General features: G+C 49.3%; 1 long non-coding RNA gene across 1 annotated transcript; it reads right to left on the bottom strand.

Annotated features, from left to right (window-relative positions):
- Positions 1-16,281: 16,281 nt before the first annotated feature.
- LOC140393585 (uncharacterized) lies at positions 16,282-51,691 on the bottom strand. Its single transcript, XR_011935680.1, has 3 exons — positions 51,577-51,691; positions 30,595-30,712; positions 16,282-16,347 (listed from the first exon to the last, which is right to left on the bottom strand). It is a non-coding gene; the product is annotated as an uncharacterized lncRNA (long non-coding RNA).
- Positions 51,692-72,089: the final 20,398 nt, after the last annotated feature.

The raw sequence follows: 72,089 nt of genomic DNA, 5'->3' as shown, positions 1-72,089 counted from the left end.
TAATATAAATTGTATTGAGAGAGGGCAACATGGGCCACTTTCATTGTGCCAGTGTCACTTACATGGAATTACGACACATCACTCTCTCTGCTCTGCTAAGGAGAACACTGGACAGGAAGTGTGATGAAAAGGATTTCCTTATCCATGTGGATCCACAGTTTTTCAAAAGTGATACAGGCAGCAGAGCTCAGAGCCAGAATGATACAACTTCTGGCTTTGATCAAAGATGCTAGTGCTGCTCATGCAGATTCCTGGACAGGGTGCCAGATGCATTGTCCACAGAGATAGATTGCAGAGTGATGTTTTGTGCCAAAATGCCCCACAAGATGGAAGCAGACTCCACCATACTTTCGAACATGATATAACAGCTGTTAGCCAGGCAGTCCAATGTATTAGACATTTGGTAATGCACACAGAAGACCTTTCTTTCACAGATTGAGTTGTCGTTTTCCTTTCACATCAGTGCTGGGACTGAAGCTTGTCCTCGGGCCCGCCATCTGCTGAGATGCCCTTTCCGCTAGTATTTGCACCTGATCGTCACTGCTGAGTGAGGTACCCCAGGTGTATGAACCTATTTCATTCACTTTCGATCCAACACCTGGGGAGCTGATGTCTGCATTGGGAAGGATGGAGCGAGGTGCAGTGTATCTGCATGAGGTTGCCCTCCCTCATTCACCGAGTTAATGCGCAGTTTTTGCAGAGCGTTTTCCAGATGCGTGGGAATTAGATGCAGCCAGTTGTGAGTAAGCATGGGGTGAGGGGGGAAGTGTTGCTGTACCTCAGGCAGGGTTGCCGTGCCGTACTTGAGGCCCTGTTGTTGACCTGAGGCCAGGTAGCTGTATCTAAGGCAGCGTTGCCGTACCTATTCTGAGTGCCACCGAAATGGGTGAGTGGTTTCTTGTCATGTGGAATGATAGTGCAATGTCCTATTACAGGAGAGGCCTGTTCCACAGGCTGAGGCACGATCAATTTGGCTGGAGACGAAGTTGAATTCAAACTGAGGCTTTATTAGTATCTGAAGTGTGGCCTCCTACAGCAGCTGACGAAATGGCTGCGAGCTGAAGGCCACGCATATTTATAACCCGGCTCCTGGGCAGAGCTAGCATGCAGGGGCCCAGGTGAACCTGTGGTGCAGGTTCTACCGTACAACCCTTAATATAGGAACACAGCGGTTTACCACATTCACCCCCTGTTAAAATTGAGTCCGGCGGGGGTGGTGGATAACTATATACAATTCGCAATCTTTAATATTTACAGAACAGTGAAAAAAAAATGTCTCTGGTCATCCGGTGGGCCGGTCAAAGTTCAGCCGGTCCGGCGCCTTGATCGTCCTCTGGGATCGACGAAGTAGAGCCGGCGATATCGGTGCTGTCGTGGTCGAAGTTGACTCCGGGAGCATGCTGAAATCCTCTTCATCAACGGGGGTGGGTAGATGGAGGATTGACAGTCCTAGGGGGGGTGATGGGGGCGGCGGGGGAGGGGAAGGTGGCGCCGGGGGTGGTGCGGGGGTGGAGCCTGCTGGTGCCAGGTCCCTGAGGGAGACGGTATCCTGGCGGCCGTCAGGGAACGCCATGTAGGCGTACTGTGGGTTTGTGTGGAGCAGGTGCACCTTTTCCACCAACAGATCCGCCTTGTGGAGCCGCACATGTTTACGGAGAAGCATGGTTCCCGGAGCTGTGAGCCAAGTTGGAAGTGATACCCCGGATGTGGACTTCCTGGGGAAGGCAAAAAGACGTTCATGCGGTGTACTGTTAGTAGCAGTGCAAAGTAATGAGCGAATGGAATGTAGTGCATCAGGGAGGACCTCTTGCCGGCAGGAGGCCGGGAGATTTCTGGGCCGTAGGGCCAGCTGGACGGCCCTCCATACCGTCCCATTCTCCCTTTCTACCTGTCCGTTTCCCCGGGGGTTGTAGCTCATCGTTCTGCTGGAGGCGATACCCCTGCTGAGCAGGAACTGACGCAGCTCATCACTCATGAATGAGGATCCCCTGTCACTGTGGATGTAGGCGGGGAAGCCGAACAGAGTGAAGATAGAATTAAGGGCTTTAATGATGGTGGCAGACGTCATGTCGGGGCATGGGATGGCGAAGGGAAAACAAAAGTATTCATCGATCACACTGAGGAAATACATGTGTCAGTCGGAGGAGGGGAGGGGGCCTTTGAAATCCACGCTGAGGCGTTCAAAGGGGCGGGAGGCCTTCACCAGGTGCACGCAGTCCGGCTGGTAGAAGCGCAGTTTGCACTTTGCACAGACCTGGCACTCCTTGGTGATTGTCCTTACTTCCTCGATGGAGTAGGGCAAATTTTGTACCTTAATGAAGTGGTACAACCGAGTGACCCCTGGGTGACAAAGGCTGCCATGCAGGGTCCGAAGTCGGTCTACCTGTGCGCTGGCACATGTACCTCGGGATAAGGCGTCTGGGGGCTCATTGAGTTTGCCAGGGCGATACATAATCTGTTATAGGTGGAGACCGCGATTCTCCACCGCAAGATTTTGTCATTTTTGATCTTGCCCCGCTGTGTGTTGAATATGAAGGCTACCGACCGTTGGTCAGTGAGGAGAGTGAATCTCCTGCCGGCCAGGTAATGCCTCCAATATAGCACAGCCTCAACGATAGCCTGGGCCTCCTTTTCGACGGATGAGTGCCGAATTTCGGAGGCATGGAGGGTGCGGGAAAAGAATGCCACGGGCCTGCCTGCCTGGTTGAGGGTGGCAGCAAGGGTGACGTCCGATGCGTCGCTTTCTACTTGGAAAGGAAGTGTTTTGTCTACAGCGTGCATTCCAGTTTTGGCAATATCAGCTCTGATCCGGGCGAAAGCCTGTTGGGCCTCGGCCGTCAGGGGGAAATGAGTGGACTGTATGAGTGGGCGGGCCTTGTCCGCATAGTTTGGGACCCACTGAGCGTAATACGAGAAGACCCCAGGCAGCGTTTGAGGGCCTTGGGGCAGTGGGGGAGGCGAAACTCCATGAGGGGGCGCATGCGGTCGGGATTGGGCCCCAGAACTCCGTTCTGGACCACGTAGCCGAGGATGGCTAGGCGGTTTGTACGGAACACACACTTCTCCTTGTTATACGTGAGGTTGAGGAGAGTGGCGGTGCGGAGAAATTTAGCGAGGTTGGCGTCGTGGTCCTGCTGATCATGGCCGCAGATGGTCACATTGTCTAGGTACGGAAACGTGATCTGCAAGCCGTACCGGTCGACCATTCCTTCCATCTCCCTTTGGAAGACCGAAACCCCATTGGTGACGCTGAAGGGGACCCTAAGGAAGTGATATAGCCGGCCGTCTGCCTCGAAGGCGGTGTATGACCGGTCCGATTTACGGATGGGGAGCTGGTGGCAAGCGGATTTCAGGTCCACCGTTGAGAAGACCCGGTACTGTGCAATCTGGTTAACCATGTCAGATATGCATGGGAGGGGGTACGCGCCGAGCTGTGTGTACCTGTTGATGGTCTGGCTGTAGTCCGCGACCATTCGATTTTTCTCCCCAGACTTAACCACTACCACTTGAGCTCTCCAGGGGCTGTTGCTGGCCTCTATGACTCCCTCCCGAAGCAACCGCTGGACCTCGGACCTGATAAAGGCCTTATCCTGGGTGCTGTACCGTCTGCTCCTGGTGGCGACGGGTTTGCAATCTGGAGTTAGATTGGCAAAGAGGGAAGGAGGATCAACCTTTAGGGTCGCGAGGCCGCACACAGTGAGGGGTGGTAAGTGTCCGCCGAATTTAAGGGTCAGGCTCTAGAGGATGCACTGAAAATCCAGGCGAAGGATAAGTGCAGCGCAGAGGTTAGGGAGGAGGTAGAGGCGAAAACCATGGAACTCTACGCCTTGGACTGTGAGCGTGACCGTGCAGTGCCCCCGGATCGCTACGCGATGGGATCCGGAGGCCAGGGAGATACTTTGATTGGTAGAGTGTACCTTAAGGGAGCAGCGCCTTACCATATTTGGATGTACAAAGCTCTCAGTGCTCCCGGAGTCCAGTAGGCAGGAGGTCACGTGGCCGTTGACTTTCACGCTGGTGGATGCGTTGGTCAGAGTGTGTGGTCTGGACTGGTCGATTACCATGGATGCGAATCGTGGTTGATCGTCGGGTAGTGAGGCGGCCGCTGCGTCGGGGTCCTGAAATGCCGTTGGTCTCCATGTGCTGCGGGGTGGACAAGGTGGCACCGCCCGGAGGTCCTGGGGGTCACAAAATGGCGGCGCCCATGGAACGCACGTTGCGGGGGTGGAGCAAGATGGCGGTGCCCATGAAACGCACGTGTTGTGCGGGGGAGAAGATGGCGGCACCTGTTGCTCGCACATGGCCTGGGGAGGAGGGGAGGATAGCGGCGCCCATTGTCCGTGACCGAGGGGGGTGAGGGCGACCGCTGCTGCTGAGTGGGCCTGGCACACCGCTGCGTAGTGGCCCTTCTTCCCGCAGGCCTTACAAAGGGCAGCGCGGGCCGGGCAGCGTTGGCGGGGCTGTCTTTGTTGGCTGCAAAAATAGCATCGGGCTTTCCGGGGATTACTGGCTGGCGCGTAGCACAGGTGTATTGGGTGGGTAGTGCCCCCGCTGGGGCTGCTGCCTGTGGGGCCCATGAAGCGTAGGAGGAGTGTGTCGCGCGGTTGGGGGCGTAGGACTGTACATTGCGCAGGGCGACCGTCATGGAAAGCGCTAGTGTTTTAGTCTCTGCGAGGTCACGCGTGGCCCCTTCTAGGAGCCGCTGCCTGATAATATCGGACCCAATCCCAGTTACAAAAGCGTCCCTCATAAGGAGATCTGAGTGCTCCTTAGCTGTAACGTCCTGGCAGTCACAGACCCGAACTAGTGGAATCAGGGCCCTCCAGAAGTCCTCGATTGACTCACCAGGTAGTTGAGTACGCGTTGCGAGCGCGTGTCTGGTGAAGAGCGTGTTCGTCTTCTGCTCATAATTCTCTTTGATTCATGTCATAGCGTCAGCATAATTGGGCGCATCCTGGATCAGCGGAAAGATTTTAGAGCTGAATCTGGAGTACAAGATTTGAATCTTCTGAGCCCCTGGAACAAGGGTCGGTGCCGTGTTGATATACGCTTCAAAACAAGCTAGCCAGTGCTTAAAGTCTTTTCTGGCGTCGCTTGCATGTGGATCCAGCTGGAGTCGATCTGGTTTAATCCGGAGGCCCATCTTCTGAATCAGATACTAATAAATTGAGGCACGATCAATTTGGCTGGAGACGAAGTTGAATTCAAACTGAGGCTTTATCAGTATCTGAAGTGTGGCCTCCTACAGCAGCTGACGAAATGGCTGCGAGCTGAAGGCCACGCATATTTATAACCCGGTTCCTGGGCGGAGCTAGCATGCAGGGGCCCAGGTGAACCTGTAGTGCAGGTTCTACCGTACAACCCTTAATATAGGAACACAGTGATTTACCACACAGGCGAGGCAAATATTTGGGAGTGCTGAGATGGGAAGTGGCCTGACAGGGTCTCATCCTCAGTAATAAAAGAAGAGTTAAACACCATTCTCAAAGTTCCTGAGCAGGTAAGGTCATTTTAAATTTTTCCAGAACTGCACATTTGCCTGGGAAGGGCCTGGTGTTGATATTCACAGCCACGTCCTGCCAGACCTTGTACAACAAAAGCATGGACGAATCCTTTACCAAGTGTAGGGAAGTAGACATATGCCAGACACTCATTTGCTCCATCAGAGTCTCTATCACTGCTGCAGCTTTGATAGACCAATTACCGCCTTCTGCACTGTACCATATTAGTCTTTGATTCTATCATTTTATTGATGGACCTGGAAGCTTCTGCAGAAGACAATTATTAAGGAAAGTTCCAAAAAATCATACCAAATTTTTTTTTCAAACTTAGGGCACAGCTTGCAGGTGCAAGCTTGATTTCAATAAGCATCAAATCCAACGGAAATGCTGCTATCAAGGCAGCAGGCTATCAATAACTATTACTCACATGCTGACAGCTCGCCTCCGAGATTCACTAATGTGAATTCCTCAAAGGCAAAAATACTAATGGATAATGGGCTATAAATCCAGCTTTGCAGTGCCTATTTTGCTCGCTCTCGAGCAGTTCTCGGTTGAGAACACCTTTAGCTTGAACCCATTGTCTGTAATAAGAAGTCTTTTGTGAGAATGAACCTTCATGAAGTCTTTCATTAATCTCTGTCTGTGTAATTGAACAGTAAGAGGGGAGCTGGAAAACTAGCAAAAGCCAGTTATACTTATAACCGGTTTCAGGGAACAACTGGCAGCAGAATTATCAATCAGGTAGACTTCAAAACATATCAGGGTAGCTCCCTCAAAGGCCATGCACTACCTTTCAGAGCAAATCAGTGGTGTGAAGATGAAAAATAGGACCTCCTGTTGAGACCCAGTAGGTCATATGGAGTGAAACACACAGCGGGCATTTTGAATTCATACCTTTCCATAGCAGTGAAAAATAAAAGATGAACATGCATATTAATAGAATCAATAAAATGATGGCCAGGATAAGAACAAACATATAAACAAGCAAAAACTTAGAAATTCCTTGGAGCTACTCCCATTCCACCAGCTTTACCTCACGAGCAGGGCAGCGGAAATCCAGCTCACTTGGGGCGAGGTATAAGTTGATGGGGCGGGGGGGGGGGGGGGGGAACGGGGGGGTGGGGGAATGCAACCTCAAGGGATTTCCTGGCCACAAAGTCTCAGTGAAATTATTGTTTGTCTGCTGTGACAGATTAAGTCAGTTGACTAATGGAAATAAGTGAGAGTTACATAAAGAGGTAATGCCTATGAGGTAACGCTAATACAATGAATGAGCTGAAAAAACATGGAAACTTCAAGATTCAAATGTTTTTGTGGCTCCGATCCTCCCCAATCTCTGGTGCCAGGCCTGGCCTGTTCAAGTTCTTGCTGATTTCTCTCCTGGCTCCCAATGCATTCAACCCCTACCACACAAAAGTATCCAGCTCCAGGTTGCGATGTCCCTGTGACAACTCACTGCAAGAATTAGTTGCTTTTCTGTTTCGCTGCCTCACTTCCACTCGAGTGTCATTCATGCAATCCTAGCCAATTGACAGAGTCATAAATTCATTACGGAACAGGAAGAGGTGATTTGGCCCATAATGCCCTTACCAGCTCTCTGAAGAGCAATGCAGTCAGCTCCATTTCCTTGCCCTAACCCTGTAGCCCTGCAAGTTTATTGCCCTCAGGTTCCAATCCAATTTCCTTTTGAAATCATTCATGATCTCCAATTACAGCACCTGCATTCACAGCTAATTCCAGCTCATTCCCACGCACTGAAGAAAAATGTATCCCATCCCTGCCCCCATGCCCACCCTCCCCCTGCCCCCATGCCCACCCTCCCCCATCTCTTGTCCAAAATCTTAAATCAGGGAGCTACCTTTTCTACCTTTTCTAAACCTGTCTTAATCTAGTATACTTCTGTCGCATCACATCCCCTCCAACATTCCCTCGTCCCCAGATCTGTCCCAACTTGGGCACTGTACAATAAACTTCCTCTTATTTAATTCTAGCTCACTCAGGCTTGCATAATACTCTGCTCCAGAGTGTTAAATGGCATCAATAAGCAATGCAGTGACTCTGAGAAGACGAACAAACAATGTACCACTCTAACGATCATGGTTAGCAGAACATAAGCCCGGTGTGAGGTAGTAGCAGATTTTAAACATTTATAACCTTCAATAATGTAAGAGCAAGTAGTCTGCAGGAAAGACTGGGGCCTGGATTTTTGTTTTCACTACATTTCACTGGAATGAAACTCAGGCAGGTTCTATAAAGGGATCATTAACTGCCTGCCTAATTACCCACCAAAAACTCGACCACCTTGAAACTTGATTGTATCTAATTTATTCCACGAGGAAACAAATGGAAATCATGTTTGATACCATATAAATGTGGATCGACTTAAGGCTAATATATCCTCTTGTTGCTTCTACTGCCGAACAACACTGAACACACTATTGGGAGTGCCACCATGTCAATAAAACAGAGGTTGACACACAACAATTGGATTGATGAAGTTGTTTACTGAGCAGGTATGTGACAGTCTTGATAGGTATGGTGGTCAGATTGTTGGAGACGAAGAATGTCATTCTCAGTTGTGAAGTTTAGCCTTGAAGTCAAGGTAATAAATACGAGCAGCCCCCCACATTGTGGCTTCGAAGCTGTGAGCAGATTAAGCCCTGCATCTGATGGGGCAAAGGGTAAATTGGATGGAAGAGAGTGCAAAGGCGCAGAATGAAGTTGGATGCTGGGTTGAGATTTAAATATGCAAATAGTATTTTGATTTACCAAAGAAAAAAACTAAATATGAAAAATAAATAACTTTTGAATCTTAGGAAGGAAGCAGAGGGTGTCCTGAAGTGCAGTATAAGAACCATAGAATCCCTACAGAGCAGAAGGAGGCCATTCAACCCATCAAGTCTGCACCAACTCTCTGAAAGAGCACACTACCTAGGCCCACTCCCTCGCTCTATCCCTGTAACCCCACCTCTCCCGCACATCTTTGGACAGTAAGGGGCAATTTGTCATGGCAAATCCTCCTAACCCGCACATCTTTGGACTGTGGGAGGAAACCAGAGCACCCAGAGGAAACTCACGCACACATGGGAGAACGTGCAAACTCCACACAGACTGTCACCCAAGGCCGGAATTGAACCTGACTCCCTGGCGCTATGAGGCAGCAGTTCTAACCACTAACCCACCGTGCTGTGGGTTCATGTGCAGCAGCTCCTTAAACTGAATGAGCAGCTTATGCAAAGGTCCACATATCCCAAGGTCAACTTACAGTGTATGGAGTTGCAAGCTTTTGCAGGTAATCTGTCCTAGAAGCATATGATAATTTATCCACTTAATAATTCACAACATTTGAAGCATGACATTCAGAACATTTAAAGGACAAAATTCATAACATTTAAAACAGCACTGCACCATTTGGAACAGCTTTCATAGCATTCATAGAACGATACATTCCAGAAGGTGGCCATTCAGCCCAGCCTGCCTTTCCTTTCAGGCTGAGCACATTTGTGAAATGTTGTGGTTGCCAGACTTGGGAGAAAAGATTTTTACTAAAATGTAACTGAGGAAAGAAATCAAACTGAGGATAAAGTGTTTGCATTGGGATGAATAAATGGGGGAAGGTGGACAATAACTGTTTGGAGCGGAAAATCAAATCAAATCTATCCAATGAAAAATAATTGGAGCATAGATATGACGGTCATGATTAGAAGGCAGACATTAGAATTGCTATTATAATTACAAGACACCGGATTTTTTTGAATTCTTCAATATCTCATAGGGAAACCCTTGACACATGTTATGCATTTGATTTTTAAGTTACTTTCTTTGTCTTGTATGATTTAATTCCCCCAGATTACAATTTCTCAATGTGAAAGGTTATGTCCTGTGATACTGAGGTGGTCACAAGAACATAATTGAAGTCTTATTGTATCTGAGAAGGGGATAAAAGACTTCTCAACAAAGAATCTTTAAACTAATTTGACTAAGTGGAGCTTTGAATGATCAGCAGATTTTTTTCTCCCGTTATAATTTTGTATAGAGTTTACCTTTGTGATAAATTAAGTTGTAATCAGTTACAATTTTCAATGGCTCTTAAACATACTAGACATTCATTTATTGGTGGGAACAGACAATTCATTGATGGGACTGAAAAAGCACTTGTGTGAAGGAAAGGACTGATGTTGTCAATTTGAGCTTGCGTTTATTGATAGCCATCTGATGTGGAGAATGTGGTGCGTGTCTTCATTATAGTGATATAGATTATTTTGATCAGCGCAGCTCAGACATTGCAAAAAGCAAGCTCAAAAATATACTGTGGAGACCTGCTGATGTGTGAAATGTAAAAGCCTAAATCCAATATCTTTCTGCTAGGGAAGAGAAATGCCTTTTAAGCTGTGACAAATTCCACATATCTCATGGGAGATTCACACTTTTGCATTCCTTCAAAGGCTTTCAAAGCAAATGCTTCAATGTAGAAATCTATGAAATTACTGACAGGGCAAAAAAAAAAGATGTTGCTGTGTTCGTTTGAATATTGTGACTTTGGGGTTTTTATTTTGTTGAAAACCTGTCGAAGTCCAGCAGAAGAAAAATCTTTATTTAAGTTAAAGTTGCAAACAAATATTGAAAATAATACTTTTATAAAATTCCAAAATGTTAGCATTAGAATTCACTATCAAAATACTGGCATGGAACAATATTTTGTCTATTATACAGTTAAATAAGAACACCACTGCAGCATGTTTTGCGGGGCTAAGGTGACCCCACCATTGACTGGTGGTGGGATCTTTCAGTCCCGCTGCTGTCAATGGGGTTTCCCATTCTTTGCACCCTTTGCCGCCGGGGAGCCCGTGGAGGGGGCTCACCGACGAGGGGATGGCCAGAAAATCCAGCCTCACAGATGAGAAAAGGTCATTCATACCCTTGAACCTTATTCCGCCAATATCATAATTCTTCTTTATAGCAACGAGCCACATTCAGAATGTGACAACAATTTTGCCATTGCCTCACCTGACAGGTTATTCTATAATCACTCTTTAACTAAAAGAATTCCCCTTACTAAAGCATCAATTTAATTGTACATCGATATGCCACTTATTAATCTATATAACTTAATTAAGTTTTATCTTAACTATTACCTTTCTACGTTCTCCAACATGACCTTCACTAATCATACCTCATGGATCATCTCTTTTTGATTTACGATGAACATGATAGCTCTGCCTCCACTCTTTAAGCTGTTCACTTTCCAGCCTATGTTATCAGAGTGACATCTTACTGAAAATAAAACCTATGAAATGTCAGACTGTAGAAGACATGTCCACAACACAAGAACACAGATGTTTGCGTGGGTTGTATACAAAAAGCAATAAGCTAAGAAGGGGCCAGAATTCATGATTGTGTACTCAGCTTGACTACGTATCAAATTCTGTAAAAAATGGTGATGGGCTGTAGGCTAAAAGGTGATCATGGTTAGCCCCTGTCCAGAGCAGTACCTTCAAACTGGATTAATAAACTTCATTAAAAAAAATAAATTTAAAGTACCCAATATTTTTTTATCCTATTAAGGGACAATTTAGCATGGCCAATCCACCTACCCTACACATCTTTTTAGGTTGTAGGGGTGCAAATGCCAAGATTGAACCTGGGTCTTTAGCACTGAAGTAGCAGTGTTAACCACTGCACCACTGTGCCACCCTATGAACATCATTGACACCTGCTTTGAAAAAAACAAAGATTTTTGATGGTTAATGTCTTTTTCAGATTACGTGTGATGTTTTATGTAGTTATAGCAATTAAAAAGTGAGCACTTGACACCTTACTAGCCACAACATGCCAAATTTAATAATGGGGAGTTCCGTGTATCACTGTGGGCATAAGGGAATCTGACTCACATTGAATGTTTACGGTGAATTTTACATGTCTCACAATTATGGTGAAGCAGCTCAAAGTGAAACTTGATCCAAGCAGACAACTTAAATGCCATTGCACATTTTGTAATGACCATTTTGAAATGTCTGGAATGTTCCTTTGACTGTGTCGAAGAACCTCAGAATGTAACATGATCTATGTAGAAAATATTAATATTATTGCACTTTCAGTAATGGCCATTCTGAAATGTTTGTAATGTTCTTTCGGATGCTTTGTGAATAAAGTATATTTATACAACAAAAAAAACATTAATAATAAACAGCCATTTACTGCCCAATGGCATAGTGCTTTGGCTTTTATTAATTTTGACACAGTTGAGATTGGATTGGAATGGATTTGTTTCTTGGCATGTGCACCGAGGTACAGTGAAAAGTATTTTTCTGCGAGCAGCTCAACAGATCATTAAGTACATGGGAAGAAAAGGGAAGTAAAGAAAATACATAATAAGGCAACACAAGGTATACAATGTAACTACATAAGCACCGGCATCAGATGAAGCATACAGGGTGTAGTGTTAATGAGACCAGTCCACAAGAGGGTCATTTAGGAGTCTGGTAACAGTGGGGAAGAAGCTGTTTTTGAGTCTGTTTGTGCGTGTTCTCAGACTTCTGTATCGCCTGCCTGATGGAAGAAGTTGGAAGAGTGAGTAAGCCGGGTGGGAGGGGTCTTTGATTATGCTGCCTGCTTTCCCCAGGCAGCGGGAGGTGTATATGGAGTCAATGGATGGGAGGCAGGTTCGTGTGATGGACTGGGCGGTGTTCACAACTCTCTGAAGATTCTTGCGGTCCTGGGCCGAGCAGTTGCCATACGAGGCTGTGATGCAGCCAGATAGGATGCTTTCTATGGTGCATCTGTAAAAGTTGGTAAGTATAATGTGGACATGCCGAATTTCCTTAGTTTCCTTAGGAAGTATAGGCGCTGTTGTGCTTTCTTGGTGGTAGCGTCGACGTGGATGGACCAGGACAGATTTTTAGAGATGTGCACCCCTAGGAATTTGAAGCTGTTAACCATCTCCACCTCGGCCCCGTTGATGCTGACAGGGGTGAGTACAGTACTTTGCTTCCACGTCAATGACCAGCTCTTTAGTTTTGCTAGCATTGAGGGAGAGATTATTGTTGCTGCACCACTCCACTAGGTTATCTATCTCCCTCCTGTATTCTGACTCGTCGTTATTCGAGATCCGGCCCACTATGGTCGTATCGTCAGCAAGCCTGGAGATGGAGTTGGAACCAAATTTTGCCACGCACTCGTATGTGTACAGGGAGTAGCGTAGGGTGCTAAGTACACAGCCTTGTGGGGCCCCGGTATTGAAGATTATTGTGGAGGAGGTGTTGTTGTTCATTCTTACTGATTGTGGTCTGTTGGTCAGAAAATCGAGGATCCAGTTGCAGAGTGGGGAGCCAAGTTCTAGGTTTTGGAGCTTTGATAGGAGCTTGGCTGGGATTATGGTGTTGAAGGCGGAGCTGTAGTCAATAAATAGGAGTCTTATGTAGGAGTCCTTGTTGTCGCGATGCTCTAGGGATGAGTGTAGGGCCAGGGAAATGGCGTCTGCTGTGGACCGGTTGCGACGGTATGCGAATTGCAGTGGATCAAGGTGTTCTGGGAGTATGGAGGCGATGCGCTTCATGATAAACCTTTCGAAGCACTTCATTACGACTGAAGTCAGGGCCACCGGACGGTAGTCATTGAGGCACGTTGCCTGGTTCTTCTTTGGCACCGGTATAATGGTGGTCCTCTTGAAGCAGGTAGGGACCTCGGAGTGGAGTAGGGACAGGTTAAAGATGTCCGCGGATACCTCTGCCAGCTGGTCTGCGCGACCAGGGATCCCGTCCGGGCCCGTCACCTTCCGAGGGTTCACTTTCAGGAAGGTCGATCTGACTTCGGAAGCTGCGATAGTGAGTATGGGAGAGTTATGGGTTGCTGGGGCACTTGACAGCGGCTTGTTGGTTACCTGCTCGAACCAAGCATAGAATGCATTGAGTTCATCGGGGAGGGGTGCGCTGCTGCCGGAGATACTGCTCGGCTTCGCTTTGTAGCCCGTTATGTTGTTTAGTCCTTGCCACAATCGCCGAGAGTCTGTCTGTGACTCTAGCTTGGTTTGATATTCTCTCTTGGCATCTCGGATGGCTTTGCGGAGGTCGTATCTGGATTTCTTGTACAGGTCAGGGTCGTCTGACTTGAATGCCTCAGATATATCCTTCAGTAGGGAGTCAATCTCGTGATTGAGCCATGGTTTCCAGTTGGGGAACGTACGTACTGCTTTCTTTGGCACGCAGTCGTCCACACATTTGCTGATGTAATCTGTGACGGTGGCGGCATACTCATTTAAGTTGCTTCCTGAGTTCTTAAATATGGACCAGTCCACTGTCTCTAAGCAGTCACGTAAGTGCTCTTCTGTTTCCTCGGACCAGGACTGCACGATCTTCTTAGCTGGATTCTCCCACTTGAGTTTCTGCTTGTATGCCGGGAGAAGGAGCACCGTCTTATGGTCTGATTTCCCAAAGTGCAGTCGGGGGATGGAATGGTAGGCGCCCTTGATTTTTGAGTAGCAGTGGTCAAGAGTGTTGTCGCCCCTGGTGGGACAGGAGATGGGCTGGTGGAATTTTGGCAGTACACTCTTGAGGTTGGCCTTGTTGAAGTCCCCGGCCACGACGAACAAGGCCTTTGGATGTTCTGTATTGTAATTGTTTAGAACTGTGTACAGTTCGTCCAGGGCCTTCCTCACTTCTGCCTGGGGTGGGATGTAGACCGCTGTGATAATGGCTGAAGTGAACTCACGTGGAAGATAGTATGGGCGGCACACCACGGTCAGGTATTCCAGTTCCGGGGAGCAGTAGGTCGCCAGGGTCGCCACATCCAAGCACCAGGAAGAGTTGATGAGGAGGCAAACCCCTCCACCCTTCGCTTTGCCTGTTGACGCTTTGCCTGAGGAGGAGAAGGCTGCTCTGCAGTATAGAGAGTACTGAAGGCGAGTGACCAACATACTGAACAACTCCAAGTGGAGATGATGGGCGGCATTCTCCGCTGCCTGCAGACGCCGATCCATTTCCAATACTCCAGTTCCTCATTTGTGGCGGCAACGGCATTCACGCCTCACGCCAGTGGGAGGATGAAAATAGGCCAAAGTGGCCCATTTGCATCCTAATAATGGGCTGGCCACTGGATTATCCACACTACTGTAATTCTCTGGCCGTATAGGCTGGGCAGCAAGGTGGCACAGTGGTTAGCACTGCTACCACATAGCATCAGGGACCTCAGTTCAATTCCAGCCTTGGGTGACTATGTGAAGTTTGCATTTTCTCCTCATGTCTTCGTGGGTTTCCTCCGGGTCCTCCAATTTCGTCCCACAGTCCAAAGATGTACAGGTTAGATGGATTGACCATGCTAAATTGCCCCTTAGTTCACAAAACAAAATATGTAGGTTAGGTTAATGGATTATTGGGAATTGGCGGGGACGTGAGCTTGGGTGGAGTACTCTTTCAAAGGGTCGGTGCAGACTCAATGGGCCGAATGGCCTCCTTCTGCACTGTCTGGTTTCTATGATTCATACAGGTGTGGATTGGTACAAGCATTTCCCGATGTGTCCCTCACGTGGTGACCTTGCAATGGATTGGGGAGCCTTATTTCAGGTAAGTGCCCCCAAGTCATCCATGGGAGGGTCCCCTCCCCCAGAATGCAAAAACTTGCCCACTCTACCCTCTAGCCCACCTCACCAGAGCCCTCCCATCAGACCCGCTACCAGAGACTCCCATCAGAGACACCCATCAGAGACCGCCATCAGATTCTCCCACCAGAACCCCCAATAACAGAGAACCCCTTTCAGAGACCCCAATATAAGAGATCCCCCATTACAGAGACACCCCCCTCCTAATTAGTCACCCCGCCTTAGAAGCTAAAAAGAAGTCCAGACAGAAACAGTGGAAAAAAAAATCACTGCTCTAAAACTCACCTGACCTTTACAGCTACTGCCTCAGGCAGAGAAAGTAGCAGCTATAACTTCATAGGAAGCAAGAACCACATGCCAGGGTTTAAGCCCCCTCATATCCTTTGATCTGCATGTCTTCTATTCACTTCAAAGAGGAAGGCTTTTACTGGGCTATAATTGACAGCTTCCAGACAACTAGATGTCTAGATTGCTTATTTTCATTTCCCTTCATGCTTGAATGGATCTCAAGTACCCCGCTGTGAAACTAAGCAAAATGTTTATAAACATCTAGGAGTTAAGTGCTTTCACTTCCTCTTTTTCTCAACAGAAATCGCTTAACTGCTTTTGATGTGGTCATGAGCTGTCAATCATAGCTAGATGTTCAGATTGATGGAATACTGCAACACATCCTGTGGGTGGAGTTTTCTCTTTTTTCTTCTAAGTGCTGGACCAGGTGAGAAAAGCAGTGTGCAGCATGTCGGCTGCAGAGTCGGCTTTTCTCACCATATTACCCAGTACATCGAAGAGGAAAATCTTGGAGGTGTGCCCCATGCCGTCAATCTGGTGGGGCGGGGCCTGAAAGAGCGGCAGTATCGGCGTTCCACAAATTGGGACACCCTTTTTAAAGGGTTCCTTCTCTCCGGCGAACAAAATGAAGATCTCCCCTAACATGCACATGGGCCCCTTTCGCTACTCGCATGAAGAACCCAACCCCACAGACACAGGAACCAACCTACCCCCCCCCAATGGATCTCCACTGAGGGAGCTCCCTGGCAATGCCAGAGGGCAATGACAGAGTACCAATTGGCAGTTCCAGGAGGCAGTGCCATGATGCCAGGGGGCAGTGCCGGGGCAATTCCATGGTACTATCCAGGCATGTCACTCTCTCCCTAGGAGGCTGTACTTACCTGTGCATCCCTGGTGGGTTCCCGTCGCCTGGTTCCTGTTGTAGATCTCGGTGATGTGGCGTCAGAGCGGCAAGGGTAGAGATCCCTTTATGGAGGAACAATACAGTGGGGAAGCCCGTTAATTAGATGGAAATGCATTTTAATGAGGTTTCCTGGGTGGGTACCCCATTCTGACAATGGCGAAGGGCGGGGACAATCAAGTCCCATATCTTGCCAGCGTTTTTATGGGTTTTGGCGTCTCGAGGGAATTTGCACCCGTGTCACCATGTAAAACCTTGGCCTGTATCTCTCATAATCATTTTTTAAAAATTATTTTTTATTCTCCTCCTTTTTCACATTTTCTCCCAAATTTACACCCAACAATAAACAATAATCAGTAACGAATGCAATATCAATCCCCATATCAATAACAACGATCCCATCCTCCCACAAAATCCCAGACATTGGTTCCGCATGTTAACATAACAAATGACAAAAAGGAATGAGGAATCACTGATAGTCATCATTAACACATGCAGTCCCCCTCCCCCCAATCCTCCCAGCCCCCAACCCCCCTAATGTTCGATGTGATCCAATTCTCGAAAGTGCATAATGAATTGTAGAACCCCTCCATCCTTCCCCTCAGTTCAAATTTGACCTTTTCAAGCATTAAGAATTCCAGCAGGTCCCCCACCACGCCAGGGCACAGGGTGGAGAGGTTGATCTCCACCCTAACAGGATCCGCCTTCGGATGATCAACGAGGTGAAGGCTACAACATCTGCCTCCATGCCCGTTTCCAACCCCAGCTGGCCCGACACCCCGAATATGGCCCCCCGAGGGCCCGGGTCCAGTTTCACGTGCACCACTTTCGACACCTCCTGCTAGTAACCCTCCAGCTTTAGACAGGACCAAAACGTATGAATGTAGTTTGCGGGGCCTCCTCCGCAACGTTCACACACATCTTCTGCCCCCTCAAAGAGCCGGCTCATCCTTGCCCTTGTAAGGTGCGCTCTATGCACCACCTTCAGCTGTAACAGCCCCAACCTCGCACATGAGGTGGAGGCATTCACCCTTCGGAGCACCTCACACCAGAACCCCTCCTCCATACCCTCTCCCAACTCTTCCTCCCACTTTGCCTTGATCCCTTCTCGTGGCGCCTTCTCCTCCTCCAAAATAGTCCCGTAAACTGCCGATACTACCCCCTTCTCCAGTACCTCCTTCAGCAATGTGGAAGCCGCCTCTACTGGGAAGCTCTGTATCTCCTTTCTGGCAAGGTCTTGAACCTGCATGGATCTAAATATGTTCCCCTGCTCCAGCCCATACTTTGCTCCCAGCTCCTTCAATCCTGCAAAAGGACCCCTAAGAAATAAATATTTTAGTGTCCTAATTCCTTTCTCCTCCCATCTCCGAAAATGTCCATCCCACTTCCCTGGCTCAAATCTATGGTTCCCCCGAATCAACATTTCCCTTGACCCTGCCCCCAACCCAAAGTGCTGTTGAAACTGCCTCCAAATTCTCAACGAAGCTATTACTACTGGACTCCCTGAGTATCTCCCCGGGGCCATCGGGAGCGGCGCTGTCGCTAGCGCCTTCAATCCTGACCCTCTACCCAAACTCTCCTCCATTCTGACCCATTGGGAGTCAACCCTCTGACCCAGTTCCGTACCTTCTCCACATTCGCCACCCAGTAATAATACATCAGGTTCGGAAGACCCAAAGCCCCTGCCTGCCTTCCTCTCTGTAGTGGCACCTTTTTAATTCTGGTCACCTTCCCTCCCCAGATGAACGAGGTAATCATCCCTTCAATCACTGTAAAAAATGCCTTTGGCAGGAAAATCGGTAGGCATTGAAAAATAAACAGGAATCGTGGCAGCACATTCATTTTAACCGCCTGTACCCGACCCGCCAGTGACAGAGGGGAACCATCCCACTTTGCCAGATCAGCTTTCATCTTCCCCACCAAACTAGAAATGTTGTACCTACGGAGCCCCCCCCAATCTCAGGCAACCTGAACTCCCAGGTATCTAAAGTGAGTCCCTGCCTTACAGAATGGCAGCCCGCCCCTCCCCCCCCCCCACCCCCCCCACCCCTGCCCCCATCCCTTGCTGAGATACTGCAAAATATTCACTCTTATAGAGATTAAATTTGTACCCTGAGAAAGACCCAAACACCCGAAGCAGCTCCTGTATTCCCCCTATTGACACACTTGGTCCCGACAAGTATAATAACAAGTCATCGACATATAAGGACACCCTATGCTCTATCCCTTTCCATTGGGGGCAAGAAGTATTACGGGTAAGGCAGATGAACTTAGAGCTTGGATTAGTACTTGGAACTATGATGTTGTTACCATTACAGAGACCTGGTTGAGGGGAGGGCAGGATTGGCAGCTAAATGTTCCAGGATTTAGATATTTCAGGCGGGATAGAGGGGGATGTAAAAGGGGTGGCGGAGTTGCGCTACTGGTTAGGGAGAATATCACAGCTGTACTACGGGAGGACACCTCAGAGGGCAGTGAGGCTCTGTGGTAGAGATCAGGAATAAGAAGGGTGCAGTCACAATGTTGGGGGTTTACTACAGGCCTCCCAACAGCCAGCGGGAGATAGAGGAGCAGATAGGTAGACAGATTTTGGAAAAGAGCAAAAACAACAGGGTTGTGGTGATGGGAGGATTCAACTTCCCCAATATTGACTGGGACTCACTTCGCGCCAGGGGCTTAGACGGGGCAGAGTTTGTAAGGAGCATCCAGGAGGGCTTCTTAAAACAATATGTAGACAGTCCAACTAGGGAAGAGGCTGTACTGGACCTGGTATTGGGGAATGAACCCGGCCAGGTGGTAGAAGTTTCAGTTGGGGAGCATTTCGGAAACAGTGACCACAATTCAGTAAGTTTTAAAGTGCTGGTGAACAAGGATAAGAGTGGTCCTAGGGTGAATGTGCTAAATTGGGGGAAGGCTAATTATAACAATATTAGGGGGGAACTGAAGAACCTAGATTGGGGGCGGATGTTTGAGGGTAAATCAACATCTGACATGTGGGAGACTTTCAAGTGTCAGTTGAATGGAATTCAGGACCGGCATGTTCCTGTGAGGAAGAAGGATAAATACGGCAATTTTCAGGAACCTTGGATAACGAGAGATATTGTAGGCCTCATCGAAAAAAAAGGAGGCATTTGTCAGGGCTAAAAGCCTGGGAACGGATGAAGCCTGTGTGGAATATAAGGAAAGTAGGAAGGAACTTAAGCAAGGAGTCAGGTGGGCTAGAAGGGGTCACAAAAAATCATTGGCAAATAGGGTTAAGGAAAATCCCAAGGCTTTTTACACATACATAAAAAGCAAGAGGGTAGCCAGGGAAAGGGTTGGCCCTCTGAAGGATTGGCAAGGGAATCTATGTGTGTAGCCAGAGGAACTGGGCGAGGTACTAAATGAATACTTTGCATCAGTATTCACCAAAGGGCAGCACGGTAACATTGTGGATAGCACAATTGCTTCACAGCTCCAGGGTCCCAGGTTCGATTCCGGCTTGGGTCACTGTCTGTGCGGAGTCTGCACATCCTCCCCGTGTGTGCGTGGGTTTCCTCCGGGTGCTCCGGTTTCCTCCCACAATCCAAAGATATGCAGGTTAGGTGGATTGGCCATGATAAATTGCCCTTAGTGTCCAAAATTGCCCTTAGTGTTGGGTGGGGTTACTGGGTTATGGGGATAGGGTGGAGGTGTTGACCTTGGGTAGTGTGCTCTTTCCAAGAGCCGGTGCAGACTCGATGGGCCGAATGGCCTCCTTCTGCACTGTAAATTCTATGATGATAAGCAGAAGGAATTGGTAGATGTTGAGTCTGGAGAAGGGTGTGTAGATAGCCTGGGTCACATTGAGATCCAAAAAGACGAGGTGTTGGGCGTCTTGAAAAATATTAAGGTAGATAAGTCCCCAGGGCCTGATGGGATCTACCCCAGAATACTGAAGGAGGCTGGAGAGGAAATTGCTGAGGCCTTGACAGAAATCTTTGGATCCTCACTGTCTTCAGGTGATGTCCCGGAGGACTGGAGAATAGCCAATGTTGCTCCTCTGTTTAAGAAGGGTAGCAAGGATAATCCAGGGAACTACAGGCTGGTGAGCCTTACGTCAGTGGTAGGGAAATTACTGGAGAGAATTTTTCGAGACAGGATCTGCTCCCATTTGGAAGCAAATGGACATATTAGTGAGAGGCAGCATGGTTTTGTGAAGGGGAGGTCGTGTCTCACTAACTTGATAGAGTTTTTCGAGGAGGTCACAAAGATGATTGATGCAGGTAGGGCAGTGGATGTTGTCTATATGGACTTTAGTAAGGCCTTTGACAAGGTCCCTCATGGTCGACTAGTGCAAAAGGTGAAGTCACACTGAATCAGGGGTGAGCTGGCAAGGTGGATACAGAACTGGCTAGGTCATAGAAGGCAGGGAGTAGCAATTGAAGGATGCTTTTCTAATTGGAGGGCTGTGACTAGTGGTGTTCCACAGGGATCAGTGCTGGGACCTTTGCTGTTTGTAGTATATATAAATGATTTGGGGGAAAATGTAACTGGTCTGATTAGTAAGTTTGCAGATGACACAAAGGTTGGTGGAATTGTGGATAGTGATGAGGACTGTCACAGGATACAGCAGGATTTAGATTGTTTGGAGACTTGGGCGGAGAGATGGCAGATGGAGTTTAATCCGGACAAATGTGAGGTAGTGCATTTTGGAAGGTCTAATGCAGGTAGGGAATATACAGTGAATGGTAGAACCCTCAAGAGTATTGAAAGTCAGAGAGATCTAGGAGTACAGGACCACAGGTCGCTGAAAGGGGAAACATTGGTGGAGAAGGTAGTCAAGAAGGCATACGGCATGCTTGCCTTCATTGGCCGGGGCATTGAGTATGAGAATTGGCAAGTCATGTTGCAGCTGTATAGAACCTTAGTTAGGCCACACTTGGAGTATAGTGTTCAATTCTGGTTGCCACACTACCAGAAGGATGTAAAGGCTTTAGAGAGGGTGCAGAAGAGATTTACCAGAATGTTGCCTGGTATGGAGGGCATTAGCTATGAAGAGCGGTTGAATAAACTTGGTTTGTTCTCACTGGAACGACGGAGGTTGAGGGGCGACCTGATAGAGGTCTACAAAATTATGAGGGGCAAAGACGGAGTGGATAGTCAGAGGCTTTTCCCCAGGGTAGAGGGGTTAATTACTAGGGGGCATAGGTTTAAGGTGCGAGGGGCAAGATTTAGAGTAGATGTACGAGGCAAGTTTTTTTACACAGAGGGTAGTGGGTGCCTGGAACTTGCTACCGGAGGAGGTGGTGGAAGCAGGGACGATAGTGACATTTAAGGGGCACCTTGACAAATACATGAATAGGATGGGAATAGAGGGATACGGACCCAGGAAGTGTAGAAGATTGTTGTTTAGTCGGGCAGCATGGTCGGCACGGGCTTGGAGGGCCGAAAAGCCTGTTCCTGGGCTGTACTTTTCTTTGTTTTTTGTTCTTTGTTCATACCCCCGAACTTCTTAATGCGATGGCCAATGGCTCAATCACGAGTGCAAACAGCAGGGGGGGCATCTGTGGTCATCATTGATGGCAGTTTAAGAAATGCCTCCTTAAAGGTTCATGCATACAACAAAACTATTGCTCTTGCTCCTGTTGAATGGTACACAGCAGTACAGGGAAGAGTTGTCCTATGGCATCACTCGTGTTAACTGGCATGAGTTGGAAATTTTATAGGAATTTTCCTAATCTTCTGTCCTAAAAATAGTGGAAGATTGGGAAAACCACCATGGCAATTCTACTCTATAGGTTCTGAGCTCTCCTAAAAATTTGATTGATCTTTAAGGCTTTTCCCCCTGGATCATTGAACAATATCTTATTTACTGACATGTGACCACGAGCTCTGCTTTATGCTGCATTCTGCAACCTGTAGTCTTGCACTAGGTTTGTCTTTAATGATAGAGACATGACAAAAGCTTGCACTTGGTTGATGCATTGAATGTGGAAAGCATTCCAAAATTCTTCACAAGTGAAAAGAATAAATGTCAAGCAATAAAGAAAAGGTTAGAGAAGATGTTTAAAGGCATAGGCAAAAAATATACCTTAAGGGGGCTTTTTGAAGGTTGGAAGAAAGGAAGTAAGAGATAAAACCTAGTCTCTCAAGCAGGTTTGGGTAAGGCCATGGAAGCTTTTATTAGTAATGAAAAGGGTTTTGAGTTCAATATATTAAAAAAAAAATATATATATATTTTATTAAAGTTTTCAAACACAATTTTTCCCCCTTACAAATCAACAAAAACGGTAACATGATAACTGATAGATAACATTGTTTAAATAAAATAGTGAACTAACAAAAAAACAGGAAATAGTGCTCCCCCCCCCGCCCCTTCACCCCATCTAGAACACAAACAATTTACCCCTTCCCTCGCTCCCCTAACGTTCCGCTAGATAGTCGAGGAACGGTTGCCACCGCCTGGTGAACTCCTGAGCCGATCCTCTCAGCGCAAACTTCATCCGCTCCAGTTTTATGAACCCTGCCATATCGTTTATCCAGGCCTCCACGCCGGGGGATTTCGCTTCCTTCCACATGAGTAAAATCCTATGCCGGGCTACTAGTGACGCAAAGGCCACAATATCGGCCTCTTTCGCCTCCTGCACTCCCGGCTCATCCACTACCCCAAATATAGCTAACCCCCAGCTTGGCTTGACCCGGACCTTCACCACCTTCGAGATCACTCCCGCCACTCCCCTCCAATACTCCTCCAGTGCCGGGCACGACCAAAACATATGTGTGTGGTTCGCCGGGCTTCCCTCTCACCTCCCGCACTTGTCCTCCACTCCGAAGAACCTGCTCAACCTTGCTCCCGTTATATGTGCTCTATGTAGCACCTTAAATTGGACCAGGCTAAGCCTGGCACACGAGGAAGAGGAATTTACCCTACTTAGGGCATCAGCCCACAAACCCTCCTCAATCTCCTCCCCGAGCTCTTCTTCCCATTTTCCTTTCAGTTCTTCTGCCTGCTCCTCCCCCTCTTCTCTCATCTCCCGGTATATTTCGGACACTTTGCCCTCCCCAACCCACACCCCCGAAAGCACTCTATCCTGGATCCCCTGTGTCAGGAGCAGCGGAAATTCCCTCACCTGTTGTCTCGTGAATGCCCTCACCTGCATATACCTAAAGATATTCCCCGGAGGCAGCTCATACTTTTCCTCTAGCACTCCCAAGCTTGCAAACGTCCCATCTATAAATAAGTCTCCCACTCTCCTAATTCCTGCCCGGTGCCAGCTCTGGAACCCTCCGTCCAACCTACCTGGGGCAAACCTGTGGTTGTTCCTGATCGGGGACCACACCGAGGCTCCCAGCACACCCCTCTGTCGCCTCCATTGCCCCCAGATACTTAATGTTGCCGCCACCACTGGGTTCATGGTAAACCTTTTCGGGGAAAGCGGTAGTGGCGCCGTCACCAGCGCTTTTAAGCTCATTCCTTTACAGGACGCCATCTCCAGCCTTTTCCACGCTGCCCCCTCTCCCTCTATCATCCACTTACGGATCATCGCCACATTGGCGGCCCAGTAATAGTCACCCAAATTTGGCAACGCCAGTCCCCCTTTGTCCCTGCTACGTTGCAGGAACCCGCTCCTTACCCTCGGGGCCTTCCCTGCCCACACAAAGCTCATGATGCTCTTATCTATTTTTTTGAAAAAGGCCTTCGGGATCAATATAGGGAGACATTGAAACACAAATAGGAACCTCGGGAGGACCATCATCTTAATTGCCTGCACTCTGCCCGCCAGTGACAGCGGCTGCATTTCCCACCTTTTGAAATCCTCTTCCATTTGCTCCACCAGCCGAGTCAGATTGAGTCTGTGTAAGGTTCCCCAGCTCCTGGCTATCTGAATCCCCAGGTATCGGAAGTTTCTTTCCACTCTCCTTAGCGGCAGGCCACCTATCCCTCTACTCTGGTCCCCAGGGTGTATCACGAAAAGCTCACTCTTTCCCATGTTAAGCCTATATCCCGAGAAATCTCCAAACTCCCTCAATATCTGCATAACCTCTGTCATCCCCCCCACTGGATCCGCCACATACAGCAGTAGGTCATCTGCGTAGAGTGACACTCGGTGTTCCTCTCCCCCTCTAACCACCCCTCTCCATTTCCTGGAGTCTCTCAGCGCTATGGCCAGTGGTTCAATTGCCAGCGCAAACAGTAATGGGGACAGCGGGCATCCCTGTCTTGTTCCCCTATGTAGCCGAAAATACTCCGACCTTTGCCGATTTGTGACTACACTTGCCATTGGGGCCCCATAGAAGAGTTTAACCCAGCTGACGAACCCCTCCCCGAACCCGAACCTCCTCAGCACCTCCCATAGATACTCCCACTCTACCCTATCAAATGCCTTCTCTGCATCCATTGCCGCCACTATCTCTGCCTCCCCCTCTGCTGGGGGCATCATTATCACCCCCAATAGCTGTCGCACATTGACATTCAATTGTCTCCCCTTTACGAACCCTGTCTGATCTTCGTGCACCACCCCCGGGACACAATCCTCTATCCTCATTGTCAGCACATTTGCCAGCAACTTGGCGTCCACATTCAGGAGCGAGATAGGCCTATAAGACCCGCATTGCAGCGGGTCTTTATCTCGCTTCAGGATTAGTGATATCGTCGCCTCCGACATTGTCAGGGGTAGGGTCCCCCCTTCTCTGGCCTCGTTAAAGGTTCTTGCCAGCAGCGGGGCCAGCAAGTCCACATATTTCCTGTAAAATTCCACCAGGAACCCGTCAGATCCCGGGGCCTTTCCTGCCTGCATGTTCCCCAGCCCTTTGGTCACACCTCGTCCACCCTAATTGGCGTCCCCAGGCCTGCCACCTCCTGCTCCTCCACCCTCGGGAACCTTAGTTGGTCCAGAAACTGCTGCATCCCCTCTTTTCCCTCCGGGCGTTGGGACCTATATAACCTCTTGTAAAAGGTCTTGAACACCTCATTTACCTTCCCTGCTCTCTGCACCGTAGTTCCCGTTCCATCCCTAACTCCCCCTATTTTCCTCGCCGCTGTCCTCTTACGAAGCTGGTGGGCCAACAGGCGACTCTCCTTTTCCCCATATTCATATCTCATCCCCTGTGCCTTCCTCCTCTATGCCTCTGCCCTCCCTGTGGTCAGCAGGTCAAACTCCGTCTGGAGTCGTCGCCTCTCCCTATATAGTCCCTCGTCCAGGGCCTCCGCATATTTTTTATCCACACTCAAAATCTCCCCCAGTAATCTCTCCCTCTCTTTGGCTCTGTTTTCCGCTTGTGAGCCCTGATGGAGATCAACTCTCCCCTGACCACCGCCTTCAGCGCTTCCCATACTACCCCCACTCGGACCTCCCCATCATCATTGGCCTCCAGGTACCTTTCGATACATCCCCGCACCCTTCCGCAGACTCCCTCATCCGCCAATAATCCCACATCCAGTTGTCAGAGTGGACGCTGTTCCCTCTCCTCTCCTAGTTCCAGATCCACCCAATGTGGGCATGGTCTGAAACAGCTATGGCCGAGTACTCCATTCCTTCCACCCTCGAAATCAGTGACCTTCCCAAAACAAAGAAATCTATCCAGGGAGTATACCTTATGGACATGGGAGAAAAAGGAGAACTCTTTGGTCAGCGGCCTAGCAAATCTCCATGGATCCACTCCCCCCATTTGGTCCATAAACCCCCTAAGCACCTTGGCCGCTGCCGGCCTTCTTCCGGTCCTGGATCTAGATCTGTCTAACCCTGGGTCTAGCACGGTGTTGATGTCCCCCCCCCATTACCAGTTTTCCTACCTCCAGGTCCGGGATGCGTCCCAGCATCCGCTTCATAAATCCCGCATCATCCCAGTTCGGGGCATATACGTTGACCAGCACGACCTCCATTCCCTGCAGTCTGCCACTCACCATCACATATCTGCCCCCGCTGTCCGCTACAATGTTCCTAGCCTCGAACGACACCCGATTCCCCACCAATATGGCCACCCCTCTATTCTTTGCGTCCAGCCCTGAGTGGAACACCTGTCCCACCCATCCTTTCCTTAACCTAACCTGGTCCGCCACCTGCAGACGCGTCTCTTGAAGCATGGCCACGTCTGCCTTCAGTCCGTTTAAGTGCGCGAACACTCGGGCCCTCTTAATTGGCCCATTTAGACCTCTCACGTTCCACGTGATCAGCCGGACTGGGGGGCTGCCCGCCCCCCCTCCCCTGTCGACTAGCCATCACCCTCTCTGGGCCAGTCCCACGTCCCCGTTCCGTGCACCCACCCGTCCCCCAGGCGGCGCATTCCCGCCTCGACCACCTTTTCTCTTACCAGCTCCCTTTCGATCTCAGCAGCAGCAACCCAGTTGTCCCCGTCCCCGTCCCCCCAGCCCCCCGCTAGATCCCCATCTAGCATGGTTACTCCCCCATATTGCTTCCGAAAGGCAGCTGACTTCAACTGACCCCTGCTTCTCCTGCTCTCTCCTTGACCCCCCCGTGTGAGGAACTCCCATCCTCCTTGCGCCTATCTTCCCACCATCATCTCTCTGGCGCGGGAAAAGAAAAAGAAACCCCCGCTTTCTAGAAACATCCCGCCCCCCATGGCGCAGCTCCCCCTACCGCCCCGTTCCCATTCCCCATCCCCCGCCTGTGTCTCTTTTTCCCCTTCCACCGGCGCCCACATTTCTCAGTGTCCCCCCCTCCCCAATTTAGACCTCTATACATCAACATTGTTGTCTCCCCTCCAACATCAGTCCCTCAGTTCTGGTCCAGTTTCTCTTTTTGAATGAAGGTCCATGCTTCTTCCGACGTTTCAAAATAGTAATGTCTATCCTGGTGTGTGACCCATAGTTGCGCCGGCTGCAACATCCCAAACTTCACTTTCTTCTTATGCAGCACCTCCTTGGCTCGATTGAAACTCGCCCTCCTTCTCGCCACCTCCGCACTCCAATCCTGATGCACTCGTATCACCGCATTTTCCCATCTGCTACTTCGTACCTTCTTGGCCCATCTCAGAACAACCCCTCTGTCATTGAAGCGGTGAAATTGCACGATCATCGCCCTAGATGGTTCTCCAGCCTTTGGCCTCCTCGCAGGGACCCGGTGGGCCCCTTCCACTTCCAAGGAGCCCGAGGGGGCCTCAGCTCCCATTAGCGAGTTCATGCCTTAGCCTATAGGCCCAAACCCACCAGATATCAAACTGAACATAGAGGACACACCTTTTAACATTTATAGAAGTCACATGGTCAGACCAGTTATCATATTGTCAGGTGGCATGTGAATAGAACACCATGTGATATACCCTCCAAGAATGTCTCATACTAAAATTCCTATTGAATCCTGGTCATTCAGCTACAACACATACATTGGATAGAAGAGCAACTGGATTGATCTACAAAGGGGTTAAGCTGTAAGGACAGTTTGAAAGCAGCTGAATTAGTATGGTAAATCCAGAAAATTACTTCAAAGTATGCTGGCCCGTAAGAGCAGCGGATATGTTTTTAAATTAGTGAGAAGCATATTTAAAACAGATATCAAAACAAAATATCCTTCTTGAAAGGGGTGAAAAATCAAAGGCAACAAGAATGTACTAAACACAGTTGGAGGCAGAAATGGTCGATCGAGAGTACAGGGATAAACTTTTCTCATTCTTGGCATTTCTTACTCTTACACTGAATACTGTTTTCTGTGTGAGTACATTTCTTTTGAGGATTTTTGTAGCGATAACTTTCTATCCTGTACATATGTTTCCTGTGGAAACATTTTAAGATAATGTTCATGTCGTTATCTTCTTTGCATTGTGTAACCTTTTTCTCATCTATATCCAGGAGGGCATGTCTTATGAAGAAAGGTTGAGGGAGCTAGGGCTTTTCTCACGGGAGCGAAGAAGGCAGAGAGGTGACTTGATAGAGGTGTACAAGGTGATCAGAGGCATGGATAGAGTGGATAACCAGAGACTTTTCCCCAGGGTTGAAATGGCTGTCACGAGGGGACATAATTTTAAGGTGGTTGGAGGAAGGTATAGGGGAGATGCCAGAGGTAGGTTCTTTTCACAGCGAGTGGTGGGTGTGTGGAATGCACTGCCAGCAGAGGTGGTGGAGTCAGAGTCATTAGGGACATTTAAGCGACTCTTAGACAGGCACATGGACAGCAGTAAATTGAAGGGGTGTAGGTTAGGTTGATCTTAGATTAGGATAAATGGTCGGCACAACATCGTGGGCTGAAGGGCCTGTACTGAGCTGTACTGTTCTATGTTCTTCTATGTTCTATGTATCCAGGTGCCTCTTGCTGTTGTTCCAGTCCTCCCCATCTTATGATGGACTTGTATGCTAGCATTCCCCTCAACCAGACATGTTCTTACAATGCCCCATCACAGAGCTGACACACATCATTGCTAACATGGGATTTTTCTTAGCTGCTATTTTCTTTTGTGGTTGTTCACTCTGGGAGTCAGATTAATCATTTTTTTCTGTCCTTTATATACGGATTGAGTGGCCAGTTAGCTGCATGAGATGTGTTAAAGGATCACTTTAGCCTTATTGATTACTGTACTTGTGTCATTCAGAAAGAAACTGTGAGCGATGCATCATGAACTCAGAATACCTTCTAAAAACTTACCCATCACAGACGTTAGACTCACCGATCTGTAGTTCCCAGGCTTTTCCCTGCGGCCCTTAAACAAAGGCAAACGTTTGCTACCCTCCAATCTTCAGGCACCTTGCCAGTGGCTGTCGACGATTCAAATATCTCTGCTAGGGGACCTGCAATTTCCTCCCTAGCCTCCCACAACGTCCTGGGATACATTTCATCAGTCCCGGGGATTTACCTACTATGATGCACTTTAAGACCCCCAGCACCTCCTTCTCTGTAATATGTACATTCCTCAAGACATTGCTATTTATTTCACTAAGTTCCCTAACATCCATGCCTTTCTCAACGGTAAATACCAGTGAGAGATATTCATTTAGGATCTCACCCATCTCTTGTGGATCCGCACATAGATGATGATCTTGTAGATCCTTAAGAGGTGCTACTCTCTCTCTAGTTTGTCTTTTGCCCTTTATGTATTTGTTGAAGCTCTTTGGATTCTTCTTTGCCTTATTTTCCAAAGCAATCTCATGTCCCTGTTTTTGCCCTCCTGATTTCTCTCTTAACACTACTCCGACATCCTCTATACTTTTCAAGATATCCACTTGATCGCAGCTGCTTATGCAAGTCATATGCTTCCTTCTTCTTTTTGACCAGAGCCTCAATATCCCGAGTCATCCAGGGTTCCCTAATTCTACCAGCCTTGCCCTTCACTCTAAAAGGAAGGTGCTTACCCTGAATCCTGGTTAAAACACTTTTGAAAGCCTCCCACTTACCAGCCATCCCTTTGCCTGCCAACAGACTCCCCCAATCAACTTTTGAAAGTTCCTGTCTGATACCATCAAAATTGGCCTTGCCCCAATTTAGAATTTTAACTTTTGGGCAAGACCTATCATTCTCCATCGCTATCTTAAAACTAATGGAATTATGGTCACTGGTCCCAAAGTGATCCCTCACTAACATTTCTGTCTCCTGCCCTTCCTTATTTCCCAAGAGATGGTCAAATTTTGCCTCCTCTCTAGTCGGGCCATCCACATACTGAATGAGAAATTCCTCCTGAATACACTCAACAAATGTTTTGCCATCCAAACCCCTAATTCTATGGTTTTCCTAGTCAATGTTGGGAAAGTTAAAGTCTCCAACTAATACCACCCTATTTTTCTTGCAGCTATCTGTAATCTCCTTACACATTTGCTCAACTGTAAGTATTTATTAACTGCAAGAAAATATATACATAGGTACAGTAAAGGTCCAAGCTAGGAGCTGTCTCCATGCTTGCATCTACACATGGCTCTGTCCAACACTACACTGACCCCCTAGGTTTGGATCATGTATTCTCTTCCATCACTGTGTGGGCAGCATTGTACTCAGTCCTATCTTAACTCTTCAAAGACCGACCCCTTATCATTCTTGTCTCTGTAACACTTACAGTAAACTGCATTCATTTTGAAAGCTGGGATTAGCTTTTAAGAATAATTATTAAAATAATAGAGCCACGACTGAATATTTATACCAGTTTAACTAGTCTCCGGCTTATACTAAAAACTAATCCCACAAGAGTCAAACAACGACAAACCTATGGAAAGTTGTTTTCAGGCTAGGTTAAAATATTACTTTGCCGGAACCATGTTTGCACTAAGATGTTAATTTCCCTTGTGTATAAGGTGTATATGCTTGGCAAAGACCATCTAAGATGCAACCCATTTTCTATTATCTTTCTATCCATCTCCATTTGTTTTCTATTCAATTTTTTCATCTGCTTGGCCACCTCTGTTTGTTCCTTACTTGATTTATCTGTCCTTCCGGCCATGCTAATCCAATCCAACTTGATTTCTCTATCTCTGTTCTCCTGGCATGTCTGCCTTCAGTGTTTTCTGCTTTGTACCTATTGGCTGATGTATTTCTGTGTATGAAAAATAGATAAAATGAAAGCATTGAATTAAAATGACAGCACAGAACATGGAAGCAAAACAAAATCTGTAAAGTGGAAAGGGTAAAAGTAATGTTGAAAAATTAGAGAAACAAGTGAAAACAGTTAGGTTGGAAAAATCAATACTTCTGCATCTGCTTTTAAAATATTTAATTATTCCTGCCTAACCATTAGCAATTATGAATATAATTGCACACATCTTCGAGAAGAAGAAAGCGAGTATTATTGATTGCACCATTATTCTATTGAGAAATATTTTTATCCTATGGCTGTTAAGGACACAAGAATTGTATTCCCAATGTTAATGTTATTATTACTAATTTTACTAATACTATAATTGTTCGATTACAAACATAATTTTTGTATCATAAATTCACTAACATGCATTGGTCAAGTTTTATAACTCATTCCCACCCTGTGCAAGATATCAACTTAATTGGAAAGCTACTTCAAATGGATGAGCAACTAGCCAACGGAATGGTAAAATGAGTCCTGACTATAGTTAGGGGCAATGCATAATAACTTTTAGTTATATTTGTGTTAGGAAAAGTGGAACATAGGTTTCATTTAGTTTAGTTTGTGTGCTTGTTGATGGAAATACTGGAGGGCCTCTTTGCAAAAAGGTCAGATTTTCCAGATTGTTTGTATACATGCATTTTTAATGAGGTTTTCCAACCCTTAATGTGAAGAACTGGGTTACAAAGGGGTTATTAGTTTAGTGATTTTGGCACAAAACCCAAAGTAGAAAAAACTGTTGCTGACTAGCAACAGGGGTCCAGTGACCCAGGCACCTAGAAAGACAGAAAAGAAGTTCAGAATGTGTATGTCAAAGAGTGAAGGCAGGAGTTTGATGCTCTTTGAAAAGGAATACTGCAAGACTTCTGTGGACTGAGTTTAGGGACCTCATGTGTTTGCTCTTTAGTTGAAGCAATAATGAGTTTAAGAGTGCGGTTTTGGGTGACATAGGGAGAGATACCAGTTGGGGGGAAAAGCATCTAATGAATGCTCAAATCCTCCAAAAGAAAACTGGGCCAGTCCAAGCAAGGAGCCTTGGTGTTAAGATAGTAGTAAATCTTAACTGGGATTTTGTGTCTGTAATGAACAGGAGGAGTTTGAATCATCTTCTGGTGTTTGTACTGAGATCCTTCCAATTTTTTTGTCTGGTGTAATATAATTTATTTTTCTTTGTTTAATAAATGCTTCAGTCTTCATGTTTAAAGTTCATCAGTAAACTCAAGTGAATTTTTTCGCTATCATGTCTCCTGGCTTGTCCACTGTTAACATCAGCTGGGATCATAACAATATGAACATTGGTCAGGCAAAGGGCAGCTTCCTTTAGGCTGTGGCAGACCCACCTTGTCCACCTCAATAAGTCACACAAAAAAATCACCCCAATACCTGTTTCCACTGATTTTTCTAAAATGAATATATTCTGAACACTGTGCTTGAAAATTCTAATTTAGATGTATTTTAGCTCAACAGTTCATATGGGTAGACAGCACAACAGTCATTATCTCAGTACAAGAACTGCCACTTCATACAACTGACAGAAATATAGATATTCTGCCCCAAGTAAAATTTAACCAGACTACTCAGTGACAAGTACAGAATCACAGACTTCAGTTTTGCACTGTCACCCTTCTTATGAAGCACCTGTCTATCTATTTTTGATGATCCTGTGTAGATCTTCAACATGCCACACTGCCTCTCAAGGCTTCCTTATATTAATATCACATATTAAAATAACCAAGATGTTTAGATTGACTGTTGAAATGTAGCCCCGGGATTAAAAAAGATTGCAAATGAATTTCAGCAAATTGCTCACTGGATTTCCAATTAATATACAGAGTAAAATGTCTGCCTCGTTTCGCAAATAAACATACTTGCATTTTGATATTAATTTGGCAAAAAGTTAGCATTATCTTGAACCGATTTTGCACAGCGACTGTTTTACACGATAATGCAGACCTAGGCTCTTGTACAGATGAATGCGGCATTTTAAAAAGCAGACTTACTCAAGCTTAGCAGCTTTGAATGGAACAAGCTGCACTGGACTTTACTTAATGCAGCTATGATTTTCTTTTTTTTGCACAAGTGCAAATTTTCCTTGCTCATTCTGAAATCTTAATCTGGAGTTGAGAAACACGGAGCAGGGCCACGCTTATACCTGCACCTTTGTCTCTAGCTCGACAGTTTTATGGTTTAACACTTGACTTCAAATTTAATAAATAAGATAGTCAGCAGCTTGTCTTGAACTGAGAATCTGAGGAGAGTTTACGTCATAGGGTCCTGACACTTGTAGTCTACCGAAGATACGCGCTACTTCTAATTAAAGGAGGATCCCTGCTGTTCTAGGGCAACAGTTTTGTTCTCCATAGTTTCACTCCTGAACACATGAAAGTTGATCCTTCAAAGTAGCTTCTCAGAAGTTGTACATTTTGAATTAATTTTCTCTGTAGGTCTCAGTGCCTTCACTGAAGGTGACAGCTATTACTGGCACCAACATGAGCAGTTTGAGGAGACACTCATGTTGTTCTCCCCAGAAATGATGAGAGTCATTTAAGCTTACAGTTTTAGAGAAAAGAATGTTTAGTTTTATGGAACAAAATAGGCTGTGGGATCAATTTTAATCTTTGACTCCTGGGTGATAATCTGGCAGAGATTTATTTCAACAAAATGAACATTTTGTGGATCTTTCTTTCTTTGCACTTAACTCAGTTGTTTCAAATTTGACTAAAACGATGACCCTCCAAGAAACCAACATTAATAGCTACTGCTGCTGTAGACTACTTCAGTGTGTTTGGTCCTTTTGTGTAACGTTTACTTCATGTAATATTCCTTCATATTTACAAGGCTTCGCACACATTATGTAGACTTACAGCTAAGCGATTATTGTTAACATTACTCATCCATAATTCATTTAGATGTTTACAAGGGTTGAATGTGATGGATAAGATAATACATATGCCTTTTTCAACTCACAAACTATTTCAATGCACTTCCCGTGTGCAGAATAAAGATTGAAGCCTGGATAAGTTGGCCATGCTTGCTTGCCTGAAAACCATTGTGCAATGGGGACCTTGTGTGGTGGCTCAGGGCTCAATCTGCTGAGACTCCCAGTCATTCATCAGCCCAATGACTTCATAATGGATCATTATGCAGGGCTGCTGCTATCAGGTGGTGTAGTTGCATAGATGTCAGGATAATGTCATCATGCAGACCCAACGCTGCGTGTGGGAGGGTACGACAAGATGACAGTAGGAGAGATGGAAAGATTCCTTACAGTACCCGGAGGAGAACTCCTGTTCCTCTTGGCCCCCAAGAAATCTGAAAGATCTCATGCAAAAGTTTCACTTGCTTTGCCCCACTGGTGGCTTTGGTTCTGTACAGGCCTCCAATGACTATAAGGTGAAATCAAAGGGCAGCAAAGGGTTGTAACTTTCACGTGTTAATTTAAGTCCTTCATCCTCTATGCTGTCAGAACCCTGACAGTTAAAATGGTGAGAGGTGGGAACATTGAGACTTCTATCCAGCTCCCATTTTAAACTGGTCCTGTTGGGCAGGCTGAGAGTTGGGGTGGACATGATTGGGGATTAATAGCCACAAAAGAGCCTTCTGAGTTACTGTGGTCGATGCCATATATCTACAATACTTTTCTTGGGCCAAGAGAAGCACTTTAGGTCAAATAACAATTCACAGATTGTGCATAGAAAATGCTTCAAAATTTCATTATATTCCCAGTGAGATCATAGGACTCTGACTTCCATGAGATAATGAAGTTGCAACTGCATCCCATGGGAACCTAGGTTACCTATTTCAAGGTCTCCGCCAGCATAGCAGCAGCCTGGACACACGCAGGAATGGAGAGTCGGATTAAGTTTCCAAAGTGTCAGCCTTCAGTTAGTGGTAGCACCTTTTGAGATAGCTACATTCATTCCCCAGACTGCAACAGTGACTACACTTTGGAAGTTTTTCATTGGCTGCAAAGGACTTTGGGGTGTCCTGAGCTTATGCAAGCTGTAATATGAATGCAAATCTTTTTAGAAGGTTGCGGATTCAAATCCACATAAGGACTCAAGCAGATAATCAAGACTAAGGGCGGGATTTTCCGGGATCATCGTGGGCGGGACGGAAAATTTGACAGACCAGCAAAAAAGGTCCATTGACTTTGGGTGGGAATGTACGGGCCCACAGCGGGTGGGTCCTGAAAATCCCACCGGACATATCAATGCATTACTGGGGTGGAACTGTATTGTTGGAGATCAGATGAGTCTTCAAATGGAGATCCAGTCTGCTCGCTTGGATGTAGTTGATCCTGTGACATTACCCGAAGGACCGGGGAAATCTGGTGTACTGATCTACATTTATCCTTCCACCAACACCACTAAAAATAGGTTATCTGATCATTGATCACTTTGCTGTTTGGCAGAACTTGCTGTATGCAAACTGGCTGCAGGCTTTCTCGACATTACCATAGCAAAAACACATCGAAAAAAATGTCATTTAAATGTAAAGTATTATGGGATGTCCGGTGGACAGTACAAGCACTATCTAAATGTGAGGGCAGAATGACTGGAAACAGTTGCTATTAACTGTAGAAATCAAGTATTTGTGTTTGCAGGGCTGGGAATTTCTATCCAAATTCTCACATAATCACCAAATTGTTACAGCGTAGAAGGAAGATATTTGACCCATTGTGTCGACCCCAACTTTCTAAATGAACGTTGTGAGCGAAATCTTGCCATGCTTTACAAAGTGTCAGTTCCCGTGAGAAAACCGGCGAGAATCCCACCGATGCCAACAACGGGAAAAGCTCACCGCATATTGAGCCTCTTTCACAAAATTTTGTTTCCTCACATGATTCACACTGCACTCGTGGAAGATTTTCTCTGAATTGCTCGCCCTGGGAAAACTTAATCTCTGTATTCAGTGGAATGCTCCTTTTAAACGCCTCGCAGAACTCCCCTGCACTTGGCCCCAGTCCAGTCGGGGGTATGGCTACCAGGAAGACTGCGCCACGATTCACAAAGGGAGTCCTCACCAAATTCCACGATGGTGTGGAGCAGAGCGGTGACGTGCTTTTTATCCCTTCTCCCACACACGTTCATCAACCAAGGTCACCATCCCGCCTGGAAGGCAGTGGTCGCGATAGTGAGTGCCAGCTGGCTCCATAAGAGGACAGGCCAACAGTGCTGATAGAAGATGAATGACCTTCACAGAGCCAGAGTAAGTCTGTCTCCTGATGTCTCCCGCTGCACCCTTCACACACTCCACAGCTCCACCCAGCCACCTCTGATTCCCAACACTTCCCATGGCACCTTCCACCTCTCCCCATCCAGCCCCACTCCCCATGTTCCCCCTAGTGGATGATCTGCTCCTCAAACCCCTGGTCCCACTCACGACCAACACATACCAGACTTCATCACCATCTGACCCGTAGGACTCCCACCTATGCTCTCCTCATTTATCGAGGCCACCAGCAGGAGCGGGCACAGCCAAAATGCCTAATGCCCTTTGAGGAGAGACTCCTTGAGGAGACAGATGAGGAGCAGGACCACACCTGTGCAGAGGGTGAAGTGGGGGCAGCAGACAAAAGTGAGAGCCTTCAAGACATGCAAGCCTCATGTGAAGTGATGTCCCATCGTTCATCCCGGTGATACACTAATGCCATCTTGCTTCCCTTGCAGGTTCATCAGTCGACCTGCCAGGACAATCCTCACACCCTTTGGACACCACAGACCTGAACAGCTCCAAGGGGGACATCCGAGAGACAAGCATCGGGGAGGAGTCACAGCTGTCACCCACACACTCCATCAGTGCAGATATTCACACCTTAGTGAGAAGAACCAATCGGCAGGCTTCTGGATCACTCATTGGTGAGCACCTCACAGCTGAAGATCCACAGCAGGCAGAGGAAGGGAAGTCCCAGGGATCTGGCATATGGCGGGATGCTGGCGCCCAGGACATTGCTGAGCCCCAGGCCGATGATGTGCCCAGAGCTGCTGGAGTTGCAAAGGTAGAGTCACAAGCATCAGGAAGGGATGACAACATCCCTCCTCGGACTCCAAGGCCGACTGGAGGAGTCCCATCGCCTTCTGGCCCAGGAGATGGTGCAATCACTCCAAAACAATGAGACCAACACTCCGAGGAGAGCTTGGCGCAGGATATGCACTCCATGGTGGGGATGTCCCCCATGTTTAAGCTCATGACATCCATGGCTGAGGGCCTGAGTTGCATGGTGCAGAGCTTCAACTACATGGTGCCAGCACTGGTGGGAATCCACAAGTGTCAGCGCCAGTGAATGGCGGGGCTTCTGGATCTCATTCCAGCTACCACTCTATTCCATGGAGAGGCCTGGGGGCCCCAGGCACACGAAGGGATGAGGATATGAAGGAACGCAACCTGGGGCCCTCTGTCCAGCAGATCTGGGGGGGGGGGTGCCCAGCCCATCTGAACCCCCCCCCCCACCTGTGAGTGACAAACCTCCAGCCCTGCACACGGAGGAGGACAACAGTGCAACACCTATGCAGCCCAAAATTAGGCCTGGACCTTCGAGGTCGAGGCCCCCCAGGGGACATCTGCCAAGATCATCCCAGGCAATAGGGCGTGGAAGGCCATAGTCTGCCTCAACCTCGGCTGTGGATCCTGGGAATACACCTCATTGTAGTCGGAGTGGGTGGGTGGTGTAGAGTAAGAAACTATAGGCAACTAGTGGGCACAGATGAACTAAGGCGCAAATAGAGAAGTCACTATTGTAATCTCACACATGTATTAAAAATCACTTTGTTCATGCATGCAGGTCCTCCTAAATGTCATTTCATGGCGCCATGTTCTGCAAAGCCCCAGCGCACACTCGGTGTTTCATCCCTGTGGAGTGTGGGAATCGCAACGCTGTGTCTCTCCCACCTCCCACAATGACGACGCAGTAAAGACGTGCTGCTGCTGACACGAGCCCCCTCCCCTCCCAAACCCTACATACATGGAAGATAACACCTTGGCCCCACCCCCCAAAACATCAATGCTCATGCGTCTCATGTCTCCCACTCTTCCCTAGTGTACTTGGGCATGCCTATGCTGCGGGCGAAGCCCTGCCGTCTTTATTCATCTTGCCTCGGTCTAAGTTGATGTACATGTGGGTCCTCATGAATGACGCATCTGTGAACTCCCTCATGCACTTGCGTGCGGTTGACTGTGATAAGCCGCATAGGTCACTCATGTAGCTCTGAAATGAGCTGTTGGCATAGATGTTCAGAGCGGTAGGGCCACAAGAAATAGTTGACCTCCCAGTCCATGTGGTGCCAACTCCTGCATCACCAGGCACAGGTGGCACGCCATCCTCCAGGGCAGACGCAATCTTCTCCGGCACTGACAAAGTGTTGAGTGCCTGACCACCTCGGATGTAAGGTGGAGAAAAACACCAGGACCCCTGACCTTGAAGTGGGCACTGGTAGCTGAGTTTGTCATCCAGTGTCCCTGGGCCCCATGATAAGCCCGTTCATTGGCAAGTCACGTTCAACTCTCTGTCAGGCAGGAGTCCGACAGATCACTGAGAATAAGAGGAGCATCGCTCTGTCCTAAATAATTCATACTCCTGCAGTCTGCAGCCAATGGCTTTAGTGCCCTGCACATGAATGTAGGAACCATCACGAGACCTTCCGCGGGCACCACATTGGTGAGTTGATGCCAGACCTCCAGATGGAAGAGCCCCAAGGCTCTTCTCTCCTGAGTCCTGGTCATAACCAAACTGAGATGCTATGAGGTTGTCCCTAGCTCTTTACCCGATGAGGCGCCTAGCCATCACCGAGCTCCTTCCTCCTGCTCCACGGTTTGACCCTCACTACCCTCCTCGGCCTCCTCCTCATCTGGGGAGCTGTGATGCTCTTCCTGGTCCAGCTGCTCTCCTGATGCAGTGCCAGGTTGTGTAGAGTGCAGCAGATCCCAATGATACGGGACATCCTCTGGGGGCTGTATTGTAGGGCTCCCCACAGCCATTCCGAACATCGGAACCACATCTTCAGCAGTCCAATCGGCTGCTCGACCAATGTGAGCCTCTGCTCTGGCATTATCATTCACGTCCTGAGGAGGTACCCTTTGTCCCTGAGGAGCCATCCCTCCATCAGCTGCTCTCCCTCAAAGACGCCTGGGATCTGTGAGTGTTGCAAGGTGTAACTGCCACGGATGCTCGGCAGGAAACGACACACACCTGCATGATGCACAGACGACTGGGACATTGAGGGAGTGGTATCCCTTGTGGTTCATAAATGGCACCCCATGCCGCCATGGAGACTGCAGAACACATGAGGATGACACCCTGCACTTGAGGCATGCTAGTCCTGTGGGCGAAGCCCAGGGCCCTGGTGTCTTTATTCACCTGGTCCCAGTTCAAGTTGATGTACATGTGGATCCTTGTGAATAGCGCTTCTATGACTACCCTTAAGCACTTGCATGTGGTTGACTGAGATATGCTGCATAGGTCACTCATACAGCCCTGAAATGAGCTGCTGGCATAGAAGTTCATAGCGGCGGTAATTTTAAGAGCCACAGGAAATGAGTGGCCCCCCGGTCCATGTGGTGCCAACTCTAGCATCACCTGGCACAGGTGGCACGCCGTCCCCTGGGACAGACGCAATCTTCTCCGGCACTGGACCTCTGACACCTGGAGGTAGAACAGTGTTTCCTCTGAGGCTCTACCATCTGTGATCCTATTCCTAGGTTATCAATGGCCTCAGGCTCCCCTCCTCTGCAGGGCACTATTACCGACTGCGTGCAACAGCACGTCGCTGTCACTGCTGCTGGTCGATTGCAATCACTAAAATTGCCAACTCGACTGGCTGCATGATTCTCCCGAATCAAATTTTGAAAGGAAGAGAACATCAAAATGAACGATGAGGAGTCCTGACACTGCCCTGACCCTCAGACATCCACCCATGCACTTCCTCCTACATGAACGCCTTACCACTGATCCTCCCTCTGTCTCCTGTGATACAATAGACACTTCTCCACAGTTGTCCCTCTCAATTCCACGGAAAGAAATCCTTTGACCCTTGAGAGTCTCAGCAGTCCCTAACAACCCCCCCCCCCCCCCCTGCCCCCCCCCCCCCCCCCCCCAACAAGTGTGAAGTGTTAGGGCAGTCAAGTGCATTCAATGGACCAGTATTCTAACATCACAGGGGAACTAGATTATGCCCCCCCACCCCCGCCATCATCATCTTGAATGGGGTGAGTGATGAGAGACTTCACCACAATGCCTTGCATTGGGGGCCACATTTGTATCACCTCTCTATTATGTAGGCATTGGAGTTCAATGCTTGGGGGACATGCTTCCAACTATTTTGATCACCATAAATAACAAATTAAACTAAATCAAATAAACTGAGAGAAAAATTAAAGGCTTAATAATTGGGCACCTATCAGTGGCACACTCGTTCATTGCAATGAAGACCTAATTGGCACAATTCGCTCATAAACGAAGGGTCAGGGAGCTGATCAGGCAACTGGTTTTCCCTTGAGGAAGGCGAGGCACATCTGATGCATGTAAAGACTAGAATTAGCATGTTGTCTTCATCCTCAGCTGAGGTATGAGGGCACCCGCATACCTCAACTGACATGGGCTGCGGATTAAACAAGCCTTCCAACTGGAATAGTTAGCAACCCAGAAACTATTCCCTGACAGCCTGGCGTCCATAACGACTGGGTCTTGAACTTCCAAACAGCTCATGCCCTCTGGCTTCAAAGTGCCCGAGTGTCGGGATTCATTCTCACTGTGGTTGTCCCGTTTCCACTCGTCGGAAGGTCTTCAGGCCTCATGAGGCTAGAAAACACACCTTCGCAAATTTCCCAACTCTGCCCACGCAGCTTGGTTTCTCATGGGACCCCACCCAGGAACCTGACAGTCGCCCTCAGTGCTGACCTTGTGGATTCACCTGCTCCCACCCTCTTTCCAGCAGCCACACTGGGAGGGCAATCCCTCAGCGGTTAAATCACCACAAGCCCAGCAAGAATGATGTAGGACATGCTGCCTGCACATCAACCGCCAGACCACTTTACACCTGGAGGCTCACAGACCCTCAGTCCTGTGAGTCTCCCCAGCCCCCCGGGATGCTGAGGCTGAATCCCCAACTACACCAGGTCCCAAGTTGAACTTATCTGGGTCCCCGCATCCTCTCCGCTGCCCCTTTATGACTGGCACCCTGGATGGTAATGGTGACCTGAGTGCTCGCTTGCGATATCCCCTTCCGAGGTGAGGTTGCCACATTCTCGTTTTTATACAGCTGTTGTAAATTGTGCCGTTGTGACATCATGCGGGCGATCGATGAATATTCAGTCAGGGGGGAAGCCCCAGAGGGTGGCCTAGACAATAATATTATGATGAATTAAAATGAGGTTCCATGCCGACCGCAGTGAATTTCTCACCATGCCGCTGGCAAGTGGGTCTGTAAAATCGGAAACCGCGAATATGCTGGAGAGAGTTGTGTTTTCCAATTTTCAATGAATTTTCAGCGACCGCACCATTCTCACTGAAGCCGAACGCAGGCACAAAATCGCCCCTTATGACTTAGTGCCATTCTCCTGCCTCGTCCCCGTACACTTGCACATTGTTTCTATTAAAATGATCATCGAATGCCCTCTTGAATGCCTCAATTGAACCTGCCTCCGCCACACAACCAGGCAGAGCATTCCAAACCCGAACCATTCACTGTGTGAAAAAGGATTTCTCATATCAGATTTGCTTCTTTTGCAAATCTGTGCCTTCTCGTCCTTGATCCTTTTTCAAGTGGGAACAGTTTCTCCCTATCTGCACTGTCCAGCCCCCTCATGATTGTGGTGTTCTTTGTGTTGCTTATTTCACGATGGTTGGCATAGTGTTCACAAAGACCACAAAACAGCTTGGACTTAAACAAAGCTATACATTTATTAACACTACTCACTTGGATTCATAGATTTCATAGAATTTACAGTGCAGAAGGAGGCCATTCGGCCCATCGGGTTTGCACCGGCTCTTGGAAAGAGCACCCTACCCAAGCTCATACCTCCACCTCCACCCTATCTCCATAACCCAGTGACCCCACCTAAAACTAAGGGCAATTTTGGACACTAAGGGCAATTTATCATGGCCAATCCACCTAACCTGCACATGTTTGGACTCTGGGAGGAAACCAGAGCACCCGGAGGAAATCCACGCACACACGGGGAGAATGTGCAGACTCCGTACAGACAGTGACCCAAGCCGGGAATCGAACCTGGGACCCTGGAGCTGTGAAGCAATTGTGCTAACCACTATGCTACCGTGCTGCTCGACACGTACGCCTCAAGAATACAGAATTGATTCATAACATCCAAACTACAATCATCTATAGCTAATCTCACTACTGGTTTAAACTATGATCTATATTCACCCTATCTGTACTAACTCTCACTAGCTAACTCCTGCACATGCTCTCCCACAAGGTTTAGCATCACTATCTTACACAGTTGTAACCTGCCTCTAGTGGCTAATCTCAACACTTCATTAACCCTTGCAGTACTGACAGTTGTGATAATACCACAATGATTTTGAACATCTCTATCAAATCTCCTTTTAGTTTTCTACTCTCCAAGGAGACCAGTCCTAAACTCTCCACTCTATCCCCATCACTGAAGTTTCTCATCCCTGGAACCAAGCTTGTAAACCTCATCTGCACTCCCTCCATTGAATTGACATCCTTCCTATTGAGTGGCATGCAGAACTATACACAATATTTCAGCTGAGGTCTAACTCGTGTCTTATATAAGTTTAGTATAACCTACTGGCTCTTGTGTACTCTATGTCCCATTAATAAAGCCCACGTTACCAAATGCTCTGTTGGAGAAACTTTACACCGCAGCCAGCAGCTACGTGACATTAACTCTGTCAATGACTGCTTAAACACTCCTGCTGACCCTCTCCTGCGGGGTAGGATCACAACATAACCGAATTTCTATGAGCTTGACGTCCCTACCACTATCCAGGAACATCAAATGTCAACCCAAACTGAGGTCTCCCCACCTCCAGAGTAAGGTTTATATTGTGATCAGGAATTTATGTTCACTAGCTGTTTGTACATTTCAAAAACATCATTTTAAAGTATTCAGTATGTTTAACAGAACCATTCCCGGACACATCAGAAGGATGCTTTTACCAGTGTGATGTGCAGTCTGGGGCTAAAACTAGGGAACTTGTGGCTGCTTTAACTATGAGGGTAAGGTTGGGAGCATTAGTGGAAATGTCTGTAGCTGGTGGGGAGCTCTGGCTGATCGCAGCTCTGGGTCTGGGAGGGTCGGAGCTCAGGCTGATTGCAGCTCTGGGTCTGGGAGGGTCGGAGCTCAGGCTGATCGCAGCTCTGGGTCTGGGAGCTCAGGCTGATCGCATCTCTGGGTCTGGGTGGGTGGGGAGCTCCGGCTTATCGCAGCACTGGGCCTGGGAGGGTCGGAGCTCAGGCTGATCGCAGCTCTGGGTCCGGGAGGGTGGGGAGCTCAGGCTGAGCGCAGCTCTGGGTCTGGGAGGATCGGAGCTCAGGCTGATCGTAGCACTGGTTCTGGGAGGGTCGGAGCTCAGGCTGATCGCAGCTCTGTGTCTCGGAAGGTGGGGTGCTCAGGCTGATCGCAGCTCTGTGTCTCGGAGGGGGGGGGGAGCTCAGGCTGATCGCAGCTCTGGGTCTGGGAGGGTGGGGAGCTCAGGCTGATCGCAGCTCTGGGTCTGGGAGGATGGGGAGCTCAAGCTGATCGCAGCTCTGGGTCAGGGAGGGTGGGGAGATCAGGCTGATCGCAGCTCTGGGTCTGGGACGGTGGGGAGCTCAGGCTGATCGCAGCTCTGGGTCTGGGAGGGTGGGGAGCTCAGGCTGATCGCAGCACAGGGTCTGGGAGGTTGGGGAGCTCAGGCAGATCCCAGCTCTGGGTCAGGGATGGTGGGGAGCTCAGGCTGATCGCAGCTCTGGGTCTGGGAGGGTGGGGAGCTCAGGCTGATCGCAGCTCTGGGTCTGGGAGGGTGGGGAGCTCAGGGTGATCGCAGCTCTGTGTCTGGGAGGGTCGGAGCTCAGGCTGATCGCAGCTCTGGGTCCGGGAGGGTGGAGAGCTCAGGCTGATCGCAGCTCTGGGTCTGGGAGGGTGGAGAGCTCAGGCTGATCGCAGCTCTGGGCCTGGGAGGGTGGGGAGCTCAGGCTGATCGCAGCTCTGAGTCTGGGAGGGTCAGAGCTCAGGCTGATCGCAGCTCTGGGTCTGGGAGCTCAGGCTGATCGCAGCTCTGACTCTGGGAGGGTGGGGAGCTCATGCTGATCGCAGCTCTGGGTCTGGGAGCTCAGGCTGATCACAGCTCTGGATCTGGGAGGGTTGGAGCTCAGGCTGATTGCAGCTCTGGGTCTGGGAGGGTGGGGAGCTCAGGCTGATTGCAGCTCTGGGTCAGGGAGGGTGGGGAGCTCAGGCTGATCGCAGCTTTGGGTGTGGGAGGGGCGGTGCTCAGGCTGATCGCAGCTCTGGGTCTGGGAGGGTGGGGAGCTCAGGCTGATCGCAGCTCTGGGTCTGGGAGTGTGGGGAGCTCAGGCTGATCGCAGCTTTGGGTCTGTGAGGTACCCTCAATAATGACGCTTAGAGATTAAACTGTAAAGAAGGCTTTATTAGACTAAAAGCTATGCTAGAGCTAGAGACGAGAGCTGACTGTTACACAGACCATGAGGCAGCCCTTTATGTATGTCTCCCAGATGGGCGGAGCCAGAGGCGGAGTCCCCAGGGTTCCAAGCCCGGTCTTAAAGGGGACATCACCTTACATGATGATAAGGCAGTAACCGTTCATCACATTCACCCCCTGTTTAAAAAAGAGTCCGGCTGGGGTGAAGTGTCATCATAGGTCCATCCGGCTCGGTGGCCGGATCGTCCTTCTCGACCTCCTCAATTCGGGCTGTAGTGCGACAGGCATGGACGTCCCGGTTGAGGGCACATCCGGGAGAACAGCGGTCGGAACTTCGGTCCGGGTCGGGGCAGGGGAACTAGGCAGGGCCGGGGGTAGCGGTGCCGGCACCGGCGGGGTGTGTAAAGGGGGGGGGCGCAAGGGTAGGGGCTCACCAACGGGTGGTAGGGCCGGAAGGGGGTGTGTTGTAGGGGGCGATGGGTCCTGCAGGGGAGCGGTGCGGGAAGGGGCGTTTGTGGATCCAGCGGGTGCCAGATCCCGGAGGGAAACCGTATCTTGCCTGCCGTCGGAGTACTCCACGTAGGCGTAACTGGGGTTGGCGTGGAGCAGTCGGACCTTTTCAACTAGGGGGTCTGTTTTATGGCTCCTCGCGTGCCTCCGGAGAAGAACAGGTCCCGGAGCCATCAGCCAAGGTGGAAGCGAGACCCCGGAGGTAGACTTCCTGGAGAAGAGAAACAATCGGTTGTGAGGGGTCTCATTCGAGGCCGTGCAGAGGAGTGACCTAATGGAGTGTAGGGCATCAGGTAGGACCTCCTGCCAGCGGGTGGTTGGGAGATTTCTCGATCGCATGGCCAGAACGACAGCCTTCCACACTGTCGCGTTCTCCCTCTCCACCTGCTCGTTTCCCCGCGGGTTATAACTGGTCGTCCTGCTCGAGGCGATGCCTTTGCTGAGTAGATACTGACGCAGTTCATCGCTCATGACCGATGTACCCCGGTCGCTGTGGATATAAGCGGGGAAACCGAACAGGGTGAAGATGCTGTGCAGTGCCTTAATCACCGTGGCTGAGGTCATGTCGGGGCAGGGAATGGCGAATGGGAAACGGGAGAACTCATCGATCACGGTGAGGAAATAGGCATAACGGTTGGTGGATGGGAGGGGCCCCTTGAAGTCCACGCTCAGTCGCTCAAAGGGGCCCGAGGCCTTCATGAGCCGAACCTTGTCTGGCCGATAGAAGTGCGGTTTGCACTCCGCACAGACTTGGCAGGCCCTGACCATGGCCTTGACCTCCTTGGTTGAGTAAGGTAGGTTGCGGGACTTGATGAAATGGACGAGCCGGGTAACCCCCAGGTGGCAGAGGTCATTGTGGATGGCTTGCAGGCAGTCCTCCTGTGCGTTGGCGCATGTGCCACGGGACAGGGCATCTGGGGGCTCGTTGAGCTCCCCTGGACGATACTTGATATCATACGAGTAGGTGGAGAGTTCGATCCTCCACCTCAAAATGTTATCGTTTTTTATTTTGCCCCGTTGCGTGTTATCGAACATATAGGCGACCGACCGTTGGTCGGTGATGAGGGTAAACCTCCTACAGGCTAGGTAGTGTCTCCAGCGCCGTACAGCCTCCACAATGGCTTGTGCCTCCTTTTCGACTGCAGAGTGTCCAACCTCGGAGGCAGTGAGGGTTCGGGAGAAGAATGCTACTGGTCTGCCTCCTTGATTGAGGGTAGCAGCCAGGGCAATGCCTGATGCATCGCTCTCTACCTGGAAAGGGATGGTTTTGTCCACTGCGTGCATGGCGGCCTTGATGATGTCGGCCTTGATGCGGTTGAAGGCCAATTGAGCCTCAGCCGAGAGGGGAAAAGTGGTGGTCTTTAGGAGTGGGCGGGCTTTGTCCGCATACTTGGGGACCCACTGGGCGTAATAGGAGAAAAGCCCCAAGCACCGTTTGAGGGCCTTGAGGCTGCGGGGGAGAGGGAGTTCCTTAAGGGGACGCATGCGGTCGGGGTCGGGACCTAGGACCCCGTCTTCCACGACATAGCTGAGGATGGCCAGCCGGGTGGTGTGGAAAACGCATTTGTCCTCGTTATAGGTCAGGTTAAGGGCTCGGGCGGTCTGGAGGAACTTTTTGAGGTTAGCGTCATGGTCCTGCTGATCATGGCCGCAGATGGTGACATTGTCCAAGTACGGGTATGTAGCCCACAAACCGTACTGGTCCACCAATTGGTCCATCGCCGTTTGAAAGGCGGAGACCCCATTTGTGACACCAAAGGGGACCCTGAGGAAGTGGAAGAGCCGGCCGTCTGCTTCGAAGGCAGTATAGGGGCGGTCTTTTGGTCGGATTGGGAGCTGGTGGTAGGCGGATTTGAGGTCGACCGTGGAAAAGACTCGGTATTGGGCGATCCGATTTACCATTTCCGCGATGCAGAGGGGGGGTCAGAGCTCAGGCTGATCGCAGCTCTGGGTCAGGGAGGGTGGGGAGCTCAAGCTGATCACAGCTCTGGATCTGGGAGGGTCGGAGCTCAGGCTGATCGCAGCTCTGGGTCTGGGAGGATGGGGAGCTCAGGCTGATCGCAGCTCTGGGTCTGGGAGCTCAGGCTGATCGTGGGTCTGGGAGGGTCGGAGCTCAGGCTGATCGCAGCTCTGGGTCTGGGAGGGTGGGGAGCTCAGGCTGATCGCAGCTCTGGGTCTGGGAGGGTCGGAGCTCTGACTGATTGCAGCTCTGGGTCTGGGAGGGTGAGGGATCAGGCTGATCGCAGCTCTGGGTCTGGGAGGGTCAGAGCTCAGGCTGATCGCAGCTCTGGGTCTGGGAGGGTGGGGAGATCAGGCTGATCACAGCTCTGGGTCTGGGAGGGTCGGAGCTCAGGCTGATGGCAGCTCTGGGTCTGGGAGGGTGGGGAGCTCAGGCTGATCGCAGCTCTGGGTCTGGGAGGGTGGGGAGCTCAGGCTGATCGCAGCTTTGGGTCTGGGAGGGTGGGGAGCTCAGGCTCTTCCATGTCAGGAAAAAGGAGGGACCCAGTCCCCTCTCTAGATCACTTTTTTACTTTAGCCTGCTCTATGTTGTTAGACTGCAGCATTCCTTGTTCGATTGTAGCAGGACGTTGGATCCCGTGCTGGCCAGCTGCTACCAGTGACCACCTGGTCCTCACCCCTCATCTGACTGAGACCACAAGCTTCCCACCAATGTACAGCTGTTGGTCTTTACATGACTTCTTTTCCCATGACACACACCAACTTGAGAAAGAAATAGAGACAGTGACAAGAGATGAAAGCATAGAGAATGAGAAAAAGAGCAGGGAAAGAAAGAGAGAGAGCAGAAAAGGTCAGAGAGGGAATTGGCAGCATCAAAAATCCAGAGGCTGGAAAAAGGGTACCCTTCACCTCATTAAGAAATGTTACCAGAGGTATTCAGCCATCACATTTGTGCATTTTTATGTTTCATTATGCAATATAAGAAATCAATCACTTCCTAGTGTATAGATACTTCCATTCCAAAGGAAATGAAAATGAAAATCGGTTGTCACAAGTAGGCTTCAAATGAAGTTACTGTGAAAAGCCCCTAGGAAAATACCCCAATGTGTTCAGGTTTGTACATGGAACCCCAAGAAAGGTTTACTTGTCTTGGAGGAGGTGTAGGACCCATCTACCATACCGATACCAGAATTATGAAAACAGGCTATATAAACTTTGTTTTTATTCTCTTAAATTTCGATGTTGTCTAATTGAGATATTTAAAATGATAAAAAAGGATTTGATTGTGGTATTATCAGGTATTGCAGTACCCGAGAGGCTGTAGACCATTGGGTAAACCTAGGAGGTTTACCATTGGCTGTTTTGTATGTAGCTCCGCCCTGACAGGCGGGGTATAAGAACCGGTGCCGCCCCAGCAGCCCTCATTCTGTACCGAAGCTGCTGGGGAACAGATCTAGTCTATTAAAGCCTTCAGTTATGTTACAACCTTATCTTTGAGTTTAATTGATCGTGCATCATTGATAGAATAGAAAAATGAGCTACTCTGCTAGGGAAATAGAAAAAGGGGACACAGACAATGGTGTTTATGGCCTTAAAAGGGCGGTTGACTTTGGGTAGTTTTCAGACGGTAAGTAGTGGGGCTGTGTGGACCAATGCCATCAGTCTGAGGCTCAAACCATTTGGATGATCAGATCCCATTCAAGTTTCCCTGAGAGGCTGACCACATGCTTCCTGTGGATGAACATGATTACCTCCCAATCCTGCTCACATTTTGTTGCTTCTCCCCCTCATCATCGGCACATGAATCTGCATCATACATTGACACAATCTTTCAGAAGAGTAAATGGCTCACAACAACCTGAACCTGGGAAGGGGTCAGCCTGCAGGCAAACGCTCACCCGGAGGAGAGGGGCTTGGAGTTCACCAGGACGGACAACCCGAGGAGAACCAGCGATGGAAAAGTTGACGCCCACGCTCAGCTGGTTATTTGTCTGTTATGTAAATCTTTCCTCATGGATATCACACAAATGAGCAGCATGACATCCTGGTGTCACTTAGCCCTGTCAATCCTCTCCTGCCTCACATTTCTGTACCACACCGATTTTAGGTGCAACCGTGACTTGAACCTTCCAAAACAAGATTGCGAAGATGACAATGCTCCTGAAGAAGCACCAGAACTCGATCCATTCAACTCGAGCAACAGCACAGGAATCCAAAACTCAGTTTTTACACCTATGAAGTTCAAGGGGCCTTCGCAAAGCTAGAGGGAAAGAAAGTCCAGGGAATGGCTTGCTTGAGGGATAGCTCAGGGCCGAGGACTGCTGGGCAAAACTAAGATGCTGCTTCCGAGGCCTAACCTTCAATAGTACACTGCCTTCTGCACACTCACAATTGTTCGAGGCAATGGCCAGCCTGCCTCAGATCTGTTTCACCATGTCATTCTGCCAGTCTATCAGGTAGTGTGGGATCACCTCTGTGGATGCTGCAGGAATACCGGAATCTCTATCATCGACTCATACATCTTTGAGCAATACTCATGCTGGTGTAATTCAGGCTTTTGGCTCCAGCGCCTTTTAAAGCGGCGTGAGTCATGCCCCAGACCTTGTCCAGTGTGCTGTCTCTTGTTTTCTATGTGACAACAGTGTATAGACATTAATAACATTTCATTGTCTGTAAAACCCTCTGGCATGCCCTGTAAAAGGTAAAACACGCTTTCTAAAAGAAATAAATCTGTTGTCATCCAGCTGGGTTCAAATGTGTTACATCGAGTCTACAATATAGAAAAAGCCCTTTGGCCCAACTGACCCATGCTGACATTCATGGTCCACATTAAACCTCCCCCCCCCCCCCCAACCCCCCACACCCTCTTCATCTATCTTTCTATTTCTTTCTCCCTTATATGCTTATGTATCTTCCCCATAAATTAATCTATATATTTTCCTTAACTACTCCTTACGATAGCATATTCCACATTGTTATTACTCCTTGGGTAAAGAGGTTTTTTTTTTGTGTTTCCTATTGGATTTACCAGCAGCCATGTTATATGTACAATCTCTGGTTTTGGTACCACTCCCATCTCCAAACAGAATTGAAAGCTTGTGGTCAAAGCCTTTGGTAACTCCACCCTTCAATCTCTCAACAACCTAGGGTGAATCCTAGCTGGACTATGTGCTTTTATTGTCTCGAGCAATACCAACTCGGTTAAGACTTATTCTTTACATATGTTCACTCACTCCTCATCATGTATAACATTAACAACATCTTATTTTTTTAGTAAACACAGAAACAATGTACTCATTTGATTCCTCATCCATGCCCTGTGCCTTCATAATCCCTGCTTTCAATGCTCTTAAGCAGTAGAAAATCAGTCTACTGTCAAATAAGTTGTTACTTACATGTTTAAGACAAACTTTGCTGGTTGGAATATTTAATTTTTTTTACAAGTTAACGCCATTATATTATTCCTATTGTGATAACATGAAGGGCAGCACGGTGGCCTAGTGGTTAGCACAGCTTCCTCACGTCACTGAGGTCCCAGGTTCGCTCCCGGCTCTGGGTCACTGTCCGTGTGGAGTTTGCACGTTCTCTCCGTGTCTGCGTGGGTTTCGCCCCCACAACCCAAAAATGTGCAGAGTAGGTGGATTGGCCACACTAAATTGCCCCTAATTGGAGAAAATAATTGGATAATCTAAATGTTTTAAAAAAGTGATAACATGAAGATCGTTTTGAACTGGAGCCAGTCAAAGTGCACTGTCATGATATGCAGGCACACACATAAAGATATACAGACAAGCAGCTAATGGACACAGAGAATAGGACATGACCAATAAGCAGGCAGGACACTCAGGGGTGGGATCTGACTATAAAAGACACGAGGCACTCACACTCCTACTCTTTCCACTGATGAACATCTAGAGAGTCAGTCAAGGGTGTTGTTACAATTTCACACCTCCACCACGTGGCTAAGAGCTAGTCTGGTTTAGTCAGACAGAGTAACCACACTTAAGTTAGCAGAGAGTCGAGCTCACAGAGAACTGTGCTAACTGTGCTATTAGTTCAATAAACCTGATTGAACTAACTTCAAGGTCTGGAGTATCTTTCCGATCTAAGCTGCATCCAGTTGCAGCCAGTGTTAGATCAGTGTACCTAACACGACATGCACATCAAAGTTGAGGCCTGTATCTTGATCTGAAGTCTGTGTGCAGTATAGTTGAGTTGTGTGAAATCAATTTCTCTTGACGGTCTCAGCTTTATGCTGGTTGTGGTCTAACTTAAGGCCAACGTAAAGCTATTCAGATAAGCATCTCAATGAATAAACTAATGAATTATTTTAATGTGATTTGAGACCCAAGGCCACCATCTGTGAACTTCTCACATTAAAAGAACCCAGCCGAGGAACGGAGGTGCAAGTGCAGAACACTATTTTTAGCAGTGCACTGATATGTAGCCAGCAGTAGCCATTGTACTCTACAGATACTGGTCTGAGTGTGGTTTATATGGCAAAGTGGCATCCCGGACAACTTTAATAAATGCCAATTTTTTGCAGGTTATTGTCGCCGTTGTTGGATTTGTTGTTTTTATGTTCAAATTTATTTGTTTATTTGATATTAGTTATTTTTCAATCTATCTGTGTTTCAGTTCATATTAAAATCAAGGAAGAGATTTGAGGTTGCAGCAAGGGCAGACTATTGAATTGCGATTCAAAGTGCTTGATTGAAATGCAATAGACCTTTGCTTCATGATTGTTGATTGTGTGGAGATCTGGATGGTGATGGTTTCGCAGGGTGTCTGGAGAAGAACTAAAATAATGTCGGTAGGCATGCTGGTCAGGGCATGAGGAGATGGACTGCAAGACATAAATTCAGCAGAGAACATGATACCATGTGCATCAAATTGGGCCTGAAGATGCTAACTGAATCAAAGCTATTTTTGCTAATAATATTCCATCTTTTATTTACAATATTAGTCTGTAACATATGTTTATTAACAAAAATGCAAAACCATTTTTAATTAACAAAAGAGGCTCATTTCTCCCCTTCTTGCTCTTAACAACACTTGGAAAGTTTTAGTGTAACTTGTGTGCTTGTAGGGAGAATGATGTGTCAGCCCAGCTGAAGATGTCACCTAATATTTACAAATGGTGATGAAAAAACAAAAAAAGTAGAAGCAGTAGTAGGCAATTCAGCCCCTTGAACCTGCTCTGCCGTTTAATAAGACCATGGCTGATCAGATTGTAGCCTCTACTTTCCTGTAACGACCTCTACCCTTTGGCTTCCTTGTCAATCAAGACTCTATCTAATTCAGCCTTAGAAATATTCAATGACGCTGCTGCCACCACTCTGTGGGGAAGAGAATGGTACAGACTAGCAATCCTCTGAGAGAGAAAAATATCCCCTCACCACTGTTTTGAATGGGAGACCCCTTATATTTGAACAATGCTCCCTAGTTCTAGTCTCTTCAACAAGGGCAAACATCTTTTCAGCATCCATCCTGTCAAATTGTTATAATTTGCACGAGACCTATGTGTATAAAGCCGGCCAGGTATGGAACCGACAGGGCAGACCCGGCTGGGATCTGAAATGTATTGTAAATATAATTGCTTTGCAGTAAAGCAAGTTTTCTTTTTACTGACTCTTTTCGGATTCATTTGTGGCCTACAAAACAGGTCCCCTCAGGATCTTATATGTTTCAATAAGATCACCTTTCATTTTTCTAAACTCCAATGGATACGGGCCCAACCTGTCCAACCGTTCATCATAATTTAGTCCCCCCACCCCAGGGATCAGTCAAGTGAACCTGCTCTGAACTGCTGCTAATGCAATTATACCTTTTCTTAAATAAGCAGACAAAACTCTACACAGTATTCCAGACGTTGTGTCACCAACACCCTGTACTTTTATATTCCATTCCTCCGGCAAGAAACAACATTCCATTTGTTGTTCTAATCATTTGCTGTACCGGCATGCTAATTTTTGTGATTCATGTGCCAGGACAACCAGATCCCTCTACCATAGAGTCCTGCAATCTCTCTCTATTTAAATAATATACCGCTTTCCTATTCTTCATGCCAAAGCGGACAAGTTTCCATTTTTCCACATTATTATCCATCTTCCACATTATTGTCCACTCACTTAACCTATCTGTGTCCCTTTGCACGGTAGCACAGTGGTTAGCACTGTTGCTTCACAGCAGTCCCAGGTTCGATTCCCGGCTTGGATCACTGTCTGTGTGTAATCTACACGTTCTCCCCGTGTCTGCGTGGGTTTCCTCCGCGTGCTCTAGTATCCCCTCAAGTCCAAAAAGACATGCCATTAGGTGAAGTGGACATTCTGAATTCTCCCTCCATGTACCCGAATAGGTGCCGGAGTGTGGCGACTATGGGATTTTCACAGTAACGTCATTGCAGTGTTAAAGTAAGCCTACTTGTGACAATAATAATGAGTATTATTATTATTGTACACTCCTTCCATTCTCTTCTCATCTTTTGGAGGTGATGGCGTAGTGATATTGTCATTGGACTAGTAATCCAGGGTAATGTTCTGGGAATCTATGTTTGAATCCTACTGATGCAGATGGTGAAATTTGAATTCAATAAAATTCTGGAATTAGAAGTATGACCATTAAGCCATTGTTGTAAAAGCCCATCTGGTTCATTAATGCACTTTCAGGAAAGAAATCTGACATCTTACCATGTCTGGCCTGTGTGTGATGCCAGACCACAGCAATGTGGTTGACTGTAAAATGGCGTAGCAAATCGCTCAGTTCTTGGGAAATAAATGCTGCCCAGCCAGTGATGCCCACATAACATGATTGAATTTTAAAAACCTTCCTCTTCTACCTATACATGTGCCATACATTTAGTCCCTTTAACCAAGTCATTGATGTAAATAGTTGAGGCTCCAGCATTGATTCCTGTGGAACCCCACTCATTATATCTCGCCAACTCAGAGAGGACCTATTTATCCATACTTGCTGTTTCCTGTTAGCTAACCGATTCTTAATCAATACTAATATATTACTCTCTTTGTGATAAGCTCACATTTTGGGTGATAACCTTTTTGATATGGGTCCTTGCCAAATACCATCTGGAAATCCAAGAACACCTCAATATCCACCTTATCCTTTATCGATGTTGTTAATTATGTCCTTAAAGAACTCTGAATAATGGGCCAAACACAGATTTCTCTTTCACAAAACCATGTTGACTCTGCCTGAATGCATCAAGATTTTCTAACTGTCCTGCTATATCCTCCTTACTAATAGATTCCAGCACTTTCCCTTTGACAGATATTAAGCTAATTGCCCTGTCGTTTCCTGCTTATGTCTTCTTCCTTTCTTGAATAGAGAAATCACATTCCCTATTTTCTAATCTGATGGGGACCTTGCCAGGACCTAGGGAATTTTGGAAAATTAAAACCAATTCATCTATTATCTCAGCAGCCACTTCTTTTAAGGATGAAGTCCATTATGACCTGGGGACTTGTCTGCTTTTAGCTCCAATTCTTCTCTTTCCTGATGACGGTGATTGCTTTAAGCTCCCACCGACCTTTCACCTTTTGACTCGCAATATTTTCTGGGATGTTATTTGTGTCTTCAACAGTGGAGGAAGATTTGTTTTGATCAAGATTCAGATTTCTTGTCATGTGTACCGAGGTACAGTGAAAAGTATTGTTCTGCGTACAGACCAGGCAGATCGCTTCATACATGGAAAACACAGGGCATACTTTAAATACACAACATAAATACATAGATACAGAACATCTGTTCAATGCAATGGTCATTTCCTTATTTCCAATTGTTGCTTCCCCTGATTCACCCCCCGGAGGACCAACGCTCAATTTAGTTACTTTAGCACAGGGCTAAATCGCTGGCTTTGAAAGCAGACCAAGGCAGGCCAGCAGCACGGTTCAATTCCCGTAACAGCCTCCCCGAACAGGCGCCGGAATGTGGCGACTAGGGGCTTTTCACAGTAACTTCATTTGAAGCCTACTTGTGACAATAAGCGATTTTCATTTCATTTCATTTCTTTAATATTTAAATACCTGTAGAAAATTTTACTATTTACTATTTTAGCTAGCTTTCTCTCGTACTCTAATTTCTCCCCCCTTATTACGTTTTTAGTCATAATTTGCTGTTTCTAAGATTCTGTCCAATTTTATACCCTGCCACTAATCTTTGCGGAATTGTACGCTTTTTCGTTCAAATTGATACTATCTTTAAATTCCTAAGTTAACCATGAATGATGCATCCTTCTCCCAGAGTCTGTCTTTCTCACTGGAATGCATATTTGTTGAGAGTTATGAAATATCTCATTAAAAGTTTTCCACTGCATCCCTCAGCCTCATTTCTCAGTTCACTGTAGCTACTTCAGCCACAAACCATTTTCCGCACTCTACCATTTATCCAGAAGATGGCGCCTTAGAATCAGATTTTGTAAAAGCTGATGCTCCCGAAATGGTAAGAAATCAAAACTTACTTGCGCTGCAATATTAACAGACAGCGAGCAGGAAAATGCTCTGAATGCTTCTGCTTTTCAGCCTCAACCACACAGCAGGCGCAACGTAACTTCACGTGAGGTGCGATGTAATTTTACTGGAGGTGTGACAAAACTTCACCAAAGGGGTGGTAGAACTTCACTGGAGATTTGGCTAAATCTCTGTTTATGTTCACAGCACTTCTGCTACCCATCAGTCGAAATAATGATGGCCGAGTGGGAGAAACTCCATGGAAATTTCCAGCCACAGTGGTGGTTGACTGCTTTAATCCAGGCAATCTGCAGCCAGTCCCTCTGCTGCATCCGCCTCTGCAGCAGCTTCACTGAGCTGCGTGGGTCGCCCGCGTCGAATGGCAATCTGCAGGGCAGCCGAGAACGGCGTCATCGAGGTCGGCGCCGCGCATGCCGGCAAACATTGATGGCTGTTGAGCAAACATCACGAACTAGAGGAGGGGTGGGGGTTTGGGAGGGAGAGGCAACGACATTTGTAAGGAGGGCGCTTTGGCACGTAGGCAGCCAGGGCCTTTCGATGAATGGGTGCCCCGGCTGCCTGGTTACGGTTCATTCATGCAAGCACCGTTACACCTGCCCACAGTATCTGTCTCCCGGCCAGTTCACCCCATCCCTCCTCATTGCAGTGCCAGCGGCCACAGCCCAGTACCATGGCCTCGACTTGGAAGGGTGTCTTCGCCACCTTCCTGCCATGGTACTCCAGCTGGGGTCTCAGTCCCGCGGGTATCCGTGGAGGCCCCCCTCCCCCGACAGGATGGTGGCATCATTTGCACCACCCCCCTCCTCCTTCCCCCTTCTCATTCCCCCACCCTCTCTCCTTCCCCCTACTCCTTCCCCCAACCCCTACCCCTCCCCTTCCCCTTCTCATTCCCCACCCCCTCCCCCTTCTCCTTCCCCCTACTCCTTCCCCCCTCCCCGTCCCCTTCTCATTCCCCCACCCCCCCTCCCCTGCCCCTTCTCCTTCCCCCTTCTCATTCCCCCAACCCCCTCCCCTTCCCCCTTCCCTCTACTCCTTCCTCCACCCCTTCCCATTCCCTCTACTCCTTCCCCCAACCCCTACCGCTCCGCTTCCCCTTCTCATTCCCCCACCCCCTCCCCTTCCCCCTTTTCCTTCCCTCTACTCCTTCCCAACCCCTTCCCCTCCCCTTCCCCCTTCTCATTCCCCCAACCCCCTCCCCTTCCCCCGTTCCCTCTACTCCTTCCTCCACCCCTTCCCATACCCTCTACTCCTTCCCCTCCCCTTCCCCCCTTCTCATTCCCCCCACCCCCTCCCCTTCCCCCTTTTCCTTCCCTCTACTCCTTCCCCAACCCCTTCCCCTCCCCCCTTCCCCCTTCTCATTCCCCCCAACCCCTCCCCTTCCCCCTTCCCTCTACTCCTTCCTCCATCCATTCCCCTTCCCTCTACTCCTTCCGCAACCCCTCCCCCTCCCCTTCCCTCTACTCCTTCCCCCAAACCCACCCCTTTTCCCTTCCCTCTACTCCTTCCCCCCCACCTCCCCCTTCCCTCTACTCCTTTCCATACTCCATCCTTCTTAGCCCTGTCCTCACACCCCAACCCTCTCCCCCCCCCCCCCCATGGGGGAGCCTGGCAAATGCTTCAGAAAGCCCCCCCCCCCCCCATTACCTTGATAAAATCGTGTTGGAGGTCTGTCTCTCGTTACACTGCATCAAGTGCAGTTCACCTCGATCCAGCCTACCCAACACATCATGGTACCAGCTGAGTGATGCTGAAAATTTAACGGACCTACCTTGAGTGAATCAGCGCTGACCAGCAAACAGCCATCCGGTGACATGGAAAACGTCCGCCCTCCTCCGCAGCTCCGCATCGCCGGCAACCTCGGTGCAAATTGGAGGATCTTCAAACAAAAGTTCCTACTCTATCTCGAAGCCACCGATCTTGAGGCCGCATCGGACGCCAGGAAAACCGTACTATTCCTCTCCACTGCCGGGGACCACGCCATCCACATCTACAACTCCTCTATTTTCGCTGAAGGCGAATACAAGACGAAATTTAAAACAGTCCTACTGAAGTTCGACAGCCACTGCGACATTGAGGTGAATGAGAGCTTTGAACAGTAAGTTTTCCAGCAGAGGCTTCAGGGTAAGGATGAACCTTTTCAATCCTTTCTGACCCATCTCCGCATCCTCGCGCAGTCATGTAACGATGACTCGACCACTGATTCCATGATCCGGGATCAGATCGTTTTCGGGGTCCACTCCAATTCCCTTCGGCAGCAGCTCCTGAAGTCAAGCAGCTCGCCCTCACCATCGGCATCAAAACGTGCGTTCTCCACGAGCATGCTAACAATCGGTACTCCCACATCAGGGCGGCAGAAGCGACAAAGCTAACCTCCCATGAGGCGGAACGGGTGCAGGCCATCGCACAAATGCAGGGCCTAAGTATCGACGAGAGTGGCCATTCCGCACGCTTTTCCCAGGCCCCTGCCCATGCGCGCCACGGCCGAGGGGACGGCGAGACTGATGACCAGACTGCGCAGGTGCGTACGTCGTTCGACCGCACTGCTCTGACGTTGGCGTCATGACGTGTCCGAATTGTGGCCCCGCCCATTTAAAGCCCATTAATATCCGACAAAATCACGACGGTGTCTACAGTGTGGCAAGCTTGGCCACTACGTAGCCGTTTGCACATCTGCTCCACTGCCCAGCGTCCAGCCATCCCAGCCACGGCGCAGAAGCGTCCGTTCAATACAGCAGGCCATGCCAGACTCCGACCCCGACAGCCCAACAGATCCTGATGCTGCGTGCCTCAAATCTCCATACCGGTGGGCATCATTACGAAGCATGCGCTGCCCTTCTCCAAGACAGCGACGCACCTCCCGATCCTCAGCATGTATTCCGACGACAAGTGGTGTGCTGTCCTCACAGTCAACAAGGCTCGCATCCGGTTCAAACTGGACACCGGCGCATCGGCGAACCTCATCTCCAAATCCGATCTCGACGCCATCCGCGTCAGACCAAGCATTCTTCCACTGGCCTGCCAGGTCCTTGACTACAATGGCAATGCCATAGCTGCCAGTGGCTCATGCCAACTCGGAGTTTCCAATAAGTCATTCAAAGCGACACTGCGATTTGAGATCGTGGGACCTGACAGAGCATCCCTGCTCAGTGCTCGGGCCTGCAAACTCCTGAACTTGGTTCAGCAAGTCCACACCATGTCATCCTCACAGGCGACGGCCTCACCTGATGAGAACTTCCAGGCTGAAATTGATGACATCATCACGCAGTACCACAGCGTGTTCAACGGAATGGGCACACTCCCATAGCGATACAAAATCCTGCTCAAACCGAACGCCACCCCTGTGATCCACGCACCACGTCGGGTGCCGGCACCCCTCAAGGACCGCCTCTAGCAGCAGTTACAGGACCTCCTGGACCAGGGCATCATATCAAAGATCACAGAACCCACGGACTGGGTCAGCTCCATGGTCTGCGTCAAGGGGAGCTTCGAATCTGCATCGACCCAAAGGATTTAAACCGCAACACCATGAGGGACCATTACCCGATACCAAGACGAGAGCAGTTGACCAGCGACATGGCTCATGCCAAACTCTTTACGAAGCTGGACGCCTCCAAGGGATTCTGGCAAATACAGCTGGATGCATCCAGTCGCAAGCTGTGCACATTTAATATCCCGTTCGGTCGCTACTGCTACAACCGGATGCCCTTTGGCATCATCTCTGCCTCAGAGGTATTTCACCGCATCATGGAACAGATGATGGAGGGTATGATGGAGCGTGTATGTTGACGATGTCATAATCTGGTCCACAACTCCTCAAGAACGCATCGATCGCCTCAAGCAGGTATTCCACAGAATCCATGAGCATGGCCTCCGACTCAACAGAGCCAAGTGCTCGTTCGGTCAACCAGAATTTGTCGCCCGCCGCAGAGACTAAACTTATAGACTGAACTTTTGCACAACTGTGTTACCTTATCGATTTGACCCCTGTAAGTATCGTTGTTACCGTTTCATCTGCCCTATATCTGCACAAGTGACACCTTCCTGTGTACATAAGGTCATTTTAGCACATTCTGTATATGGTCAGTGGTGCAGTGTCAGGCGGTGGGGTGTGAGGGTGTGGACTGTGGAGGTGGTGCAGTGTCAGGCGGTGGGGTGTGAGGGGGGTGGAGTGTGAGGGGGTGGATTGTGAGGAGGTGAAGTGTGAAGGGGGTGGGGGGCAATGATGGGCTGAGGGACTGCATGCAGACAGGGGATTCTCACTTGGCGCTGTGCCTCCGACTTGGCACGGCGCTACCTCCCGGCTGGCGGCTCCCCCGGCAAGGTCCAGAGCCCTCTGCTCGTAGACTGTAAGGGGGAGCAGCTCAGGTGATCCCCCTCCGGGATAAGCACGATTATCACTAGATGGGGACACTCGGGCCCACGCCATGGCACCTGCCCACGGGGTGGGGGTGGGGGGTTCTACATGTGTCCCAGGTGCAACATGGGGCCCCAGGCCCACCACCCCCATGCGTGGGCAGGGGGTGGGTGTGGGTGGGGCATTGCCCGGGGGGAGTCTCAGGGGTACTTACCCTCGTGAGGTCGTACAGTTTTTTCCTGCACTGGGGCGAGATTCTCCGGAAACGGCGCGATGTCCGCCGACTGGCGCCCAAAACGGCGCAAATCAGTCGGGCATCGCGCCGCCCCAAAGGTGCGGAATGCTCCGCATCTTTGGGGGGCCGAGCCCCAACCTTAAGGGGCTAGGCCGGCGCCGGACGAATTTCCGCCCCGCCAGCTGGTGGAAAAGGCCTTTGGTGCCGCGCCAGCTGGCGCGGGAAATGACATCTCCGGGCGGCGCATGCGGGGGAGCGTCAGCAGCCGCTGACGGCATTCCCGCGCATGCGCAGTGGAGGGAGTCTCTTCCGCCTCCGCCATGGTGGGGAACGTGGCGAAGGCGGAAGGGAAAGAGTGCCCCCACGGCACAGGCCCGGCCCGCGGATCGGTGGGCCCCGATTGCGGGCCAGGCCACCGTGGGGGCACCCCAGGACCCCGGAGCCCGCCCGCGCCGCCTTATCCCGCGGTAAGTTAGGTGGTTTAATCTACGCCGGCGGGACAGGCATTTTAGCGGCGGGACTTCTGCCCATCTGGGCCGGAGAATCGCGGGGGGGGGCCCGCCAACCGGCGCGGCGCGATTCCCGCCCCCGCTGAATATCCGGTGGTGGAGAATTCGGCAACCGGCGGGGGCGGGATTCACGCCATTCATGCCAGCCCCCGGCGATTCTCCGATCCGGCGGGGGGGTCAGAGAATCTCGCCCCTGGTCTCCCGAGCGGGGGATGTGCCCCACAGCGCTGACCGCCATGCCAACCTCTCGCCATCCCTGCCTCACGGTTCTGCATGGCTGCCGGTGGCCACGTCTGTCATAATATACATCTATGTATACAATGGAGTGCAGACAAGCAGTGATTGACACACAGGATGACCAGTAAGCACACTGAACAGAGCAGCCAATCACCAGACAGGACACCACCACTATAAAGCCAGAGGGCACCAGTTTTCCCGTGCTCTCGGGACCCAGCCTCTGAGGCAGTCAGAGCTCGTGAGCTAGCCAGTGCCTACACCATGTGGTAGCTAAGTTAGTCTGGTCAGGCTAGTGTCAGGCCTCCAGTCAAGTCAGCATAGTGTCAACCCACAGTTGAACATGTATAATAGTTTGGATGTTGAATAAAATCGTGTTGCATTTTATCAAGTGTTGGAGGTCTGTCTCTCGCTACACTGCATCAAGTGCAGTTCACCTCGACCCAGCCTACCCAACACATCAACGTCGGGGGAAAAGGAATGGCCTTGCGCTCCTCCACTGCGTCTAGCAGTGCCCCAGGGTCGCTGTCTCGGGAGCGGCACGGCGGGGCTCAGCCATCTTCGACTTCAGTGCCTGTGTGCCGATCGCGCACTTCCTATTACACGGTGCGGTGTCATCCTGGCATCGCGCGATAACTCCGCTGCTCTGGCGCCACGCCCAGAGGCCTTTTCTCGCAGCGCTGCTGCTGGCCCCTTTTCTGCCCCTGAATTGGTCACGACGGGGGCCGTTTCGCGCCTTCGTGAACACCGTCGCGGGCACTTAGTCCCGCGATCGGAGAATCGCTCCCCACATGTGATATTGCAGGAATTCAAGGCCTATGGCAGCTTACAGAAGTGACAGCAGTTACAGCAGAGGGAATGACCTGAAAAGGCGGAGACTGCCAGTAGACCTGCAGGCAGCGGAGCGTTCAACTTAATTGATACGGGAATGGAGATGTTCTGGGAAGCAATGAGACCATGACAGACAGGAGTTTGGCATGCAGAGCAAGTCACCATCTATTACTGCAGTGAAGAACAGTGGACTTTTGTGCTACTGTTCGCAGTGGGCGTGAGTGGGGTTGCGACCGCAAAATATCACGAGAAACCCAAAACGCGATTGACGTTGGCGGGATTTCCCGTTGTGGTTGTCCCCACCCCCTGCCAATGACATAACAGGAATCCAAACGTTCACCATCGGGAAACCCATCACAATAAATTTGCATCTCATTAACAGGACTCTACGTCTGATAACTCTCCCCCACCCACCCCTGTTACAATATCCATTCACGTCATCATGAGGGCACATCGACATGAACTATGGCACGTTTCTCAAGGCGTGCACCTGGCAAGTATTCACCAGAGAGGTTCAGGTGAATTTATTGCTCAGGGGGGGGAGCGGGTTATGCCCAGGCACTGCCCCTTGGCACTGCACCGTCACTATTTTAAATATTTTTTCGGGGAACTCTTTAAAACAGCACCCCAATCCTTGAAAACCAAAGTTGCTGGTGGGGTGGGCTGAACCAGTGAGTCCCACCCCTTCATCTTTTTGGCTATAAGCAGAATGATATGGTGGAGAAAGCGGCTGTTGGGGCCGACGGCTTCAAAGGAGATTTTACGCCCTTTGCGAAAGTTGGGAAAATTCAATCTCTCATCTGAGGTACCGGGGGCGATTTTCAGCCCATGGTCACCATCAGAGAGAATGGTGACGTCGGCGGAAAATCCAGAGAGAATCTGGGAACGTGATTCTCTCCAGAGAGATCGCGTTTCCCGATTTCCCCCGTCCCTTGACGGCGACGTCGTGAGGTTCACGCCCGTATAGGACAGGAAACTCATTTAAATAGATTATAGTACATTTAACTATTATTAGTGGGCCCCTCTGCCACATGAACCCCCCCTCACAATATATTCATACCTCACCGACATGACGTCAGCCGGTGAGTTTTACAACAGCTTTTTTAAAATGATGAACAGTCAAGGGGATACATCTGGGAGTGCCAAGGTGGTGGTGGTGGTGGGGGGGGAGGGGGGGGGGGGGGGGGGGGGGGGGAAGAGGGCCGGTTGGGGGGGGGGGGATGTGGAGGGCCGGGGGGGCAGAGTGGGCTGTGGGGGGGGAAACTTGCAGGCACAGGGGGAGCCTGAGAGGTGGAATGCCAACGATATTTCCGTGCTGGTGAGGGAAGCCCCTGATAATTGTCCGGAGGGGGGGTGAAGGAAGCCCCCAATAGCTCCATGATGGGGGCCGGGGACCATCTGGTCTCGGTACTGATCAGTACTGCGGGAAGCACGGTAGCACAAGTGGCTAGCACTGTGGCTTCACAGCGCCAGGGTCCCAGGTTCAATTCCCCGCTGCACATTCTCCCCGTGTCTGCATGGGTTTCCTCCGGGTGCTCCAGTTTCCTCCCACAGTCCAAAAACGTGCAGGTTAGGTGGATTGGCCATGATAAATTGCCCTTAGTGACCAAATAAGGTTAGGAGGGGTTATTGGGTTACGGGGATAGGGTGAAAGTGAGGGCTTAAGTGGGTCGGTGCAGACTCGATGGACTGAATGGCCTCCTTCTGCACTGTATGTTCTGTGTTCTATGATTGGGGCACCATTGAAAGATGGCATCCTGACCTCCATGGAGCCGTGTGTCGACACCAGCAGGCTCTGCTCATTCTGAGTGCTGGCGTAAACCATACCCACTCATTTTCTTTTCTTTAAAGAGGGCTGAAGATCTGTTGTGAAAACTGCTCTGTGCAATTGGAGAGTTACACGCCTGACACATTCCCAAATTCTGGTAGGATTCCTCCCACTTGGTGCAGTTTTGGTCTCCTTATTTTTAATTTAAAAATATTTACTTGCTTTAGAAGCAGTTCAAAGAAGCTTCACTGGACTCATTTCTGGGATGAAGAGTTTGCTTTCTGAAGACAGGTTTAGTCTGTACCCATTGGAGTAGTGAAGAATGAGAGGTGATCTTATTGAAACATACAGATGTCGAGTGGAGTTGGCAGGCGAATACCTGAGTGTTTCCTTTTGGGGAGAATGGATTTAGGGGATATAGTTTAAAAATAAACGGGCGGGATTCTCCATCGACGGGATCCTCTGCTTCGCCGGCAGCGCACGCACGCCTGTGGGATTCCTGACGGCGTGGGGTGACCACAATGGGAAATCCCATTGACAAGCAGCGGGACGGTAGAATCCCGCTGCAGGCGGGGGCATGCTGCGCTAGAAAACGGGTTGAGGGAGAAAGAGAATCCCGCCCAAAATGTCTCCTTTTAAGACAGAGATGCAAAGAAACATTTTTTTCTCAAAGAATCGTTGATGCATGGAATTCTCTTCCCCAGAAATCAATGACGGTTGGGTCAGTGAATTTATTCAAGGCAGAGTTTATTTTTGACAGACAAGGGAGTCAAAGGTTATGGGGGGGGAGGGCGGGGGTGGGGGTGGGGTGGGGGGGCGGGGCAGACAGGAAAGTGGAACTGTGGCCACATCCAGATCAGCCATTATCTTATTGAATGGTCGAGCAGCCTCAAAGGGCCGAATGGCCTACTCCTGCTCCTATGGTTCCTTCGTCTTGGGTACCTAACCCTTAATACCCGCACCGACTGAAAATTCATCAATTTTGTTTTAAAATTTTCAATTGATCTAACCTCAATATATTTTTGAGGCGAGGCTACCAGATTTCTGCTGCTCATCATGGGGAACAAAGCTTTCTGACATCACCCCTGGATGGTCGAGGTCTAAAATGGAGGTTGTGCTGCATTCTTCTTGACCCTATCAATTCCTTTTCCATTATCTTCTGTTCCTCAATGTGATCACCCCTTCATTTTCTGTCATCAATGGAGTACAGGCTTTGTGGAATCTTCCTAATAATTTAACTCTATTAGCCCCCGGTATAATTCAGATGAATCTGCAATGCACCCTTTCCAAGGAACCTATGCTCCAGTGCCTGATGTCTCGGGCTGAATGTGAAATTCTAAATGTTTGCACAGCTGTAACATAACCGCCACCCTTTTGTTTCTTCAGCATTTTTGAGATAGGTTATTTTTAATCATTTTTGTATGGGTTCACTCGCCTTTGCTAATTTCAGTTTCTGAAATCCCTCTGCTCATCCCCAGTTCATAACGTCTCGTCATTTAGAGACAATTGTGACTTCACCCTCCCCGATCTATTTTTAACAATAAATTTAAAGTACCCAATTCTTTTTTTTCCCAATAAAGGAGCAATTTAGCGTGGCCAATTCACCTATTCGGCACATCCATGAGTCGTGAAGGTGAGACTCCCTAAAAACACGGGGAGAATGCGCAAAAGCCACGCGGACAGTGACCCGGGGCCGAGATCGAACCCAGGTCCTCAGTGCCATGAGGCAGCAGTGCTAATCATGGTGCCACCGTGCCGCCCCGCCTTCCCCATCTAAAGTGGATGACCTCACACTTCCCCACAATCTGCTACTGTTTTGTCCACTCACTGAATCTATCCATCTTCCTTTGAAACTGTCTGCTCCTGTTTTACTGAGTCAACAGCAAACTTGGATAAACTGCTCCCTATTCCTTCACCCATATCAGTTCTAAATATAGTGAAAAGCTGAATGGCCCAGTCCCTCAGGCACAGAACTAATCACATCTTGCCAATTTGACTATATACCTATTGCATCTACTCTCAGACTCCTATTTACTAACTAATTCCATGGTCTGAATTCGCCGGTCATTAAGATTCACTTTTCCTGCTGGCAGCACACCCCCGCTCACGGGTTTCCCGACGGCGTGGGATGGTTACAATGGGAAATCCCTTGACAAGTAGCGGGAAGGTAGAATCCCGCTGTCAACGAACGGCACGCCGCCAAGAAAAACGCGGCTGGAGGACGGGAAAATTCCGCTGCATATCTAAGACAATAGGTTGCCTCCAATTCCAGGTGCTCTCATTTGTTAGCAGTCTTTTATGTGGAACATTGTCAGCTGTCTTCTTCAAATCCATATAAATAACAGACCCCGCTTATCTAACACTTTGTTACCCATTCATAAGTTCATTAGAAAAGAGAGTGGAGCTTCCGGTGGCGGCTATGAGGGAGTAAGTCACATACTTGGTGGCTCCCACTCTGGCCGGTCTTTTGGACCTTTTTCCCCGACTTTTCATGGCTTTGAGTTCTGATTTTGAAAGTGCGGGGCATTTAAGCACTGAATCCATACAGTGGTGCATGGAACGGAGAACCCAAGGGATCGTAAGGGAAGAAATAGAAAGATAAGCAAGGGCTGGGTAGAAGTGGATGCTGAAGCTAACATGGCCGAGGTTCGGACCCCTGCTGCACGGCCCAGCCATCGATGGAGGAGCTGATGCAAGTCATCCAAGAGGGCTTCGCCAGACAGAAACGAGATTGTCTCGACCCAATAAAGGAGTCGGTCAGTCGGATGGAACGTAGGCTGGATGCCCCAGGATCGGATGATCCAGAAGTTGGAGAAAGCGCTGGCGGACCAGGAGGAGCACCAACGGTGGTGGAGCTGGAGGTGGGGATGCTGAAGGATCAGCAGAAAAGGCTTTTAGAAAAGGTGGAAGAGCTGGAGAACAGCGCGCGCCGGCAGAACTTAAGAATTGTCGGTCTCCCTGAGTGGGCTGATGCTGGCGCTATTGTGGTAAATATGTTCCAGAAACTTCTGGGGGAGGGGGCTTTTCCCCGGCCGTTGGAGGTGGACAGGGCGTACAGGGCGATGGCGAGGAAGCACGGCCGGGGGACCCCCCAAGGGCAATGGTGGCTCGGTTCCACAGATTTTTGGATAAAGAGTGTGTCCTCCAGTGGGCCAAACGTACCAGGAGCTGCAAGTGGGGCAATAACATATTGCGTATCTATCAGGATCTGAGTTTGGAGGTGGCCAGGAGGAGGGCAGGCTTCAGGCAAGTGAAGGAGATCCTGTTCAAGAAGAAAGTGAAGTTCGGGCTCCTCTACCCGGCGCGCCTCTGGGTCACTCATGAGGACCAGCACCATTAATTCGAGTCGCCCGAAGAGGCGATGGATTTTGCCAAGAAGAAGGGTCTGGCGCAGAACTGAGACTTTTTGGACTTAAGTGGCGGTATCTTTCTCTTTTTGGGGGACGATGTATATACGGCTTGATTGTTGCCTTTTTTTTGTCTTTGAAGTTTGGGTTAAGATGGGGCAGTAAAGATATTTGGTTTTTATTGGGTTTTTCGTGTTTTGATGGGGATGGTTGGTGGGGTTTTTAAAATAAAATTGTATTACTTTAAATTGTATTATTGAGGGGTTTTCTGGTGGGGGGTCTCTGTCTCTCTTGGGCCGTCTCCTATGGTAATTAGGAGATTGTTCGGTTTTGGTTTGATGCGGGAAGCGGTTTCGATGGGCGGGGGAGGGGAGTAGGGAACAATAGGTGGGAGACTTTATGGTTGCCAGAGGCGAGGGTCACCAGGCTAGCTGGGTGAGCTAGTCCACAGAAGCACAGTGGGGGGGGGGGGTGTATTAGTGCAATACGGGGCAGGGGTTGGGTTATAGGGTGAGGTTGCTGGGGGGGGGGGGAGGGGGGAGTTACTCTGCTGACGAGGGAGGGACCTGGGTTCGGAGACAGAGAGGAGGTCGGGAGTGGGGGCCACCTGGAAGCGGGCAGATGGCGGCGCGGCGCATGGGTGGGGGATGGGCCCAGAAAGGGGGATGGCTGATCGGCGGGGGTGGGGGGGGGGCGGTGGGGGGACACGCAGTGCCCCCCCATCCAGGCTGACCATCTGGAACATTAGAGGGCTGAATGGGCCAGTCAAGAGGGCCCGTGTGTTCGTGCATCTGAGGGCTCTGAAGGCAGACGTGGTGATGTTGCACGAGACACACCTGAGAATGGCGGATCAAGTTAGGCTGAGGAAGGGCTGGTCAGTCAGGTCTTCCACTTGGGGCTGGATACCAAGACGAGAGAGGTGCCGATCTTAATTAATAAGCGGGTGCAATTCCAGGTGGGCAGTATAGTTTTGGACGGGGGGGGGGCCATTATGTTATGGTGAGCGGTAAGCTGGAGGGGAGGAAGGTGGTATTGGTTAATGTCTATGCGCTGAACTGGGACGATGTTGAATTCATCAAGAGGGTGCTGTGGAAGATATCGGATCTGGACTTGCACAAGCTGGTGGTGGGAGGGGAGGGATGGGGAGGGTGCCAGCGATGGCAAAGGAGTTGATAGGGTTCCCGGATCGATTTTTTCATTCTTAGTAGGGGTTTACTGGCGGGGGTGGTGGACACGGGGTACTCGGCCATCACTATTTCGGACCATGCCCCACACTGGGTGGAACTGCAGGCCAGTGAGGAGAGCTTCCAATGCCTGCAGTGGCGATTGGACGTGGGCTTGTTGGCGGACGAGGCGGTATGCGAGAGATTAGGGAAGTGCATGCGGGACTACTGCAGGTCAACAACACAGGGGAAGTCTCAGCAGCGGTGGTCTGGGAAGCGCTGAAGGCAGTGGTGAGAGGGGAGTTGATTTCAATCCGAGCTCATAGGGAAAGGACAGACAGGGCAGAGATGGACCGACTGATCAAGGAGACAGGAGGTAGACGGAGGTATGCGGAACTGTTAAGGGAATGTCGGAGGCTGCAGGCTGAGTTTGGGGCACTGTCCACGGGCAAGGCAGTGGAGCAGCTTAGAAAGGCGAGGGGGACGCTGTACAAATATGGAGAGAAAGCCAGCAGCATGCTGGCACAGCAGTTGAGGAAGAGGGAGGCGACCAGGAGAATTGATACGGTGGTCGACGGAGATGGGAACCTGGTAGGGGACTCGGCTGGGCTAAACAGGGCATTTAGGGACTTTTTTAGCGGACTCTATCGCTCAGAATCCCCCACGGGGCCCGATGAGATGAAACGCTTTCTGGACGGGATGACTTTCCCTAAGGGTGGGTAGGGAGCTGGTGGGCAAGTTGGGGGCTCCGATTAGGGCCGAAGAAATATCTGAGGGCTTGAAGGCGATGCAGTCGGGTAAAGCTCCGGGGCCAGACGGGTCCCCAGTGGAATTTTACAAGAAATTTTCGGGGATATTAGGGCTGTTGCTGGTTAAGGTTTTTAACGAGATGAGGGATAGAGGGGTGCTGCCCCCAACGATGTCACAGGCCACCATCTCATTAATATTGAAGCGGGACAAGAACCCGGAGCTATGTGGGTCCTATAGGCCGATCTCGTTGCTCAATGTGGACGCTAAGCTGCTGGTCAACGTGTTGGCCTCCAGGATTGAAGATTCTGTGCCGGAGGTGATTATGGAGGACCGAACCGGATTTGTCAAGGGTAGGCAGTTGGTAGCCAATATAAGAAGGCTGCTTAATGTGATTATGATGCCCCCGAAGAGAAGGGAAGTTGAGATAGTTGTGGCCATGGATGCAGCGAAGGCGTTAGACCGGGTAGAGTGGGACTATCTATGGGAGGTGCTGGGACGGTTTGGGTTTGGTAGGGGCTTTATCGACAGGGTCTGGGTATTGTAACAGGCCCCTTCAGCCAGTGTAAGGACGAATAAGATGACCTTGGACTATTTTAGGCTGCACCGGGGGACAAGACAGGGATGTCCCCTCTCCCCACTGCTGTTTGCGTTAGCCATAGTGCCGCTGCAATTGCTCTGAGAGCTTCTAGGGGCTGGAAAGGGCTAGTGGGGGGTGGGGGTGGGGGGGGGGGGGGGGGCGGTGGGGGGGGGGGGGGGGGGGGGGGGAGGGTGGAGCATCGGGTATTGCTGTATGCGGATGACTTACTCCTATATGTAGCAGATCCAGGGCAGGGATGAGGGAGATTATGGCAATTCTGGGGAAATTCGGCCGGTTTTCGGGATACAAATTGAATATGATGAAGAATGAGATGTTTGTAGTCCAGGCAATAGGTCAGGAGGGCCAGCTGGGGGAATTACCGTTCAGGTTAGTGGGAGACAATTTTAGATATCTGGGGATTCAAGTGGCGCGCGACTGGGGACGTTAAACAAGTTGAACTTGTCCCGGCTGGTTGAGCAGATGAGGGGCAAATTTCGGAGATGGGATGTGCTCCCGCTGTCACTGGCGGGGAAGGTGCAGTCAGTTAAGATGACAATATTGCTGAGATGTTTATTTGTGTTCCAATGCCTCCCGATTTTCATCCCGCGGTCCTTTTTTAAGAGGATCAACAAAATTATTTTGGGCTTTGTTTGGGCGGGTAAGTCCCCACGGGTGAAAAAGGTGATGCGCGAGAGGAATCGGGAGGAGGGGGGGCTGGCCCTGCCAAAATTTAGTAATTATTACTGGGCAGCCAATATTGCGATGATAAGGAAGTGGGTAGTGGGGACGGGGGCCGCTTGGGAGCGGATGGAGGCAGCCACATGCAGGGGCACCAGTTTGGGGGCGCTGATAACAGCACCGTTGCCATTCCCGACGGTGAGATATTCTACCAGTCCCATGGTGGTGGCAGCCCTGAGGATCTGGGGTCAGTGGAGGAGGTACGTTGGTGCAATGGGTGCATTGGTTTGGTCCCCAGTATGTGACAACCATCGGTTCGCTCCTAGGAGCCTAGGTGGGGGGTTTCGGATATGGCAAAGGGCGGGAATTGAGAAGATGGGGGACCTGTTTCTGGAAGGGAGCATCCCCAGCTTGAGGGTGCTGGAGGAGAAGTTCAGGTTGGCAGCAGGGAATGATTTTAGATATCTTCAGGTGCGGGACTTTCTGCGCAGGCAGGTATCATCCTTTCCACTCCTGCCACTAAGAGGGATTCAGGATAGGGTAGTGTCTAGGGGATGGGTGGGGGAGGGGAGCGTCTCGGACATCTACAAAGAATTAATTGGGGCGGAGGAGACGCATATAGAAGAGCTGAAGCGTAAGTGGGAGGAGGAACTGGGGGGTGAGATGGAAGACGGCCTATGGGCGGAGGCGCTGAGCAGGATTAACGCGGCCGCTACATGCGGCCGGCTCAGCTTGATCCAATTTAAGGTGGTGAACATGACAACGGCCCGGATGAGTAAATTTTTTGGGGTGGAAGACAAGTGTGTCAGGTGTGCGGGTGGACCAGCGAACCACGTCCACATGTTCTGGGCATGCCCAAAATTGGCAGGGGTTCGCGGATGTCATGTCCAGGGTATTGAAGACAAGGGTGGAAATGAGTCCAGGGATAGCGATTTTTGGGGTGGAAGACCCGGGTGTCCAGGAGGAGAGAGAGGCAGATGTTCTGGCCTTTTCCTCCTTGGTAGCCTGGCAACGGATATTACTGGCTTGGAGGGAGTCTAGGCCTCCGAAGTCAGAGGCCTGATTAACCGACATGGCGAGCTTTCTCGGCCTGGAAAAGATCAAGTTCGCCTTGAGAGGGTCAGTGTCAGGGTTCGCCCAGAGGTGGCAACCATTCATTGACTTCTTTGCGGAGAATTAATCGTCAGCGGGGAGGGGTAAGGGCAGTATAGAGTAGGCGGTTTAATTGGCGGGCCTTGGAGGGACGGATGTCGGCGGTTGCTTTTTGATTACTGTTCTTTGTACTCTATTGTTTTTTGTACTGTGGTTGTTTGTTATGCCAAAAATACCTCATTAAAAATTGTTTGTTAAAAAAAAAAGACAGTGGTGGGGCAGCACGGTGGCACAATGGTTAGCATTGCTGCCTCACGGCACCGAGGTCCCAGGTTCGATCCCGACTCCGGGACACTGTCCGTGTGGAGTTTGCACATTCTCCCCGCGATTGCGTGGGTTTCACCCCCCACAACCCAAAGATGTGCAGGCTAGGTGGATTTATCACGCTAAAATTGCCCCTTAATTGGAAAAAATGAATTGTGTACCCTAAAAAATAAAAAATAAAAATAAAAGACAGTGGCAATACCTCCAGCAGAATGGGCAAAATAAACATGCAATCCTCTCCAACATTAACCTGAATGTTTTTTCTTGGTACAGTGGTGTCAATATTTAGTGTTGTTTGTGCTGCCAGAACAAATGTTGGGAAGTGTCAATACTCTCACGTACACACGCAATTGTACATCCATCAATACTCTTGCAAGAGATTGCTTAATCATTGGAACCTACACTGCACAATCACTGATTTTCTTTACGGTCGGCCTTCTCAGTGAAAGTCATGAGTCTTTCACTTTGTGTCCGATCACTTGGTTCCCTTCTAAATTCCCACAGAAGCCGAATGAGATCAAAAATGACTATCAACTGATTTGTGCATCTAATTCCAAGAGAGGTCCGCAGGGGAAGGAATGGCACATGTAAGTGAGTTGATCTGCTGTGAGGATGTGGTGTCTCAATGCTAGGCCCTCTGTTGACAGAAGGAATTGGAGATGGAGAGATTAGTGAGCAGCTGGCAGCAATTCTGTACATAGACAGTACAATTCTGATATCGGAGGCATCTGCAGATACAATTCTCAGGAAACCCAGTACAATCACACTGTAATCTGAATGATTTACTTTCGCTCGTTGTAATGGATGGCCACATAATAGTTTGAATTTGAAATGCAAGGGGGATTGGCCACACTAGTCAAACCACACTTGTAGCGAATTGGCCATTTTGCATGT

This window comes from Scyliorhinus torazame, chromosome 17 (genome assembly GCF_047496885.1).
Source record: "Scyliorhinus torazame isolate Kashiwa2021f chromosome 17, sScyTor2.1, whole genome shotgun sequence".
Lineage (NCBI taxonomy): Eukaryota > Metazoa > Chordata > Chondrichthyes > Carcharhiniformes > Scyliorhinidae > Scyliorhinus > Scyliorhinus torazame.
The sequence above is the reverse complement of the archived record's forward strand: the minus strand, read 5'-3'. Positions and strand labels throughout refer to the sequence as shown.